The sequence below is a fragment of the Drosophila willistoni genome, unplaced genomic scaffold (genome assembly GCF_018902025.1).
Source record: "Drosophila willistoni isolate 14030-0811.24 unplaced genomic scaffold, UCI_dwil_1.1 Seg15, whole genome shotgun sequence".
NCBI lineage: Eukaryota > Metazoa > Arthropoda > Insecta > Diptera > Drosophilidae > Drosophila > Drosophila willistoni.
The window spans coordinates 16,986-89,074 of NW_025814108.1; the positions used below are offsets into that span (position 1 = coordinate 16,986).

At 39.1% G+C, this 72,089-nt stretch overlaps 5 protein-coding genes, 1 long non-coding RNA gene and 4 pseudogenes across 7 annotated transcripts; 1 reads left to right on the forward strand and 9 right to left on the reverse strand.

The window, feature by feature from the left end:
• Positions 1-9,359: 9,359 nt before the first annotated feature.
• On the reverse strand, positions 9,360-12,296 carry LOC124460889. 2 transcript variants are annotated; one of them, XR_006954837.1, is made up of 3 exons: positions 11,983-12,208; positions 10,908-11,915; positions 9,360-10,847 (listed from the first exon to the last, which is right to left on the reverse strand). It is a non-coding gene; the product is annotated as an uncharacterized LOC124460889 (long non-coding RNA). The 2 variants fall into 2 exon arrangements; XR_006954836.1 differs by having other exon boundaries at positions 10,908-12,296.
• An 11,715-nt stretch (positions 12,297-24,011) lies between these two features.
• On the reverse strand, positions 24,012-25,287 carry LOC124460890 (annotated as a pseudogene).
• Positions 25,288-32,727: 7,440 nt separating this feature from the next.
• Positions 32,728-34,081, reverse strand: LOC6650056. The gene is given in 4 exon segments (XM_002073590.3): positions 32,728-32,897; positions 32,900-33,040; positions 33,761-33,934; positions 33,937-34,081. Coding segments are annotated over 4 exon segments (630 nt in total).
• Positions 34,082-39,082: 5,001 nt separating this feature from the next.
• Positions 39,083-42,104, forward strand: LOC124460877 (AF4/FMR2 family member lilli-like). Its single transcript, XM_047012477.1, is given in 6 exon segments — positions 39,083-39,182; positions 39,214-39,618; positions 40,070-40,303; positions 40,306-40,399; positions 40,460-40,770; positions 41,881-42,104. Coding segments are annotated over 6 exon segments (1,218 nt in total). The 3' UTR covers positions 41,955-42,104.
• Positions 42,105-42,792: 688 nt separating this feature from the next.
• LOC124460878 lies at positions 42,793-43,906 on the reverse strand (annotated as a pseudogene).
• A 2,519-nt stretch (positions 43,907-46,425) lies between these two features.
• LOC124460879 lies at positions 46,426-48,433 on the reverse strand. Its single transcript, XM_047012478.1, has 5 exons — positions 48,339-48,433; positions 47,591-47,966; positions 47,376-47,522; positions 47,045-47,173; positions 46,426-46,975 (listed from the first exon to the last, which is right to left on the reverse strand). Exons 2-5 carry the CDS (start codon positions 47,962-47,964, stop codon positions 46,426-46,428), a joined length of 1,200 nt encoding a protein of 399 aa, XP_046868434.1. The 5' UTR covers positions 47,965-47,966; positions 48,339-48,433.
• A 3,311-nt stretch (positions 48,434-51,744) lies between these two features.
• LOC124460880 lies at positions 51,745-60,940 on the reverse strand (annotated as a pseudogene).
• Positions 60,941-63,970: 3,030 nt separating this feature from the next.
• LOC124460881 lies at positions 63,971-68,202 on the reverse strand (annotated as a pseudogene).
• Positions 68,203-70,579: 2,377 nt separating this feature from the next.
• On the reverse strand, positions 70,580-71,399 carry LOC124460885. Its single transcript, XM_047012482.1, has 2 exons — positions 70,919-71,399; positions 70,580-70,851 (listed from the first exon to the last, which is right to left on the reverse strand). Exons 1-2 carry the CDS (start codon positions 71,283-71,285, stop codon positions 70,655-70,657), a joined length of 564 nt encoding a protein of 187 aa, XP_046868438.1. The 5' UTR covers positions 71,286-71,399; the 3' UTR covers positions 70,580-70,654.
• Positions 71,395-71,979, reverse strand: LOC124460882 (the record flags this gene model as incomplete). The annotated part of the gene is made up of 1 exon (XM_047012480.1): positions 71,395-71,979. A coding segment is annotated over exon 1 (561 nt), but the record flags the coding sequence as incomplete, so codon positions are not given.
• Positions 71,980-72,089: the final 110 nt, after the last annotated feature.

The window sequence follows — 72,089 nt, forward strand, 5'->3', positions numbered from 1 at the left end:
TGGCTGATCCCCTTTGCTTATTGGCATCAAATATCCTTCCTTTTTACCGGTTTTGGCATTAACAATAAGACATTCCACGCAACACTCAACAACACGGGCTACCTTTTCCTTTAATTTTGGAATACAATACGATTTTTCAACGATATCCTGAGTCTTTCTAGCTCCAAAATGTCCTTGTTTGTGTGCAATCTGTATTATTTCTTTTTTCATCTGCGAGGGAACGACAATAAGTTCTTGATTGGGGTCTTTTAACAATATTTCATTTTCAATGTAAAAATCTTCATATCCCTTCTCCTGAACTAAACTCCTGATCAATTTAGTCCAATCATCTGACAACTGTGCTTCCCTCAATCTATGGGTTATGGTGTCGGTTAGCAGAAAACAAAACAAACGGCTCAAAGCATCCACATGCCGCATCTTTGAACCTGAACGATGTTCGATCTGATAGTCGAAATCTTGTAGGTACATTGCCCAACGTGCTACACGTAACGGAACTTCTTTCTTTTTCATTGTCATCGTGAACGCATTACAATCTGTAACAATCTTAAATCTCAATCCTAGCACATATACACGCCACTTTATTAATGCTCCAATAACTGCTAAAACCTCAAGTTCATACGAATCATACTTCTCTTCACAAGGTTTAGTTTTCCGACTCATATATTGTACCGGATGAAATAAACCATCTTCTGAATCTTTCTGTAAAAGCGCAGCTCCGAAACCGTGTTTCGAGGCATCAGTGTGAATCTCAGTCTCTAGCTTAGGATTGTATAACTTTAAAACGGGACCTTTGATCAATGCTAACTTCAAATGCTCAAACGCTACCATTTGCAATTCTTTAAACTCAAAGTTTTTGTCTTTTCGCAAAATGTCAGTCAAGGGCTTAGCTGTTACTGCGTATCCTTCGATAAATCTACGGAAATACGATGTTAACCCCAAAAATCGTTGAACTGACTTCTAGTCATGTGGCATCGGGAATCTTGAAACAGCATCAGTCTTCTCCTTACTTGGCTTAATACTTCCATTTTCAACTATATAGCCCAAAAAATTTACTTTACTCTGCAGTATCTGACATTTTTCCCAGTTTATTCTCAACCCATTTTCCGCAGCTATCTTTAACACTCTTTTAAGTTTAATTAGACCATCATTCACGTTAACACTTGGTATAATTATATCGTCTATATACACCACTGCATCTCCATTCTTCACTGATTCTCTCATTACTGCCATTATAAATCTTGTAAAAACTGCTGGAGAGTTGGATATTCCGAATGGTACATATAGGAATTCATACTGACCATTCTGAGTTACGAATGCTGTGTACTTCTGAGATTTTTCCTCAACAGGAACATGGAAAAACCCGTTTGTTAGATCTAGAGTAGTATAAAATAACGCACTTTGAAGTTTTTCTAATACGGTATCCATCTGTGGCATAGGAAAATTATCTCGGACCACTTTCTCATTTAGCTTTCTGTAATCGCAGCACAAACGCTTTTTCCCATTCTTCTTTGTTACCAGTACAACAGGCGAAGCATATTCGGAAAAACTTGGCCTTATTATCTTCTCCTCCAACCATTCTTGTACTGCACTATCAACAATTTTCTGTTCAGACTCTGCTAGACGCCTTGGATGCTGATAAACTGGCAACTCATCTGTTAGTACAATCTTCATTTCGATAGGAGTGTTTGTATTTCTAATAGGTTTGTAACTTTTAATCAACTTCTTGACTTCACTAGCGATTTCTGTACTGATATGCGAAAAGTCACTCTTGATTTCCACTTCATTCTGTTCTGCACTGTGCATACACATACTTTCAAATTCCTTAAACAACTCAGCACAAGATTTATTCGCGTTACACAGTGATTCTTTTTTCTTGATGCTCACACACTTTGTACCTTTCTTTGTAACAACCAAATCGACATGATCTAATATGGTTCTACCCAAAATTGCCTCGTATGCCATGTCTTCATCAGGAACGATATGAAACTCGACTTCCATCTCAATGCCATCTATCTTGACACTTATGCTAAAACTACCAAAGGTCATGACATGACTTCCACCAATGCCTGTAAGGCTCTTCGAATATCCTGTTAATGATTTAATTCCAAGTTCGACAAACACGCTTTTACGTATGAGACTCAAATTTGCTCCTGTATCAATTAGACCGTTGAACTTAATCGACTTATAAGTTACTTCTTTCAACTCCAAACCCGAATCGGTAAATTTACCTGATGCTTTTACCAATTATCATCTACAACATTGGTACTTTCAACTTTGGTGGTATCTTTTCCCTTACATTCAAATGAGCGATGGCCTGTTTTGCCACATTGAAAACAAGTAAACGTTTTCTTGTTACAGTCTCTCATCATGTGTGAAGGATCACCACACTTAAAACATTTGCGATCTTGCTTGTGAAAAGATAACTCCAATGTTTTTTTCTTTGAGGCCTTCCTAGGATCATAGGATTTTAAGTACGTCTCTATTTGAACTTTCAACCCATCCACTGTTCTGGCTTGATACAATAATGCCTTATTTGCTCTCAGGTCTGGTATACCTTCTACGAAATACTCGATTAAACTTTCGTCATCCAAATCGATCGGCTTTGCGATTTCCATTAACGAATACAAAAACTCATACAAATTCTCACCTCTCTTCAACTGTCGATTGCTTAGTCTTCTATGAACTTCGGCTGATGAAACCATTACTCTGAATTCGTTTTTCAAAGCTACTTTCAGGGACTCGCAACTACAAATATCTCTCTTACTCCGTATAAACGACAATGCAGCTCCCTTTAACAATTGTTTTGCATACACAAAAAGCTGTAACTGACTCCACTGTACGGTTAAAGCGCATTCTTCTAGGTCCCTAGTCCATTGTACAACATCAATCGAACCTAAACCGCAAAACTCGGAAACGCTTCGCTCCACATCTTTTAGTGTGAACCATGACCTTTGCCCATCTGTGTTCGGGACTTCTCGAATTGTTCTAGCCGAGGCGAAATCTGCCTCCTGCCCGTCATTTTCAGTTTCTATTAAATCGTAATGAGCGAGTAGACGCGATTGCAGCTCAGCTTTAAGGCCTGTAGTCTCTAGCCCTAACTCTCTCAATTTAATGCGCAACTCTTCAATACGCAAAGTTAGAATCTCACCTCGATCCATTTCACACAGTTACAGGTATAATGCTTAACAAGTTTGCTATATTAATGTATAGTTAGTATCAATCAATCAAATTTGTTACGACTTATCAAAATTTACACACTATGTTAATGTAGGTCAAATTGTGGTAGGTTATGGTTAAACTCAGACGATTCTTAGAAATGTGCTCTGTGCAGCTCGCATCAATTTCGTCAATATTTCTGCCACCGGTCTGGTTTCGTCGTGCAAGCAAAGTAACTCACACTCAAGACAATAATTAAACAGCTCACCCAACTATAGTCGTCCTGCTCTATGGAACCACTCAATATCGCTGTAGCAACTCACTCAGATGTTCGGTTCGCTCTCTGTTGCCACTCACTCTGCTGTCGCTACTCATCAATGGCTGATCCCCTTTGCTTATTGGCATCAAATATCCTTCCTTTTTACCGGTTTTGGCATTAACAATAAGACATTCCACGCAACACTCAACAACACGGGCTACCTTTTCCTTTAATTTTGGAATACAATACGATTTTTCAACGATATCCTTAGTCTTTCTAGCTCCAAAATGTCCTTGTTTGTGTGCAATCTGTATTATTTCTTTTTCCATCTGCGAGGGAACGACAATAAGTTCTTGATTGGGGTCTTTTAACAATATTTCATTTTCAATGTAAAAATCTTCATATCCCTTCTCCTGAACTAAACTCCTGATCAATTTAGTCCAATCATCTGACAACTGTGCTTCCCTCAATCTATGGGTTATGGTGTCGGTTAGCAGAAAACAAAACAAACGGCTCAAAGCATCCACATGCCGCATCTTTGAACCTGAACGATGTTCGATCTGATAGTCGAAATCTTGTAGGTACATTGCCCAACGTGCTACACGTAACGGAACTTCTTTCTTTTTCATTGTCATCGTGAACGCATTACAATCTGTAACAATCTTAAATCTCAATCCTAGCACATATACACGCCACTTTATTAATGCTCCAATAACTGCTAAAACCTCAAGTTCATACGAATCATACTTCTCTTCACAAGGTTTAGTTTTCCGACTCATATATTGTACCGGATGAAATAAACCATCTTCTGAATCTTTCTGTAAAAGCGCAGCTCCGAAACCGTGTTTCGAGCCATCAGTGTGAATCTCAGTCTCTAGCTTAGGATTGTATAACTTTAAAACGGGACCTTTGATCAATGCTAACTTCAAATGCTCAAACGCTACCATTTGCAATTCTTTAAACTCAAAGTTTTTGTCTTTTCGCAAAATGTCAGTCAAGGGCTTAGCTGTTACTGCGTATCCTTCGATAAATCTACGGAAATACGATGTTAACCCCAAAAATCGTTGAACTGACTTCTAGTCATGTGGCATCGGGAAGATTCCCGATCAAGATTGAAACAGCATCAGTCTTCTCCTTACTTGGCTTAATACTTCCATTTTCAACTATATAGCCCAAAAAATTTACTTTACTCTGCAGTATCTGACATTTTTCCCAGTTTATTCTCAACCCATTTTCCGCAGCTATCTTTAACACTCTTTTAAGTTTAATTAGACCATCATTCACGTTAACACTTGGTATAATTATATCGTCCATATACACCACTGCATCTCCATTCTTCACTGATTCTCTCATTACTGCCATTATAAATCTTGTAAAAACTGCTGGAGAGTTGGATATTCCGAATGGTACATACTGAGTTACGAATGCTGTGTACTTCTGAGATTTTTCCTCAACAGGAACATGGAAAAACCCGTTTGTTAGATCTAGAGTAGTATAAACTAACGCACTTTGAAGTTTTTCTAATACGGTATCCATCTGTGGCATAGGAAAATTATCTCGGACCACTTTCTCATTTAGCTTTCTGTAATCGCAGCACAAACGCTTTTTCCCATTCTTCTTTGTTACCAGTACAACAGGCGAAGCATATTCGGAAAAACTTGGCCTTATTATCTTCTCCTCCAACCATTCTTGTACTGCACTATCAACAATTTTCTGTTCAGACTCTGCTAGACGCCTTGGATGCTGATAAACTGGCAACCCATCTGTTAGTACAATCTTCATTTCGATAGGAGTGTTTGTATTTCTAATAGGTTTGTAACTTTTAATCAACTTCTTGACTTCACTAGCGATTTCTGTACTGATATGCGAAAAGTCACTCTTGATTTCCACTTCATTCTGTTCTGCACTGTGCATACACATACTTTCAAATTCCTTAAACAACTCAGCACAAGATTTATTCGCGTTACACAGTGATTCTTTTTTCTTGATGCTCACACACTTTGTACCTTTCTTTGTAACAACCAAATCGACATGATCTAATATGGTTCTACCCAAAATTGCCTCGTATGCCATGTCTTCATCAGGAACGATATGAAACTCGACTTCCATCTCAATGCCATCTATCTTGACACTTATGCTAAAACTACCAAAGGTCATGACATGACTTCCACCAATGCCTGTAAGGCTCTTCGAATATCCTGTTAATGATTTAATTCCAAGTTCGACAAATACGCTTTTACGTATGAGACTCAAATTTGCTCCTGTATCAATTAGACCGTTGAACTTAATCGACTTATAAGTTACTTCTTTCAACTCCAAACCCGAATCGGTAAATTTACCTGATGCTTTTACTAATTTATCATCTACAACATTGGTACTTTCAACTTTGGTGGTATCTTTTCCCTTACATTCAAATGAGCGATGGCCTGTTTTGCCACATTTAAAACAAGTAAACGTTTTCTTGTTACAGTCTCTCATCATGTGTGAAGGATCACCACACTTAAAACATTTGCGATCTTGCTTGTGAAAAGATAACTCCAATGTTTTTTTCTTTGAGGCCTTCCTAGGATCATAGGATTTTAAGTACGTCTCTATTTGAACTTTCAACCCATCCACTGTTCTGGCTTGATACAATAATGCCTTATTTGCTCTCAGGAATGGTATACCTTCTACGAAATACTCGATTAAACTTTCGTCATCCAAATCGATCGGCTTTGCGATTTCCATTAACGAATACAAAAACTCATACAAATTCTCACCTCTCTTCAACTGTCGATTGCTTAGTCTTCTATGAACTTCGGCTGATGAAACCTTTACTCTGAATTCGTTTTTCAAAGCTACTTTCAGGGACTCCCAACTACAAATATCTCTCTTACTCCGTATAAACGACAATGCAGCTCCCTTTAACAATTGTTTGCATACACAAAGAGCTGTAACTGACTCCACTGTACGGTTAAAGCGCATTCTTCTAGGTCCCTAGTCCATTGTACAACATCAATCGAACCTAAACCGCAAAACTCGGAAACGCTTCGCTCCACATCTTTTAGTGTGAACCATGACCTTTGCCCATCTGTGTTCGGGACTTCTCGAATTGTTCTAGCCGAGGCGAAATCTGCCTCCTGCCCGTCATTTTCAGTTTCTATTAAATCGTAATGAGCGAGTAGACGCGATTGCAGCTCAGCTTTAAGGCCTGTAGTCTCTAGCCCTAACTCTCTCAATTTAATGCGCAACTCTTCAATACGCAAAGTTAGAATCTCACCTCGATCCATTTCACACAGTTACAGGTATAATGCTTAACAAGTTTGCTATATTAATGTATAGTTAGTATCAATCAATCAAATTTGTTACGACTTATCAAAATTTACACACTATGTTAATGTAGGTCAAATTGTGGTAGGTTATGGTTAAACTCAGACGATTCTTAGAAATGTGCTCTGTGCAGCTCGCATCAATTTCGTCAATATTTCTGCCACCGGTCTGGTTTCGTCGTGCAAGCAAAGTAACTCACACTCAAGACAATAATTAAACAGCTCACCCAACTATAGTCGTCCTGCTCTATGGAACCACTCAATATCGCTGTAGCAACTCACTCAGATGTTCGGTTCGCTCTCTGTTGCCACTCACTCTGCTGTCGCTACTCACTCGGCTGTTTTCCACTCGTTCTCTTGGTCTCTCTTTGTCTGCTCCACACCAATTGTCTCAACTTCGTGTCTGCTGCCTTCTCGTTTGGACTTTTCGTCGTCGTCTGCTTCTGTAACGGTTTGTGTTGTCTGCTTCCACACCAAATATCTTAACTTCGTGTCTGCTGCCTTCTCGTTTGGACTTGTCGTCGTCGTCTGCTTCTTGTAACGGTTTGTGTTGTCCGCTCTCTTTTTCTGCTTCCACACCAATTATCTCAACTTCGTGTCTGCTGCCTTCTCGTTTGGACTTGTCGTCGTCGTCTGCTTCTTGTAACGGTTTGTGTTGTCCGCTCTCTTTTGGTTTTCCGCTTCCACAGTGAACACCAGTTATCATCAACTTTGTGCTCTCTGTCTGCTCTCTCCGTCTATCTGCTTCCACAGTGAACACTAATTTTCACCAACTTCGTGCCCTCTGTCTGCTCTCTCTGTCTGTCTGCTTCCACAGTGAACACTAATTATCATCAACTTCGTGTCCGCTGTCTGCTTCCACAGTAAACACTGGTTATCATCAACTTCGTGTCTGCTGTCTGCTTCCACAGTAAACACTGGTTATCATCAACTTCGTGTCTGCTGTCTGCATCCACAGTAAACACTAGTTATCATTAACTTCGTGTCTGCTGTCTGCTCTCTCTGTCTGTCTGCTTCCACAGTGAACACTGGTTATCATCAACTTCGTGCCCGCTGTCTGCTTCTCGTAACGGTTTGTGTTGTCCGCTCTCTGCTCTCTTTTGGTTTTCCGCCTCCACAGTGCACACTAGTTATCATCAACTTTGTGCTCTCTGTCTGCTCTCTCCGTCTGTCTGCTTCCACAGTAAACACTGGTTATCATCAACTTCGTGCCCGCTGTCTGCTCTCTCCGTCTCCTTCTTGTAACTGTTTGTGTTGTCCGCTCTCTTTGTCTGCTTCCACAGTGAACACTGGTTATCATCAACTTCGTGTCCGCTGTCTGCTTCCACAGTAAACACTGGTTATCATCAACTTCGTGTCTGCTGTCTGCTCTCCTTTTTCCTCTCGAGTCACCACCGTTCTCGTGCCGCTCTCAACTTCAGTCGCCGACTTTTTGCCTAAACGGCGCCAAATTTCTTAGTGACGCTCTTCTTGCGTCGTCCGACCACTCACCGTCTCACCGTCCACTCGTCGCCTCTCGTACAGTCACACCAACTTCCACTATTTTTGAACTTGTAGTGGTTGCTTCTTGTGAAATTCGTGCGCCAACAACCTTGAGTTTGTATATGTATTACACGTTAATGCATGCAATTTTAACAATTTTCTGTTCGCTTGCGAACTTCACACACACATACAAATTTCACTAATTGTCTTGGGCCAGAAATCCCGGTTGAGCCCCCAGTTTGTAGGAATTTACTTTATCCCGGTTTATTTATTACAATATTATTAAAGGATGTGGTTTCCTTGTTAAGTCTTATATTATTAACAATGTTTCTTTGTGTTAAGAATACATATGTATATTTTATATTATTTAAATGGCCTTAGTGATAATTTGGGTGCGCGATGTGATCGAGGCGAGAGTACGATTGCGAGTGCTTTATGAATCAACGCTTCTCTTTATTTGCCAATGAGTGAGTCGACCAGATAGGTACGGCCGCTGCGTGTCGTTCTGTCTCGCTCACTAGCTACTGCTCGATTGCCATGATTATGCCCGCCTGACACTTCATTTCCTACATATCTATGCCAAGCCAATAACAGAACCCATAAATGTAACCTCATTGGGGGAAAAAGGGAAAGTTTTGCGATTCATCTTTCAGATATTTCATATACATATACTACGGTGAATATGTATGTGTGACCCTTTTTCTTTGCTCTCCACACACACACACACACACATCCATAGTCTCTTGTTGCATACGAAATTAATGTGCAAATTTTTATGCGTTGTCAAATATGAAATGGTTAAAATATGTTGATGTTGTTGTTGTTGTTGTTGTTGTTGGCGCACTAACGGTGAGGTTTGGCGTTGACATTAACTTTTGCAAAGTGTGCTGAAAGTCAATGGACAAACACCAGCCAAGCCAAAGCTAAGCCAAGGTGAAGCTGGATGTGACAAGTAAAAGTGAGCAAATAGATGGCCATCCAGGAGCAACGGGCCATATAAATGAAAGTTTTTCACATTTATTTTAGCTGTTGTGTGTTTCAAATTAAGCCTGCTTATGCGAAAAGTGTGCAAATGACCGCGAGCAGGATATAAAACAAATGCCCCCGTCAACATGTGGCAAGAAAGCGTTGCAAAGAAAAAACAAAAACACAGGTCCGACAACTCATGGGGCCATAGAAATTGATGGATTTAATCAAAGACATTACGGAAGTATGTAAAATGTAAAGAGAAGTTTCAAAAATACATATATTTTCCAGCAATCTTTAATTAACCTCAGAATCCGCTCCTGCATTTTCTCAGTTAATTAAAATGTTATAAATGTGTGAACTCTAGACTGTGTGAAAACTAATTTCCAGATCGGCAGCAGGAGCATAGCATCGGGTTTTATCTCCAGTTGAAAATGAATTGAAAATCAAACAAAAAAAAAAACAAAATCTCAGCCTCCTCAGTACTCAGTGAAAGCGAATTTCATATGCAATTGGGCAACTGGCAAGTGATGCCGCCTCCCGCTGGGATTGGCAGATTGCTGAACTGACGCGTTGCGTGAGTCCAGGCAGGCAGCAGGTACACCCATATATACAATAATTTATATAAATCTACTAGCAAACCCGGCGAACTTCGTAACGCCTAACAGTCAAAGAATTTCGTGTTACCTTTTAGCTTGAAACTTGCCATTTAAAATGGTGGCCTCAATCACGTTCTTCATTAATTTTTTAATAACCAATCGTGTGCCTTTGCACAGCCGTGGTGGGTTCAAGTTACGGAGCAAAATCACCGGAGATCCTACTTTCAATTGTAAGTGGTGCGGTGGCATGCCTGGCAAATCCAAGGAATTCAAAAATTCTACTTGGTAATTTACAGCTTCGATAGTATTGCAAACTGTATCAACAGATTTGTATGACACAGAGTCTGTTGGCAACAATTGTTGTATCTTGAAATTTAATCCATGAACGTCCACATTTTTCGCTGCTAAAATGGCTCTTTCTGTCAGCCACTCAAGATTTATATATTGTGTGTGTACATCGGGAAATATACAGTCGATGAGAACATCTTGCGAGTGGACGATTGTGCAAAAACCGGTTGGTAATTTTATTGATCCAGTATTTTCATGTACGGCAACTTTCCCATTGCCAATATCTAATAGCTGTTTCGAAAAAGTTTCGGCGGATGGATCCTGAAGCGTTTGAACGCGCATGTTATCATGCACTGTCATGACGATGTATTGCACTTTGTCCAGGTAATAACGATGTAATTTCCTGCCATTTTGGATTACATGTAAAAGTAATAAAAAAGCAAGGTCGTCCATATTCACGTACGAAGGTCATAGCATCCTGTATGTATTCTTGCATATGACGTGGACTACCTATGTACGATGATGGTAGGATGACAGAGTTACCGATTTCGGCAGTATCAGCGTTGCTGGCAATAGCATCTCGCAAGTGAATGTATTCTTCCGCACGCAGCTTCTGTTGGTTAAATCGAGGGTATCGTAGTCGTTCACTCTCTATCTTGACGTACATATCGACCATAAATTGTTGGCAAAGCTCACGACATCGTAGAATGATATTATCCTGACCACGTCTAATCATCAACCGAAACGAATAGAAATCCTTTGAGCTAATATTCTTGTTTGTTTCGGTTCCTATAATAGTATATCCATGTATTAATTGAACAGTTTTCATATTCTTAATGAATGAATTACCTGTTACCGGATCTCGTTGCTTAACGAGTGAGTGGTAAAAAAATGAGTGGATATTGGAGAGCATCATATAAACGATGGGTATCAGGAATGGACTGAAGAGAATTATTTCTTCTTCGAATCACGATTTGTCGCGTAGCTGTATGGTCGCCAACCATGATTCCAGCCACGTCGTCAACAACAGGTGCGTTGAATCGACGTATATGCCCTCCAGCTGGTGTTCTATCAGGATTGATGAAAATAGCGTGATTGTCACTTTGTAGCTTATGCATATGTGATTTGAATAATTTCAACAATTCGTTGTGCTCATTGAATTGCCGAATTGAACGCAAGAACAGCGAAGAATTTGGATCAGTACCAATAAGGAGGCCGTGCAATGGTTCCGGCGGTGTTTCAATTTCTGGAAGTTTCACTTTTCCTGATGAGCAACACATCCCAATTGGCTCATTTTTAAATTTAAGGGCTTGACAGTGCGCGCATTCCTTGTCCAATGTACCAATTACCACTTTGGAATGAGCGTAATATTCAACATCAGGCTCATACTGAAATGCTAGTCGAAGAAATGAATGTGATGTAAATGCTCGAAGTACTTGTTGATGTTGGTCAATCCCTCTACGTCTGTTGGCTACGAATCTGCGCGCTTCTCTTCGTTCCAATTGTCTTTGTTGGTTTCGCTCATCTCGTGATGCACGTAACTGTGCCATTCTTACACGGACATCTGCATTACTTTGTTGCCTTTCTGCATCTGATCTTATTGCTCTTCTATCTTGCATGCCTCTAGATCTGTTTGTTTGACGACTCAAATTAGCCCCCCTGCGTGTTCGTGGCATTGTTGTAATAAATCAAGTTGGAAAACTGATTGGTGTATAACGTGTATTATTTTCTTGATCAATAATTAGCGCAGCGAGTTCGGTCGCACTCGAGTTGTAACAACGACTGAACTCGAGACGCACAATTCTTGTGCGCGCCTTCCACCGAACCACACTCGGCGACAGCGACAGAACGCTTGTCCTGAAGTTAAAAGAAAATTTCAACTGTTTGTTCCGAAAAAAAACTGGAAAATTAAATTTTTGTATACGGAAATCCCCAAGCGAAGCCGTGTGAACTCAACAGTGTACATCACCTTACTGAAATCTAGAAAGTCTCAACGTTGTATATGGTTTTTCACGGCCTGTTTCGATTGGAAGATTTAAATTATTTTTGTTGAATTTCATCTCTTATCAAGTAGGCCGTGTGTCTAATTTCACTCGTATAAAACACAGGGTAGTTCAGATATCCAGCACAGTTAGTCAGTTTTAATCGTGAGCTCGTTATTATTTGGGTATAAAAAATCGATGTTGGCCTATTCTCAGTCCTACACGATCTGTATAAAAAATTTCGTGAGAATCGGTCGAGCCGTTTCGGAGTACTTTGTAACAAACACTACACACTCGAGAATTTTATATATATAGAAGAAGAAGAAAAAAAGAAATGTCGGCGGCATTTGCCTTTTTCCTCTCATTATTCAATACGAACAGCGTTTAATGTTGACAAATTACATAAAGAAAACGCTACTAATAAATTATTAAATAAATGTTGCAATAAATAATAATAAAATGAGCAACCACGAAGGTGTCATACACTTTTCTGTTCATGATACTAAAGTTGATACAGTTACAGAACAATAAATAATATAAACATTTATCATATTTAAATGTTGAATGATTTAAGACAAATTATAATTTGCGAAAATGTTTAAACAATACTCTAATGTTTTATTGGTACAACACACTTTCTATGCTAGTCAATGTACCCCATTATCTAGACACTGTCTTTCGGCCATATCCGTGCGTTGTTTTTAGCGCTTTGTCGCAATATGTCGAGACTTGGCTTTAATTTTTGATTATGTCTGTTGAATTAGATAATTTTTTTGTTTTTTGAATATGAACCACATAGTGAAATGGAAATGTAGATGCATATTAGCGCTCTCTGGTTGGAACGTCATGGAAAGTGAAACTGATGCTGTTGAGATTTCGAATCCCCCTGTTTTTTTTTTGGATTCGTGCATTTATAATTTGTATACTCCAATCATCAAATGGTTGCCAGGCGTGCTAAAAACGCTTCAACTTTATGCCAATAGGCTTGCCAGGGGTTTAAGCCCCTCAAATTATTACAAACAAAACTGCTAATTTGTGTGGGTATAAATCTGTGTCCACAACTGTCTATCTGTATGTATGTGTGTTTTGGTTTGCGTGGGGATCCAACTTTGACTGTAAAATGTGGTAGTTCCCAAGCAACAACAAGAAGACAAAAAGTAAAAACCGTCTTTAAGCCCCAATTAGATGAATTTCCAGCTGACCATAAAAGTGGTCATAAGTAAGTAAGAGTGAGCTTGCATTTGTTTTGTTACCCATATCATTATACATACTACATACTTGAGAAATGCAGCATTATGACTAGCCATAAACTGAATGTCATATTGAGCGTAGGGAAAGCCCTTAAAAGCACTCTAGTGCTTGATCTAATTACGATTTACTCATTATGGGAAATGTGAGCTCATTTTCCATTAACTTGAGTCCGAAAGAATAGAGCGAACAAAAGAATTAGAATTAGTAGTGTTAAAAGAGTTTCCTTTGCGACAAAGTCATTTCATTTAAGTACTTATTTTTAATTTAAATAGTTTCTGCAATGTTACCAACTACACAAAGGATCTTGATTTAAAGAAATATCTCTTTTTTATCAGAATAATATAGAGAGTATAGACAGCTCTAAACTAATTGAAAGGTTGATAATTTTTCGTAGTATGACTTAATATCAAAGCAAAATTATTTCATTCAAATAAATTTCCAATAATGATCTTTGCTAAACAAAAATTTACTTTATTTTCCTGTAAGAAAATCATTTAATTGAAAAGTATCTAATAAAAAGTTTTACTCTTATTGTGAAAATCATAAAGACTCAAAGTTATTATTATAGAAGAGTATTTAGTTATATACTTGAATGTATTAGAAATTCAACTTTCTGCATATCATTTGTAGCTGACGCCCACCTGAAAATCAGGGCCAAGACGTACTCATGTAAGTCAGATGAAAATGAAGCTATTAAGTAGCAGTTGCAGTTTGTTTTGCAGTTTCACCCTTAATACTATGAGCAGCATTATCATCTGTCTGTTTGGCTGGAATCATAGGCCAAGTCAAAGCATTTATTATTTATTATTTACTCTTTCTTGCTTGCTGTGTTTATCTCTCTCCCTCTCTCTCTCTGTCTCTGTCTGTCTGACTGTTTGCTAGTGTGCGTCAACACCCACTCAAAAGGGAAATGGCAATGGGTAGTGCATCTCATTCATCATTCAACTATCTATCCATCCATCCATCCGTCTAACCATTCGTCCAACCATTCGTCCATTCATTCATTCATTCATGCAGTTTGTTAGTTTGCATTTTGATGTTGCAAAGTTGCACGCGCCTCACGGTTGGTTGTCGCAAAGGCAGCGAATGTTGAGACGACGAAAAAGGAAAATTAATGTTGAACTTTCTTTTTTGTATGCAGCAGCAGCAGCCCCAGCAGTCTAGCAGCCACAGAAACCACCGCTACAACAATGATATAAATAATATATATACCTATGTATATAGTATACTCAACTCGGCAAGGGTTGCTGTTGTTATGAATATATCCACACATTTTGTCTTTTATGGTCTGGCAGCTAAAACTTGTTGAACTGTTATGAATTTTACTTTTAATTTGCCGACATTAAACGCTGTTCATATTAAATAATTGATGGCCAAGTGTAAACAAATGATGGCGCAACATGAGGCATGAGAGGAAAAAGGCAAATGCCGCCGACATTTCTTTTTTTCTTCTTCTTGTACATATATAAATCTATACATATAAGTTTAAACCTTTATATATATATATATATATTTGTTGTTATGTTGTTATATAATGGGTGAAAAACTTTTACGACACTCGGAGTGCAGTTATTTGCTAAAATTTTATGGCAATTCACATGGCCAGGCCAGAGCAGAGCAGAGCAGCCAGGCAAGCAGCGCTTTCTTTGAGAAAGAGAAAGGGTCTTAGCTTTTTCCCTCTCTCTCTCTCTCTCTCCTTTCCTCCTCACCATTGGGTTCACCCAAAAGAAACTTGCCAAAATTGCAGTTTTTATGATATATATCTGAGCGCACGTGGGACCCAGACAAGCCTCGGTCTTATACCTCTCAGCCCTTTCGCTTTTTCTTGAGGATAGCTGTGTATCTCGACAGCTTCCGCGACTTTCACGCAATTGCAGCAGCAGCCGCAACAACAGCAAAAAACACGCCCTTACTGCTGACTCCCGCCCCACTTTGTATCATAAATAATGCAACGTTTCGTTGACCCCAAGCTGGGATGGGGGAGCCGCCAGGCAAGCAACCTTTGCGGACACCGGATACTGATGCTGATGTGGATGTGGATACCGATCGGCTAGTCGTTCATTGCATTCTTTAAAGTGAAATTTTTGACCAGCTCAGTTTGTGAGAAGATCATGATGATGATGATGGTGATGATGATTGTCATCATTCTTGTTGTTTTCTTTAAGCTATTGTTTTTTTGCCTTTTGTGTTTCGGTTCGTTTTTTTGCTTTTCATTGTTGCTTAAAACGACGCTGTTAATTAAATTAAGCTAAATAAAAAGGCGCATAAGCAACTGGATGTGGCAATGAATGTGGAGGAAATACTGGCAAGTGAATAAAAAGACCAAGAGATATCTGTTTTTGTGTGAGTGTCGGCATTGAGAAACTTTCTTTCTTTTGCTTTCGATGGTATTTCGGTCAAAAAGCTTCCAAAGGAATAGCCGCAATCGTCATCATCATAAGATGATGATAATAATGATGTTGATGTCGATGTCGATGTCGATGATGATGATGATGATGACAAGCCTTATGATGACGTTTCTTCAGTTTTGTCTAATCAATGGCCACCACTTGAAACAACTTTGAGTGATTGATAAAACGGTATTTCCGGTTGGCCTGCTACCATAACTGGAGCATGCTGCCCGTTTGATTTAGGCGCACAAGTGCGAGACGGTCAATTAAAAATTATAATTAAGACCGTTTGGTGGCCAATGGACCGTTAACATACCAAGGCAGGCACTTTGACAGCCGATCCAGTCATCATCTAGTCACTCAAACACAGTCGCTTTATCTCTATTTACCATAAACAGTTGTGAAGTGCTGCCACCCAACATGTGTCACACAAACACACACACACACCACAACATATACATATGTACATTATTTGCCAAATGAAAGTACTCTCTGTATGTTTACTTCAAAGGCAAGTGTCAATGTCCAGACTACAGTCTAAGCCGGCATTCGATGGGTTTTCGTCACGATTGTACGGCTTATGACCAGCATTGGTCATGATGAGGATGTTAATAATGAAATGTGCATACTTTTTTTTTTGACAGGAGCAGCACCACCGCCGGCACCACTAGCACCACCAGCGATGGCAATGGTAACGGCAACAACGCTGGAACCTCAAAAATCAACTTCAGTGAAAGTTTTGGTATCTATATGACTGTATATACATATGTGTGTGTGTGTGTGCAAATGCGAATTGAACTTGCAACCTGCCTCTTCAACAAACACAACAGCAATAACAACAACAACAACAACAGTAAATCCAAAACACTAAAGCACCAAAAAGCCGCCCATTAGAGCGGCCCCAACTACTGGTCAATGGCCATAACAATGTGAATGTGTTGTTTGCCTCTCATTGTTATGGCCATATGTAATTAGTATGCCGAAAGATATTGTTGGTAAAAGGTTCCATGTTATGAGGCACTTGTCATGATGAAGTGGCCATCATCATTATCTTCATCAACATAATCATACAGGGCTATTAATGGATTATAATTACAATGGCAAACGAAAATTTCACACCTCATTCAGTCCCATTCATTACAATTCTGTGTGTGTGTGTTTAGGTCATAAATCATTACTCATTACCAAAAATACAATCCAACTGCATTCGAACTGCAAAAACCACATGAAGAGCCCTCTATCTCTTTCTCTTTCTTTCTCTCTGTCAATGTCAAATCCAAAGTGTCTTTTTGCACGGGACTCCAGCATCAGCTGCCATTATAGACCCGCTTGAATTTCAGTTGATTGCATCCACTGCAAATGCTAATCTCACCTAATTGCATCGATGACCAGGGCGTATGCGCAATGTGCATACACTCAGTACAATTAGCGAGAATGAGTTTGACTAACGAAAATGCATAATACAAAAGTTACTTAGCCTAAATTACTGGTCTGTATTGTTGATGGAGCTGTATTACAAAGTTAATTAAACGAAAAGCAAACTATTTGCCATACGGGTGAATGCTGCAAAAAATAATATTCCTTCTTTATTTTTATTTTTTGCCAACCACAGCATTAACAACAATTGCGCACTTTTTGTTGGTTTATTTTCATGCAGTATTTTTATTAATGTTTTTTTTGTTTTCCTTTGTAATCATTTTAACTGGTCATGGGGTTCTGTTTATTCAGACTACTACTTTTTATTTAAATTTTGATAAATATTTGTTTAATTAACTTTTTAAGTTTTCAATTTTTCTCTTTAATTATGATTGAACGCTTTTAATTTAAAGTTCACAACGCGCAACCAAGCTCACCTTTATGCAAAGGTGTTGAAAACCTTTAAATTTTTTGTATATTGTAGTATTTTAACTTATCTAATAAAATGAAGAAGAAAACATAAAAGTTGTTCCTACATCTAATATACATATATATGTGTCGTATTTGTTAAACCTTTAATAATCTGTCTCTAAATTCATGGATCATCAAATATAATCAATAACGTATGGATATAGGCATTAAGTAACGACATTGATTTGCATTTTTTTTTTGTTTCTTGTAATTTTGATAATGACTTTTTGCATCAGTTGTATCATTTCATTTTATCGAGTTGGTTTCAACCGGTTGAACAGTGCTTCCTTTTCTCTGTCCCTGTCCCGGACCGTGTTGTCTTTCATCCTTAGGCCAAAAGAGCAATAACTTTACTCTGGCCGATAGCTTCCATATTTATAAGTAACAGAGAAAGTGAAATTTTTTTTACTTTTGTTTTTGTTTTTTTTATTTTATCTTTCCGTTTTATTTTTCGCCTCACCTACGGCCATAGCAGCTGCCCAATCGCACAGACACATACCAACACAGTCACACTAGAGATATATAAATTGATTCGATGCTTGACTCTTCACCGATATCGATGTAACTCAATGAATCGACGACGCCTCTCAAGCCCCCCAACACGTGAGTTGGGCCAGTCCAAGCCGGGCCGGCTCGTTTGTGTCTGTCACTTGATTGTGTTTGTTTGCTTTATCAAAAGGCATAATCGAACCAAAAACGGATATGGCCGGCATTAAAAAACACAGAAAAAAACGAAAAAAAACCAACCAGCCAAAGCTGAGCCACAATTCCGTACCTCAGGTCCCGGCACTTTCTTCGGCATGTTTTCGGCTGATGCTGCGGTTGGGGTTGGGTTTGTGGCAACTTGTTTTTGGCCGACAGCCGACTGCAGCCTTAGAAATGATAGAAATTACAACAAATATCGAACGGACTGAAGTGCAACAACAACAACAACAACGACGACGAAAGGTAACAAAACTAACCAGCTTGGACTTTGAGCGCGTGGCTAGCGTCAGGAAGCCATGGCTGAAAGCCAAATAACAATTGACTTTAATTAATTGTCAGAGGTTGGGCCAGGCAGTTTTTGCTGAATGAATGAATGAATGGATGGCTAGATGAGCGATGGAAAGGCATATTATATATATATTTATATATCTGTGCATCGCTAGAGAATTGTGTCGATTTTCGACATGAGAGTTAGAGAAAGGCCCAGCAACCTACTGAGGTACCGACAATAACTTCTAATTGAGATATTTAGTGTTGCTCCAAATCACAGCAACACATGCAATAAACGACAACTTTAGCTTTCGTGACACGAATCCAATGACGATTCAAGTCAATCAGTAACAAAAAGTGAGCATAAAAATGACTTTATTTATGTTGCGACTGCTGCTCTAAGGTTTTCTAGTTTGTAGCCACACACACACACACACTTAATGAGACAGAAAAGACAAATATAACAATGGATAGAGAGTCAACCACAATCATCATCAGCATCATGATGATGATGCCGACCGAAAGCCGTAAGAAAAATAATCGTAAAAGTGAGAGTTTCCACTTGATAATCAGATTTTGGTTTTTACTTCTTTCATTTCTCACCTCCCAAAAAATATTGTGATTGGGTTTTATTTCGGTTTTATCTTCTTAAAGCATTGGACAAGATAAAATCGTGAAATGCAAATATCTTGCGCCTTAGAGACAGCCACGCCCCAAATTGTGTAATCGCCAATGCTGGCAAAAAATACCATTTATATGAATCTCTAAAAATTCATCGAAAATAAATATGTAAGTGGAAAGAGAATAAGAAATAAAAAGCAAAGAAACAAGCAAAAAATGAAAAAACGAAAGCTTAAGGGCGTGGCAGAGAGTGCCCGCCTGCCTGTCTGTCTGCCTGCCTGCTTGCTCTGCTTTTAATTGCTCAGTTTTCACTTTCAAGGCATTTCAATTCGTTTCATTATGAAAAAATTTGTCATTATCATAATTATGATCAGGGTAAAAAGGCATTTCACTTTCGTTATTGTCAACATTTTGTTCTTTGTTGGACAAAAGCAGCTCTCGAAACGGTCTCTTTCATCCATGATGGCTTTGTAATATCATTCACCGAACTGGCTATCGTCCGTCATCGTCATCATCATCATCAACATCATCATCATTATTATCAACAACATCTTCATCATTTGCTATAGTAATTTGTTGACCGTTCGTTTGTTCGCTTGTTTGGTTACCTTGTTTGTTAATATGTTGACAATAAAAGTTGCAAACTGACAACTTTCACACATCTGCCGATTCCGATTCCATTGCCATTGCCTTTGCCTTTGCCGTTGCCGCACCAGCTGATACTTAGCACTGTGTGAAAAGTTATAAATGCCAATTGAAAATTACACTTTTACTACTTTTGGCCCAGGCCCAGATCCATTCGATTTCATTTTGTGCCGCATTAGTGATTGTATTATTCAATGTCAAGACTTACCAACATGTTTGGCCATATTGAATTATGAACCGACAATATACAAATATATGCAACACTTTCACACATGCCGCAAAACTCTCCCTCTCTCCATCGCTCTCTTTCCCTCTCTATCTGTCTCTATCTTTCACTTGCTCCATGTGTGTAGAGGTAAATGGGCAACGTTTCAAATCCGTAAAGTGTGCATTGACCCAGCCAACTGTCCGAGACCACCAAGTGAAGACCGCAAACCGGAAAAGCGCATGACGCGGGTCCCAGGTTGGACCCAAACAGAAACCGCCATTTCAACCATATATGCATGTAGGATTGGACCAGACCCAGGCCTAACCATTGCCGAGTGGCTACCATAAAAGGCCTGGGCACATGATGTAAAAACTTACCTCTATATACATATGTACATATATTATTTAAAAATAAACCCGGCCCTTATGCACCCTAAACTTTGTTGACATCTAAATAATTGCCAACCCTTTTAATTTAAATTTTGTTTTCACATTTAAGTTTGAATTTAATCTAGAGAAGAGTAAAATATGTATATTACACATATTAATTTTATTTAACAATTATTGAAATTTTATAAAAATAGTAAATTATTATAAAAGTTAATTTGTTAACTTTTAAAAAAAAACCCCGAAGTGGGAATTTTACTTAACTAGGGCCAATTAAGATATGAAATTCTATAGATATTATTTAGATACTTACTAAATCCAAGTATTGACTGAAAAATTGTCAAGTTAACTGATGCTTAAAGCCTTTTCCAGACTTTGCATCAATTTTCACCAGAGTTAAAAGTATACAATATGAGTTGAAAAAGAAAGCATTGCCACTTTTAAACGTGGCTTAAAATTTACTTAAGTAACTGGCTTACTAAAGCTAAGCTTAGAAAGTTGGTAATAACATTTTGTGCTTCAAACATTAAGCTATTAGGCCGAGTTTCGAATCACGGCAAAGCTTTGCTACGACTTTGGAAAATTAACAAAATTAAGAGCATACTTTAAGGATTGCTAATAATTCAATGTCAAAATGGCTTACAAATGTGTTGCTTCAGCTGGGTCTTAAATTTATAAATGTACGCAAGAAATAATGTATCCGTATATAAACAAACAAGGATTAAACTCAACAAATCCAAGTTAAGTAATTGTTAGTAATTGCTTTAAGAGTTAAACTGTGTGTGTCTGATTTGTTGATGAGTAAAGTAATGAAAGCTGAATGCAGTTAAGAGTTCAATATCGAAACCGATTCTGACAATGAACAAGCTAAATCATGTATATCACTTTTGGGAAAGAAAGAAATGGGCCAGATTCCTGTCACTTGGGTATGACTTTGTTAACTGGCTCGAAATGTTATTGCCTGGACAATGGCAATTGGCTTTTGAGCGTGACACCATCAATGGAACAGTATTTAGAAATTTCACTTAACAAACAAACGAAACCTACAAACGACAAGGTTAGGTACAAGTCATGAGAGAGTAAGCCAGTCAGACAGCCAGCCAGCCAGCCACCAGCAAGACAGTCACTCAGACAGTCAGACGTGCGGACAGACGTCGAATTAGTCCACAAACCAACGAAATAATGGTATAAAGGCAGCAAAAAGCAGAATTAGATGCTAAGAATCAAACAAACAAAACGTTGCGTTGCGGCCCAAATGAGCATAAAACCAGAGGGCCGGGCTAACTTCGACCGCGTCAAAGTTTGTATACCCTGAAATTTTTGTATCTTTCCTTACCTATGCCTCAAATGGAATAACGTTTAAGTAAAAAAGGCTAATTTCCGAAGAACGGCCTACAATCTTAGCATAGGAATAAAGATATTGATCAAAGTCACTGTTTCCACGATCTTCCTATGGGCTATTGAATATACCATCTTATCAAATTGGCAAAGCATAACAGATAATTAAATAACAAAGTTAATTGAAAGCAATCGCGTCAAAGTAACGAAGTTATTACAAAAGTCACTGTTTCGAAAGATCTTCCTATGGAGCACATGATAAGTCCCGATCTTGGTCAAATCATAGCGTTTATAGTGTAATTAACCACCATATTAAATCACAACAAAGCTCAAAAACGAAGATAAGAAAAGCACTGTCGTGACTTGCCATTGTATACTATTGATAAGATACGATCCGCTGATCCGAGATTAAACGCCGCATATATACAAGCTACATGCAAAATTCAGCCTGTGCTCTTACGTCCAGAGGAGTTTGCGTGATCCAGACGGAGGACGACGGACGGACGGACGGGACGGACATGGATTGAATCGTCCGTCGGCTGACAAAATATATATACTTATGGGTCGGAGATGTTCTTCTATGCTTGCACATTCTGACCAATTATATACCCTGCAAGGGTATAAAAGCTTAGAAGCTTCGCGCACATTAATGCTGACTACTACAAATAGTGTATATCTGAAGAAATCTATCCGCAGAAGACAACACAGTTTACGTGCCGTTGACTATAATGTTGTTGGAAGCACAGCATCCACACTTTAAATTTATATATATTCACACACCACCCACACACTACATTGGCCAAGTGCATTCTGTTAACTGGTCATTCATAAGTATCCCCAGCAGCAGCAGCACAGCAAAGGGAGGTAGCCGTTTAAGCGGCATGAAGTGCCGTTTGCCGCCGGTAACCGACTGCAGTTATTTTAGACTCAATTGCCAGGTCTTCAGGTGCGACATCAACATCGTCTGAACTTTCTTTAATTTTGAGTTTTTTGGTGGCAGGTGCAGAATATAATATATATATATATTTTCATAATGTCCATTGTTGTTGCCCTAGCCCTTGCCTGTGTGTGTGTACCCATGTGCCCGTTAGCCTCCCTGTGAATAAGCCAAAATACGCGTAGCTAAATGTTTATTTATTTTTTTAGCAAATTGCTTTTGTTATATTCTGGCTAAGAGAGCGACAGACAGCTAGCGAACAAACAAGAAGAAAGTGCAGTGAAAATGAAGAAGATTAACCAAAAAAATGGTAGAAAAAATGAAGACGAAAAGAGATGAAATAAGTGGGTGAAATTTTTGTTTAAGAGAAGAAAAATAAAAGAAAACATTTTGTGTCTTCGATTTTGGCTGATAACAAAGAATGGACTGAGAAATGAAAGAAAGTTCAGCCACACAAATGCAAATTGCTAGACACAGACAATGAGGCGTATGAGTGATGTTGCCTGAAGATGACTATGATGATTATGGCTATAATGACGCGTTGATTGTGTCGATGCTGTGATGAAGATGATGCAGAAGGTGCGTATGCAAATTGAAAAGGAAAAGTTTTGTGTTTTTCGGAAAAGAAATCATTAAAGAAAATAGACAGAGGGATACATTATTTCTTTTTTGTTTTCATATTGAATTATTATTTGATTTTGATTTTGCAGCATTTGTTCAGAGTTTCTGTTTCGGTAAAGCAGAAAACATATAGATAGAGAGACAGATTTAGATATAGATACAGAGTTATAGATAGACAGAGGTAGATATAGAAATAGAGATAGAGTTTTAGATTGATAGACAGATGAGATAGATAGTTAGAGTTAGATAGGCGAGGCTGGCTTTTGATTAATGGGCGCGACTAGTTGCAAACATTTTGTGGCCATTAATCAAGACGCAGCCGCGAGATGAAAGATAGATATAGATGAGCGATAGAAGGAGTGTATGTATAAAGAGTGTGTGAGTGTGTTGGTTGGGCAGCTGTGGACTGTTTTTTTTTTTGGTGGATGTGAAAGAAGAATGTGGTTTTGGTGGTGTGTTCGTTAGCTCTCTGGGCCGAGAGTTGTTTTTCTTTTGTTTGATTGGAAGCAATTTTTTGCTGGGGTGCAATGCCATAACGGCATCGCCCCCATCTCGTTCTCGTTCAAGTAAAAAATTAAAATAAATAATTATAAATATATATAAATATAGACATTAATTAACTGGTCATCATTTTTTGTTTTTTGCGAATGTTCTCTCTCCTTGTCAGGCTTTGTTGTCCTTCATATGGAGTGCGGAATGGAAGGCCGATGGCTTACCGTCTGGCCTGTTTGTATCCCTGGTAGGCAATAGTCTGGCCACAGGTGAGCTGTAGGCACATGGGTATCCAGCCACTGCCCCGTGAAGCCGCTGCTGGCAGCACACACGCCGGATACCAGCCACCAAGCTAGCAGAGGAGGAGCCAGCGTTCTTTTCCACCGAAAAAGACCGCCGAGACCGCCGAGCAGACCACCGCCAGAGCCGCCGGAAACCGCCCAGACGGCTCAGACCACTTGATGCACCGGCACCAAAGCGAGGAAGAAGGCAATCACGGAGACAACCAAAGCCTTCTTGGCCAAGAAGAGCAGACGAAGATGGAACCAACGCCGAGACAGCAATCTCAGCACCAACGCCCAACAGGATGGGGAGGAACTTCTTCAAGAGCTTCTTCTGCGGTACGGGACTCGACAACCAATTCACGGAGATCGGCCTTGATGTCATCGGGAATGGCACGGGCAACGCTGCGACGGCATTGGCGAAGTGAAGTTCAAAGAGCGCTCAGAATTCATGAACTAGGTGCCCATCTCGGTGGTGCGAGCCTCCACAGAGGGAGCGGCCCTCAACAGCGATAGATTGTCCAGAGATTTGCCCTGACGTCCTTCATTGGCCTTGACCAACGAGACACCGCCGAACAGTTCGATTTGTGGATTTTCAAAGATGGACTTGGCCTTGCGAAGAGCTGCAGAGAGGGAAGACACGAAAAGAATTGGGTTCACAAATTAGCTTATTTAGGTTTAGGTTGTATATCCGAACGGTCATATTTGATTTACACAATTAATTAATATTCATTTCGTATAAATATTTTGGCACTTTCACTTTCGCATCCCCATGAAATTTGTTTCATCTTCCATATTTAAATTATCACTAGAGACTTTCACTGTCTCAGGCTACATTAGTGTGGCTCCTGATGATAATTTTTATTTCATGGGTGATTCTATTTGTTTTTTTTTTTTCTCTTTCTTTTATAGTTTCACTTTCACGGTGCCACAAAAAAATTGTGTTCTTTAGTGTTCTTAATATATAATTAGTTAATCCTTGGTTTTGTTTAATCCGTACCGTTAGCTGAAGACACGAGATAGAATCAGCCTCCAGGCATTTGGCAAATGCACCGGACTGTTCCTCGGTGGCGGCCTTGACAGGATCGGCCGAGATGCCCGATGCCAAAAGCAGGACACATGCGGTAGCAATGAAGAACTTCATGGTTATGATTTGTTTTTGAACTAAACTGAATTCCTTGGGCACCACCGAAATCACTGGTGTGTTCATTCGAATGGAACAAGCTGCGGTTTGATAATTTTTCGACGCTGTCAGGCTGTTTTTAAAGAGTTTCCAACCTAACGGATGCCTCGCTGCGGCATAACGTAAAATTATGTAAAAAGTGCACACAAATACACACACACACACAACACACACTGATTAACTGAGCAGCGACGCAGGCAGCAAGTATGAGAGGGCTCCAAGTTCCCTACGGTATCCAATAAATCGGGTTCTCGCTCGCTCACTCGCTCTCCCTCACAAATGCTCTCCCGCTCTGTGACAGCAGCCGCCCCGACTTAAGCTTAGCTTAGAAGCAGCATTAGGCTAGCCCACTGAAGCTAACTGCTCATGAGCTTTTGTGCGCGCTTCCGCATTGAAGAAAGTCAATGGCGACGCCGACGCAGACGCAACAGCGGCTGCAACGGCACAGGGCTTACTGAGAAGAGCGCGAGAAAGTTGCCTCAAAGAGCAGGCGCGCCAGTGCCAAGGTTGTCTGTCCTCTCTCGCTCTTTCTCTGTCGTTGTCTTTGTGTGTCTCTGTCTATCTCTTACTCCCTGTGTATCTTCTTCTCTGTTTGGCAACTCATCTGCTGCTCATCTGCCCATCATTTGTATGCTGCCTCCGCTCTTTCCCTCACACACACACGCACACGTGCAGACTGTGATTCTATGTATGTACCATTTTGTTCGCATTTAGCTTTTGACTCGGCTTGGCTACAGCTTCACATATTACAACACATGAGGTGATAAACAGGTGCTGCTCTCAGTTTAACCCACTCTTCTGCCTGCCTCCCTGCCCCCCAGCCCTCCCCCCATTCGTCTTGCCTATCTTGGTGCCCCAATATGTGTGCCATATTCTTCTGCTTTTGTTAATTTTGAACGCTTTTGTTTTTTTCTCTCTCTTCTTTTCTTTTTTTTTTTGGCCGCAAGAAATGAAAGTTGTGTGTATTATATTTTCATACTACTGTTATTTTTTGGCCCCTAGTCTGGTCTTGGGGGCCTACATACGTCTCCTCGCGCTCTGCCCCCCTTCTCATCAAGGTCCATCGCAATGTCTGTGTGTCATCTTCTTTTCGGGTTTTGGTAAAGGGCAGGGTAGGAAGGGCATGGTAGAGGGATGTATGGGGGCAAGTTGTTTTGTTTATCGCATGTGCGCGCCTTGAAATTACTTTTCATTTTCGTGACATTATAGTTGTTGTTTTTGTTGTTGCTGTCATTTTTATGACGCAACATAAACTGTGATTTTTATCATAAATTACGCAATTAGGTCGCCAGAATGAAACCGAGTTTTAGTGCCTGGACCTAGGATCCATATGGACATATATATATATATATCTCTGTCATAAAATAATATATAAGTATTTATTTGATGGGGGGGTCATAAGTGAAATTTAATGATAAGCACGTCCTGTCCAAGTGAAAAGTAGGCACCTTGAGCATAATCGTAAAAAAATAAAACCATAGGGCTAGACCTTAGCTCAGCTTGGCGAAGTTTAACACCCTTGACAAAACGTATACTAATGGATTACATAAACGATTAGTAGTTAGTATGGATTTGTACAAAAAAAGAAAACTAAGGACTTATTGAAAAAAGGTTCATTTTTTTGTTTTCCATATTTTAATAAAATATAATGTATTTAATGAAGCTTGGCAGGATTTCTGTAATTAAGCTAAACAAATTCTAAATAAATATTATTTTGAATTTTTAATCAATATATAAGAAATGTTTCCATAAATAAGTATAATCTGCAAACCATTTAAGATAAAATTGATCGAAATATTGATATTGCCTTTGGTGATATCAAGTTAATCATTATTCATTGAAAAGCAAAAAGAAAGTGAAATGATTCTTATTAAGCTAAAGACTTAGTGTTTGCTTTATTAATATTTTCCGAATGAGGCAAATAATGGTCCACAGTCAATACTTTGTTGGCAAGAGTATGAAAACGACTTTGGTGCGCATCTTGTGTTGCTTTTGCTACTGCGGCTGCTGCCTGACTTTGCAATTGTGACACATTAGTCAACATTTGAGCTCAGCAAAAGTGCAAACAACAACGCGCTTCAATTGCTCAAGTGAAATGAAAGAGAAATTACACGCAAAGCAAACAAAAACGGATATGAGGCAGAGATGTGCTATAGATGGATGAATGGTTGGACAGTCGGGAATGGGTTTGGGAGGGTTTGGAGGGATATTAAGCGTGAATACCGAATTCGCTAGCCTAAAAAAGTCAACAGCATTCGCTGACTTTACTTGCGGTTTTGAGCACCAGCTCCGTCTCTATCTCCGTCTCCATCTTTGACTTTCGTTTCAAGTGAATGTTGGAGATGCAGAGAGATGGTCGACTGACGACATCTGACAGACACCATCAAACGGATCTATGTGCTTATGAAACCACTGAATCATCGTCATTATGCCATTGTCGATTGCGTTGGCGAATGGGGCGTATGAGTTTTACTATGCTACAATTTTAATCAGCTTTCCGTTGCTCGCACTTGGGGACTCTTGTGACGTCAATGGCCCATGTAACGGTAAAAGTGTAAAAAGCTTAAAAATTCGAAGATCCATTCGATAATTTCGTAACTGACTGAAATAAAAAGGGTGCAGCATCCGTTGCCACAATCGCGGCATCCCAAAAGAGAGAGAGAAAGTGAAAAAAAAAAAAAAAATTATAATTAAACGACAATGTTGAGCGACCGTGTCAGCGTGAATTCGTTGAAATTTCATTTTCGATTTTCACCGGACAACAATCGGCATACATTTGAATATAAATGAGTTCACAATGCACCACACACTCAGTGCACCACTCACACACACACACACACACACAGACACACACAAGATGGGCATCCGTTTTACTACTACTACAAAATTTATGTTGGTTCACGCGCTGAACGCGTCCATGTCCATCCATTTGGCATTTGGCGTCTCTGGCTTGTGCCAAAGTCCCATTGCCAGCGGGCAAGACATTCAACAAGAGCAAGAGGCAACAGCCAACAGTCATGGCCATTCATAGCTGGCCAAGTGTCGACTGTTGGTTATTTTTTTTATGAATGAATTTCGCCGTAGTTGGACCTGCTTGTTGTTTGTGTTTTTGTTATGTTTTTGTTAGATGTATTGTTGTTGTTATGGCCATTTGTTTTTTCCCAAAAACAAAACAATGTACACCTTTCCTATGACCGGGATTACATCAGACTTTTGTTCATGTCCATAACTAAAAGTCCTTGTCACAAAAAATTCCATTCATATGTGCATATTTTTTTGAGCAATTTTTTGTTATTTATTGCTAACCAAGTTAATTAACTGAAAGCATTTTTCAATTAGTGCTTGCGCTTGATTAAGCAAATATACAAATTTTACTGAAATAATAAACTGTTTTCGAGGGTTTCATAAATATGTTTAAATCCTTGACATGTGCTTAAGAGAAGCAGGACTTTTTTCAAATATTCCCATAAATACTCTTTCCAAACTTACGTATAAATCAAGCAAAGACTGCAAAGCTTTAGTTACAACTGACACATTTTCCTAATTATTTTCAATTTCTCTATTCCATTTTGTTTATCTTGATTTTACAATGACAATCAAATGCATTGTAAAAGTGTTGTAATTTTGTCAAGTCAGAGATTTTAAGTGCCTCATTTGGGGATCTATTCAATAGAATATTTGAGCTTAGTTCTCACTTTCATTTCGTTTGACATTAATTCAAATACTCGAAACTCATTAGCCAGACAGGGGAACAGTAAATACAATGACGATGATCATTTGTATCCCACACAACAAGATGGCCATTTTACGGTCTTTCTTCTTCTTTATTTATCAGCAGGCCGTTGCTTTTTTTTTTGTCTAACTATTCGAATTAAATTAAAGCTGAAAGAAAGTTTTTTTCCTGCTATATTTTAGTTTATTTCGTCGACTGATTGCATAAACAAAATGAAAGCGAGAAGAAGATCGGAGACGGGCGGCATTTGGTGTTAGGTGAAAAACTATGCATTACTAAATACTACCCACAAATTAGAAAAGATTTTCGTTTCTGGTTGCTGTAGATGGCCATCGAAGATACACTAGACCCAGCTAACGGTGTGCCTAATGTACCGTACTGCCACCAACGGCATATGTATATGTATGTGGCTCGAACACTGGTCGAATCGGTAGCACAATTTCACATTGTTTGCTGACATCTTTTCTTTTGCCACTTGGCAGGTATTTTGCCAATCAATTGCCACATTGTAGGTGTGTTTGCCTTTGGTGAGCTAAAAAATTTCTTGTTGATTTTGCATTTAATTTTTTTTCTCCTTTTTCGCTTTATTTTTCGATTTTTATTAAATTGTTATGGGTGGGTCTGTCTCTCTCTCTCGCTCTCATGTAAAAAATATTGCTATATATATATATATATGTAGGTGTTTTTGTGTATCTGTGTTCAAGCAACATCAACAATAACAACAACAAAAGATACAGACGACCATCAGCAAGAGCAAGAGCAAGCAGAAGCGGCAAAAATTTAATGAATAAATAACAAAAAATTTTCGCTGAAAGTAGTGGTCAGAAGTAAGCTATATACACGTATTTAGCAGCCATAGCAACGGTTATACAAAAAAAAAAAAAAAAATGATAAATACCTATATATATACCTATACATTCCTACATTATTTGCATTAAGAGGAAGAAGACTTAACTGAATCTTGAATATATTTAATAAATTTCTTTTGACCGACTTGCAGATTAAGATGCCAAGGAAATAAGGAAAGTGAAATGTGATGATGCAACGTTTCGAGTGGATCAGATAAATGGCTAAAAAAGAAGAAGAAAGGCTACAGGGAAGGCAATCAATGATAAATATATATAAGAGCCAAGGGGATGCTCCTTTATTCAATATTAGTACCTTGGACCCTTTTCAATGTCAGTTTAAAGCAAAAATATTATTTGTTAGGATAGTCGTGAGACAGGAAATTTCTTGAATTAAGAGGAAGTTTCCGGAGATAGTTTAAAGATTTTAAATATTGACTAAAATTTCATCAAAGCTTGTTAAACTTTTATCTTAAGAATTTGATTAGGATTTAGAACCTACTCTAAAATGTTTAATCTAAAATAGATCTTTGAAATCCATGAAGAATTAGATATTAGAATTGTAGCAATTAATAAAAGGCTATTATCTAGTACATAACGTAAAAGGAAACCTTTTGCCGATGTCTGATCACAAATTTATGAAAAAGGTTAAAATGCAACCTTTTTTTTGTTGATTTTTTGGAATGACCATTTCCTAGTTTATTATAATAAGTAAAAGTATTTTTACATGAAACTTGAGCACAGCCGAAATGTAAATGTAAAGAAGATGAAACAGACACAGAAAATTTCACAAACCATAAAAATGTTAAGCTAATACTCGTAGAACTCTATTTTCCCCTTTTTTTACGGTCATTGAATTAATGTTAAATTTGCATAATAATCAAAAATAACAAAAGCAACAACAACAACAAAAGGCAATTATGTATAACCAAAAAGCGGAGAAGTCAGCTGGAAGTTTGGTGTCTGCGACATTTCTTATAAAGAATTCGCGGTATTTGGGTTAAATATTAATTTACATGTGAATCGTTGCGGAAGGTGGGCCCCCCTCTCGATTCTCTTCATTCGATGGATGGCTGGATGCTGGCCCAGCTGACGATGAGCTCCAACTTAGGGTCCATCAGCAACCGAGAGCAGCATCATTGAAAAGTGAAATTTGTGGCAGAGTCGACTTAAAATGTAGGCTGCGTGACACTTTCAGTCAGCTCGAAGCGGCCCGCCTCAGTTTGGCTTGGTCATTTTCCAAGCTCATCGAACGACGATTAATCAGCTAATTTCTTTATGAACTTTCATTTATGCAGCAGCAGCAGCAGAGCAGTCAGCATTCACACACGTCGCCATCATCATCATTATTCATCATCATCATCATCATCATCATCCCACAAAATTTTTTCATATCTCATTCAATCTCATGTCTGCAAAATATTTCACTCTTTATGGAGATAGAAGACAGAGGAAGAGGCGGAAGGGAGATGCTGTGTGGGGGTTTATATAAACTCGCAGTTGCTCGAATCATATAAAAATTATAAAACAACAAATTTTGCTTTTATGAACTTATTTTATAATTTAATTACAAGTGGCAGAAGCAAGCAACAAAGCTGGTCAAAGTCGACTCCAGTCGAGCTCGTAAAATGCCGTTGAAAAGGGAAAGTTAACAGAAGAGCGGGCCAGAGTCGACATCTCAGCAGCCGCAGCCAACAATTAGGCATAGCGGGGCACTATACTGCTCGAGGGAGGCAGCGGTGGCGGGAGTAGGAGATGGCATGGTAGATCAAGTTGCGTATGAGCCATGGTAGTTTTGTATCCCTGTTAAGCGTTTAACGGGTTTTTCAACTACAACTACCACTACACTTTGTTTTTTTTGGGCCCTCTTGGTATTGTGTAACAGAACTCACAGCATGGCCAAAACAACACAAAAAATTAAGGTCTCGCATGTTATATTTCCAGTTGTCGTTGGCCCGTGGTCTTGTTTTTTTCTCTTTTTTTTTCTTGGGGGAGCACCAGAAGAAGAACCGTTGTGTGTATGCTGCCAAAAAAAAAAAAAAAGTAGTGAAAGTTGGCCATTCAACGCATTATGCAAATTCAATCTATATATGTTCATACACATAAATATGCATGGTGATTTTTGGTTGCTTCTTTTTGAATGGAAAACAAAAGTTCAGATGAAATCTGATCTCAAACAGAACCGAAACGAACTAAACGAACAAAAAAGTTTACTAAATTTCGATATCCGGTATCTGAGCATTTGTATCGGTATTGCAATTGACATTAGGGCTCAATAAACTGCCTGACAAATGATGACATTAAAGGCGAGAAAACAAAACAAAAACTAGTTTCAGACTTGGTCAATGCGAAGTTCAAACACTCTGCCAAAAGACAATTAGAAATTGGATACATTTCGTAATGACTTTCAACAAATTAACTGCTATTTATTAAGAAATTAAACATAAAAATACTAGTTCAATCTATTGCCTTGTGTTGTCTAGAATAGCTCATATACTTATGGACAGATAGAGAGTATATCGACTGCTGCTGTGACTATGTGTAGGTTGCTTGCTATTGCTTTTGTTGTTGATGCTGCCTGCCAGTACAATGCCAACAACTGGGCTCAAATAAACTTTCACCGATTTCAAAAACCGAAGAGCAACAGCCACCAGCAGCAGCAGCATCCCCGGCATCGCTGTGTTAGTAACAAATAAAATTATAAATATAGTAAAAGAAACAAAAACGCAAATTAGTTAAAGTACAAAACAGAAACGAAATAATAACATCTCATTCAAAAGCCCAAAAGTAACTTGAAGTAGTAACAAAAGTTGAAACAATTTTTGTATTTCTCTAGCATAACGAATAAATTACTTAACATAAGATGTAGATTCTGAGAATGATTGTCAAACATTTTAGTTTATGTAGGCTCGGTAGGCCAAAGGTTGTTCCTGCTGCTCGGAGACCACCTGCCAGGCTGCTCGTCGTCGTCGCTTATGATGATGTCCTTCACCGGTGACATATGAAATGCTATGACTCGACTCGTTTCCATGCTGAGCAGCTGTTTTTAAGCCCAGCATTCCGGCATCATTAGAGCCACCATGGCAACGCCTAGAGCCTTCATGGCCAAAGCTCCAATGCCACCAAGTCCCACAACTGCCATCATTTTGCCAAACATCAGTGCCATGGCCAGTAGCAGTCCCTGGCCTTTATCCTTCTTGCGTGCCTCTGGAATATAGACACACACACACACACCCAAATAAACAAACAAACAAACATACATATATTACAATTTGATCGTCCAGCCAAGTGGCAAGTCTGTGTGGTGTGGGGGAGGGCTGTGCGTGCTGCAGTGCAGATTTGCTCAGTGTTTGCATTTGATAGGCACCACAAGAGGCGTCAGTTTCCTAAGAATTGGCCTACATATGTATAAATACATGTATCCCCATCACCTATAAAGTGGGTTGTTTATGTCACCATTTTATGGTGCGTCGAGTTGAAGTTTTAGCGTGTTAACAGCATTTGGTAATCAACTGACCAGACATCCTTAAGCCGGGTCACTAACTGCCACACAAACACATAAATTTCAAGTTTATATGATTTAACAAGCCAAAAATAAAGTTCATAAAAGCTTTGCACTCATTTTACAGAAACGAAACCAAAATAGAGATTCTGATGCCAGATGTAAAAGAAAGAAATTAACTAAGGACCTATATATTTATTATTATTCTTCTAAAGACTTTAAATTTTAGCTTTATATCTCAATTTTTTTTGGACTCCTTATTTTAAAGGAGATTCTTGTCTTTGAAAAACCATTTTTCTAAAAGTATCATCTTTTAAATATTGCTTTAATGAAATCTAGAAACATTTAATCATATTTCTTGACGTCGTTTTTTACTGTGGCCAATTTGGTGGAGTCAATTAACCTAATTTATTATCATATCGTACCTGATGCTTGTTCCACCAGTTTTCCCTCTTCCAACAAGTCAACTAATTTGACATTGACCTCGTGCGTTCGCAAATAGTTGGCCAGACTATCAAGAGTCTCTTCCGGATTTTCTTTACCAACTGCTGATTCATTGTGCATTGGTACTATCTCCATGCCAGGCATTATCACTAGCGCTTGTCACTTTTATTCAAATTTCTTATCACATTGCGCAGGGCACGTTCTCCGCGGCAGTAGAGTGTTTCATCCTGGCCACAATCGTTCGATTGGACGCAATTGCTAAGATACAGGAGACAGAAAATGAGAGCCAGTGGATTATACATTTTGCCCGAGAAACGTTTGAAGTTCAACTAAAAGCCTTGACAATTGTCTGGTCATATTTTATAGTAGTTCGTTCTCTAAAAGGGCACTTTCCAAGGCCAAGGCACTCAGTCAAGCATCTCACAAGACTGAATTGTCACAATTGAAAATTAAGACAATGGTGCTCTGTTTTTCAAAAAAAAAAAAGAGGTAAAAAGAAATGCTTTCTGTTTGCGTTTTTTACATTTGCTTTGCAATTTTCTTCTTCACTGGCCGTTGCAATTTTCAATTTTCAACGGTCAGTTGGCCAGACAGCCGTGGGATGCGCTTGGTTGGTCTCGCTCTTTTCGCTAACTTCCCCTCCCTCCCCACCACCATCCACCATTCCATGGCACGACTTGGCGGCACTCCATCGGACAGTCAACCTGGTAGCTCTTTTACAAATTATACAAATTAGAAGTATTCAAAGTGCTGCGGGTTTGTTTCTAACGCACACCCTTTAGATCACACGACCTCCCGTTCCGGCCATGGCTCCCACAATTGTCTCAATGGCAGCGCGATCTAAACAACTCTATAACACATGCAAAGTAAAGTATCTTGAAGATGGTAAACATGAAAAGCGAAAGTCCGCTTTAGATATATATATATATGTTGGTATGTACGTAGTTTGTTCAGCAGTCTAACAGTTAGTAAGTATCCAAGTCATTTAGTGGCAATTTACTTTAACTTTTTCGTATACTATGGTCATAAAAAATGGGTCGCTCGTGCGTGGAAAAAGGGTGCTCGGTTGTCGAGACATAAAGCAAGTGTCTGAAAACTTGTAATTTAATTAGAGAGATGGGAGGAGAGAGATAGACACACACATTTTACTTTTATTGCCTCTTCATAAGAAATTTAACTTTATCCGCACATTTTCAGGTATTTTGTAATACAACAAAATATTATTAATCAACTTAACGTGACTTAAGTCCATAAGCCATCAAAAGAAATCAACTTGGCAGCATCCAATGGTTAACATCGTCATCGGTATCTACTTTGCTCATCATCGCCATCGCCACGACCAATAATGATGATGATGATAACATCATCGTGATGATGATCGACAGCGCACACGCTCCAAAAAGTTATAACTTTCACTCTTAATGTATTAATTTTTATTTTAACATATTGTTGTCCAATACACACCAATACACACTCGCATCTTTGGAAACTTAAAAACCCAATCCGCAGAAAGAAAAAATATGATGAAAAAAAATTAAAGAAAAATACCCCGAAAGACCATAATAACAAAACAAGTCAAGCCAAAACGTTATTGAACTGAACTCACATCAAGTCAACAAAAACTCTGAACTCGTTACGTTGTGCTTTTTTGACGGTGACGGCAATAAAAAAAGTATCTCTCTTTCCCCTTGACATCATCAGCAGATCATCAGCCAATGGGCTATGGAATTGGAAGTCGAAGTCGAAGAAATGGAAATGGAAATGAAGATGGAGATGAAAATCAAAGTGGTGGTCGTTCAGAGTCATTGCAGGGCTTGGAAAGTGCTGATCAACTCAAAGTTCGATTCGTTTCAGTATGCCCATTGTTATAATGATTATGGTAGTTGGGCGTTATTGTTCCAAATATATCTATATCTGTATCTGTATCGGCAACTTGTTTTAATTGATTATTGTGCATCATCATCTTCATCATCGACATTATTGACGTGCAATGAATGAATGCATTGTTGCATTGAATATAATTGATTGCGTGGGACTGGCATGTGTGAGGGTGGAAAACTGAAATCAATCTGGCTTTTCAATTCTATAAATGAAATACCATAAATTGGACTCGCATGAGCCGAAAGGAGTACATTTCTGTTCGATTTAAATAGCTTGTATGGGATGATATGATATAGATTCAACTTGTATATTCCTACAATTTAAAGTACATTTTGCAAAACTTTGCAAGATATACAAAATTAAAGCCCTGATACCGTTTTAAACTTACAACTTAATTAGTTTAAATAGTGTTTAGCTAATAACTAAAACTCTGGTCTTTCTTAATATTAAAATGTTAATAGTTGTTAGCTTCAAATTAAACCACTTGAGCCGAAATTTCTTGGGAAAAGATTATCTATTTTAAAACCACCAAGTTGCTTCATCTGAAGACTTTGCTAAAAGAAACTCGAGAATTACATGGAGATACCATAAGTTCAACTCAAAAACTAGTTGGGAATTACAAATAAATGATTATAGAAATTACAATACCAGAGGCCACCTAATTGTACATAAATAGTTAGTTTTATTTTCATCATACATTAATTAAATCCAAATTATTTTAATAACAGAAACATGATAAAAAAAAACAAAATATTCGTCTCAAAAATATTTGTAGAGACTTTTTCAGTGAACACTATCGAGAGATTACTGTTTGGCACAAACAAGACATGCCACAAAGTGTAAATTAACATCAGCCAAAAAGTATGCAACTGACATATTAGCTTCTCTATTTACCTTACGTCTTAACCACAATTAATTGCATACAGTCTGAGGGAAAACACGTGTACGCTAATGTCGTCTTAACACTCAATACTTTATTTGTTTGTGCACACACACACTCAACACATACACATCTGCGAAAGCACATCCTGCGGCTTTACTGTAACTGACAACTCGAAACTAATTAACAACTATATAAATAAATCAAAATCAAAAGGAATAACCTCAACAACCGCAATGCTCACAAAAGTCGATGCCGTGTGTGTTTGCCTAACGCGAAGGTGAAATCTAGAAAATATGTTTAAATTAGAAAACAATTAGATTAAAATAAATTAAACGTTTCGTTGGGCTCAGGCAATCGATTAACCAAGTGAAAAAAATAACGCAAACAATAAAAGAAAATAAATAAGAGTACAAAAGGAAAAAAAACCAAAGCGAAATTCGTGCCGGTGAAAATAAAGCAACAACGACAACCAGCTCAACTAACACAAACAATTCAAATGGCTCAAACAAGCGGGCACTCAACCTCAACCACATATCGACTTCTGTCTGCCTATGTATATATATACACGTAATTAGTGAAAACAAACAAAACAAATAATAATAATGCAATATTATAAAAAGAAACACTTTGAATTGCCATAATTGCCATTCATTTTTTGCCCGGCGACTTACATTTTTTGCATGACTTTTGAACAGTTTTCTTTTGACGGGTATCAAAGAGTCAATTTGCCTGCCACCCAACTGGAGCAGATGCTGTCGATGTTGCGATAAGGAATTCCAAGAGACAAGAGACAATGAAACGTCGTCGACAACGACACAACAACGCCAACAACAATGACAATGACAGGCGAATGAGCATGTCTGACAGCTAATACTTATGAAGAATGAAGTGTTGCATTTATCACATATTTAGCTGTCAAAATGTTTCTATTTGTCTTTGCCATGATAGTAGTCTAAGATAGATGCGGTCCAAAGACAAAGCCACTCACAAAACACATCGCCAACAACTTAAGCAGCTTAATTGCCAAGGTAATTTATATATTTCTCATTTCCCTATGGAGATTACTTGTTTTAATGCAAGAGATTTATTCTGATTAAGCTATCACTGACTGAAGCTAGAGTTTTGTTTAGTTTTTGCTGTGGAAACTTAAAGTGTAAGCCAATTAATATTAATATAACCTTTAGGGGAAATGTTGGCAACAACAAAGTTATAACAGCAACAGGAAGACAAGGTGGTTAACTTTTTGATAGTCATGACTTTTGCTAAGCTAAGGGCAAAATTTCATTTGGAATATGATTCGTTTTCACTTGTTAAAATAAACTTTTGGTGGCTAATGGGAAAACTAATTAATTGCCAAGTCAATAACAGTGCGTATACGCAATTAATTTTAATACTATCACCATATGCCGCTTTTTAAATTTAAAATTCAATTGGCGAATTTGTTTGAATTTTCAACCGCCCATATGCAGTCATGTTTAATGGAACATTTTTGAAACGATGTGTAAACTGCCATCAAATTTATTTAAATATCTATACCCATTCGATAAATCAGATTGAAAATTTTTAAGGAGTGGTCAATTATGATAAAATTGTGGAGCAATAGCCGCCGTCTTTTGCTGCCATCTTTTATGGAACTAGTCGCTGAAGGCAATACGACTCCACCCTAACGAAAATGGATCGTTTTGCGCATTTGGCTGTTGGGCACGCAACACATTCTGCCACCTCTCTCACTTGTCATGGCACCATGCTCCAGACAACGTTTGGCTTTAATGTCAAATGCATTGCTGGTAATTTCATTGAACCTTTTAGCCATTTGCAATGCAAAACTCTGAGATGGAGCCATGCAAACAAAGCAAAAGATTGGGAATGCAACAAGCAACCATCAATAGCCAATGGAAATGTAAACAGTGGGAGTCACTTTCAGGTTGCTTGTTCTTCAATTGGCTTCAATTTATAACTTCTCCAGAAAAACTTAATGATTGAGAACTGTTACATTCTGAACTGATTAATTGTTTTATTAATAAATTTATATATATTTCATTTATCATTATTGGGAAAAATTTCCACAAATGTTAAGAGAATAGGATTTTCAACCATTTAGAACGACTCTAACCTCGTTTTCCTTAACTTTTGTTGACTCACACAATATTGAAAGTTTCCCAATTCAATTTTGAACCACTGTAGATGGCGTTCTGCCTACTGAGCGATGGTAGTTATTCCACTGTTTGGTTGGTTGGCTTGAAATCAAAACTGTAGCAAAACAATTGAAGCTGCGTCGCTGCTTTGATGCTGCTGCTGCTGTTGCTGTTGCACGCAGATGTTGATGGATGCTGCTGCTGCAACAATAAAACTGAGTCGCATGCTACTGCAAGTAATTAGTCTTAATATCGGCGTGTTGCAACGCGCTGCTCCAACTGCCAACGATTCGTGTTCTCTGATCCGATTTCTATGCATGTGAAGGATACGCCGCGTTTTCGTCCTTTTGAAGTGCAGTGTGTTGATTTCCAATTTGATTGATTTGAGGCCCCGTGGCCACGCAATGACAAATATGCTTAATATCCTTGCAGCCAGCTGCTTGCTGTTGGCTCTTTTGGGCCTACAGCCTGCCAGTACGGCCATACATAAACGCAGCGGTGCCAGTGCCCTAACTCGTTACCTTCTGGCCATGAGACAGCGAGAACAGGGACAACAACAACAACACATCAACTAAAAGTAACATGGATGTCAATCCTGCGGCTAGTGTGGTGAACACGGACTTAATGGATAAACTAAGCTGGAAGTGTGCCAATAATGCAAGTTGTCTGCATGGCTTGGCTAATGGCATCATAGCCTCATATCGTCGAGGCGAGACCATTAAGCTGGGACTCTTCGATCTGGTCAAGCTGCCAGCTCTTGACGAGGCCCACAAACATAAACAATGGGGCACTGGGCGTGGCCTGTCGAGCTTTATGGACTTTGTTACTGGCAATGCGATTCGCGTCCCTGTTGGCCCCATGGTGTTCAGTGTGCAGCGAGCCGAGGATGACAGCGACTACATTGAGGTGGCGCTGCTGAAAAAGACGTCAAGTGGGACAGGTAAGGAATGCTGCCGAATGTGCGATGTGTGATCGATATGCTCCTAATTGGCGTGCCCCTAACGAATGCGTGACTAAAGTCCAATCAGAGCCGACATATGGTTGGCATTGACAAGGCCTGTTTTCTGGGTATTTAGCACTCTGGCAGCAGATGTTCTCGTATGCTTGGCATGCCACTCGCATCCAAATGACAGTTGACTTAGGTCACACGACAAACCAGTGTACTCTCAACTCAATGTCTATTGCTTAGTGCATATCAATGATCCAAACTGCTATTATTCATACATATATACATAAATGTGAGTTACGTTCGATACGCATACGACGAGGACATCAATCATATCACATCCCATCGAAAAAGTAATCCCAATCTACGACCCCCATTCCCCATATTGCGTGCCATTAAAGACATAAACCATAAAACGTGTCTTGTTTCTCAAAATCAACAACAGGACGTCTGCAGGGCAATGGCGGAGGCCTTCTAGGTGGTGGAGGCGGCGGCGGAGGAGGAGGAGGCCTATTGGGCGGTGGAGGCGGTGGTTTGGGTGACAGCAGTGGAGGCGGTGGACTCCTAGGCGGACGACGACGACATCAGCATCAGGAGAAGAAACAGTTCCAAATGTACATACCCATGTATCTGGCAGCCACAACATTCGGTTGGACAATGGTGGCAGCAAAAGCTGTGGGATTTTGACTCTAAAAGCTTTGATTCTATCGAAAATTGCCTTTGTGGTGGCTGCCATAGTCTTGATTAAGAAACTCATGGACAATGCCAGCGAAAAGTGAGTAAAAGTGAGCCGGTGTGAAGTCTATTTCAATTTGTACAAATTATTCTTCATCAGAATGATGTATCAGTTCCCGGAGCAAACACCCTACATGATGCCCTATGGAATGGATTACCCCATGCATGGAGCTGAATTGTCTCCTGATATGTATCCAGCTTCATTGCATCATCTGGCCATGGCAGGAGGCGGTCAATTACCCGGACATCCTGGCCATCCTGGACTCGAGAGCCTCACAGCAGAAAGTCACTTGCATTCCCAGGTAGCTGGCGATGGCAGCAACAACACCAACACCCAAGTGCTGGCTGCCCTTAGCGGTCTTGGGGCTTAGGACACAAAATCAAACGTGAGGGACTCGTGGATGGCAAAGAGTAAGTTTGGGTAGTGAGGGCTGTCATAAAGAAGAATTCTCCTTGTTTCAGATAGCCATGAACAAGTGGCCGTGGCACAAATGGCGCTACGCTAATAAAATGCCATTGGCTGGCTGGCATTATCCACGTCGTCCAGATCGTCTAGCTACCAGCTTGGCCATAGCAAAAGGTCTGGCCCTAGCTGCAGCCGTTGCCGAGGCTAGCATTAAATCCGAAACGGATGACGATGATGATGATGATGATGAATACATCATACGATGAAAAGTGCGCATTTGACTCTAGCTTTTGCCCTGGCACGCACTGTGTGTGGTTCGCGGTGGTTGCCACTAGCTCCACCATTTCACGTAAAGCACAAACAAAATATCTTTACAAAAATGCTGAACTCAAACGTTCACCATAGTTCCATAATTGCTTGTGACGTTGTAGTTGTTATTCTTGCACAAGGACATCTGTTGGTTGCAAAGCTGCAAAATTCCTTTCCACAAATTAAATTCCTAATTAAGCTGGGCACCAACCTTTCCCCATCGCAGGGCGGTTTTGTTTCGTTTTTTTAATAAGCACACACAAATAATACTAGTCACTAGACCGCTCTGGTTCCCCATTGCAGTAAAGAGAACAAATTCTTCATGTCAAACAGAGGAATCCGTCAGGATTTCATTACTGCAACGCCAATGCCAGAAGCAAGATTCAACTTTAGTTCTTTAGTTGGCAGAGAAATGCCTGAGAGTCCTTGTCTATTTAGCAGGGAAAAACTCATGCCAGTTGAAGAAGAGAATGCAGAATGTTTGCGCGAAGCTTCAACAACAATGCCTGGGCATTGCATACTTTTCGGAAAAAGCTTTTCACTGTAGTTAATTAGCTCTGCCCTTGAGGGGATTTGCTGGCCATATTGGTTTTCATAAGGTGGAAAGCTCTGGGTTGTGGGGTAACAAGCCATAAAATTGCAGTTTCCATCACCAGAACTAATTACAAACTCGTTTATTGATTGACATGGCATAGCAAACAATGGCCAATGGCGAAAAATCTCGACTTTAAGATGCACTCGTCTAAATACTGAATGTTGTGTGGCTAATACACATTTCGTTGGTGTACATTATTTATCTCTTGCAGCCACTCCGGCACGAAGACCCCTGATTTATAACTATGTGCAGCCGCAAGCCCATATGCCCTTCTATCGTTCTTGAGATGGAAGTGACGCTTAGCCAATTATTGCAGCTGGTGGCCTGACGCCCCCGCTACCCGCTACCAAAGACCGCTGAAAGTTGAGGAGCTGAGGTTGTAGACGGCTGCCATATGATACGTATTTGACATCTGTTGGAGTGCTGAATCCTGATTACTTAATGTACTTAATTTATTATTTATTTATTTAAATTATTTATTGAATTTTTAGTTATTACTTTCTTGTTAGACAAACTTAGCGCACACATTTAGTTTATTATGTATGTATGTAGACCCCTCCCAATGACCCCTCGAACTGTAATTAGCAATGAAATGCTACAAAAAACACTGAAAAAAAATTAGAATGAATGAGAAGAAGATGAAAGAAATAAAAGAAATGAGCACAAAGTTGCCCAAAATTAATAACAATTGTATATATATGTATATATACTTTGTGTTTATTTATGCAATAGTTTTCAATAAATTATTAAACATAATTAGAGATTACAAATACATGAGAGTGAGCATTATTAAGGAAATCGAAAGTGAAAGTTAAAAGATATTTACTTACATACATAGAGATACAAAATAGAAAACTAAAGAAAGAAAGACTTAAAATAGCGGAAGAGAAAATTACAGATAAATAGTCAATACGGCAGACAAAGTTTACTAGAGTGAAAGAGATACATAGAGAGAGAGAGAGAGAGAGAGAGAGAAAAAGAGATTCATGTCGTTAGATATAGTTATATATGTATATATAAATGCTAGGACTGTCTTAGCCATGTTGTCAATAAGTTAACCCAATTTACTTCATTCCTGAACTAACAATGTAAATAACAAACTATTTAAACGTTAACTATTTGTTTATTGCGCCACCTTTGATGTTGGCTGTTGGGCACTATATGCCATATCCTGAGCATCTTGTGCCAATATCTGCGATGGTACCTCAGCCAAGCCCTCTACAAAACCATCAAGAGCACGCGCCCAACCCGAGCTATAGCTATCATGATGAGAGGGAACCTCGACAATTGTCTTTTTGCTGGAGAGCAATTTCTTCAGCGATATGATGACGGCCAGGAGCAGAGCTATCTTGGAAACTATTAGAGCCTTGCCGGCCAGCAGGAACAGACCCTTGAGCAAAATGGCACCCACCACGCCAGTCTTGGCGGCCATCATCATGAGCAGGGGTCCCATGTTTTCATTTTGCCACGTCCCTCCTCCAGAGCCTCGATGGGACGCACAGAGACACCAATGTTGAGACTGCCCTTGGCTCGCTGCTCATCACAAAGTCAGCATTGTCGGGAATTTGTAGCGCAGTGTACGTGAGCGTACGAATTTCCACAACTTGTTGGCCACCAGCAGTCCGTAGCTTTCCTCATCCGAGTCCATGGCACGTGCCAGCAAGAGGTCGTCCTCTGGGTCATCTGGTATCTCGGAAATGTCTCTACAAAGACATTAGATAGTTCTTAGAGTCTTTCCCCCATGTCACCTGATTGGACTCACCTGTTTTGCATGACCTTGATATTCTCATTAAAATCGATACTGGACTTCTTAAAGAGACGATTCATAAAGACAATCAGTTTGAGCATCATGCAGGAATGATTATCTCTTTGGCTGCATTTCACATTCAGCTTGGCCAAGATTTGGTCTTCCATGCGATTGCGATAATCCGAAGTTATCTGCGAAAGAGGAAAGAACGAAATTGAAGCTGGTTTTTGCCTTTTTATTTTTGCCGACCCTTTTGATGTCAAAGTCAGAGGTGGAGGGCATTGACTTTGACAAATGTCAGAGTACGAGAGGAAGTTTTGCCTCTTCTTATCGCTTGGCACTTAATTTATGTGCAAGAAAAAGGGAAAATTTTGCTTCTGCCGAACCTTACCGAGTTATCGCTGGCCCCGAGGGCAGGTGAGGCATTGGCCGTAGCCAAAAGCATGGCCAATCCCAGCAGCAGCAGCATTAAGAGGGTTAAAGTTTGCATGTTTATAACTTTAAGTAAGCCTTGTTCTCGATTTATTTAAAATCTCTCTCTTTATTTCGTTTTTAGCGAAGTCACCTTTCGCTCGTTTGTTTGGCTTTTATCGATTCGTATTCAGATTTATATATATAAATGCGCGAATCCTGGATATCCTTTTGTCAGCACACATACACTTGAGCACTTCAGCACACTGCTTCACTTCACACTACGCCCGCTACACACGTCTACGGTCTGCTCAATTGTCACGCCGTCTTCTGAGCTTCTGCTGTTGACATCGTCGCCTTGAAAGAAAACCTAATGCGAATTTTCCGCCAGCGAATTGGGTTTTATATGAAAAGCCATCCAAAAGCATTGCAAACACAATGCAGGCCTCTGTCGACGTCGGCGTTTGCTTTTCCACCAAGAAGTTGCCCCAAAACTGGTCTCCAAAAGATCAGCAACAGCCTCACACACACACACACACAACAGTTAGAGATCTAGAGATTTGGACTTGTTCGACCAGTTCGTCTTGAAGCCTCCAGGAAGCGGCTCTATGGCCTTGTCTCAGCCACCTACCTAACCCTCCTCTCTTCAATTGAAGATGTTGCTCCTCTGCTGCTGCTGGCCATGATTTTGTTTATGTTGATGTTTTTTCCATTTTCCTACTTTTGTGTTTGCTTTTTCTGTTTTTGTCTTTGTTTTGCCTTGTCGTGTGGGTCGTTACAAAAACAAAAGCCAGTTGAAAGTAAACAAGAGACCCAATTCCCAACAACAAATAAGCGAATTTTCCCATAGTACAAAGTGTAAGGGGTTGTCAGTAGAAATTAGTCTGCTTTAGACCATGTTAGCAGCTCGCATGCAGAAAAATTGAATAGGGGGGAAATCTTCAGGTCAATATGAACAGAGGCGTGCCACAAAACAAACGAAATGTTGAAAGGGGAACTATATCTAAACATAATGGCAACGTGTATAGATTATTAAAATCGCCTTTATTTTAATAGATGACGAAGAAGAAGATGGAGTAGATGATGATAATGAATTGAATTGAGGTTTAATTTCAATCACATTGTGAATGCCCCCTTTATTATTATTTAGATAAACCCCCTACGTAACGACACCTCTGCATTTCTAAGCAATTGACAGCAATTGCGACATTTTCTGTTGCTGTTTACTTCCCACATTAAGGCCCACCTAGACCCAAACCCTCATATTAGCCATCCTTTCTCTTATTCTCAGCTTTTCTCTAGAAATGTCAGTTTCAGTTTCCACATGGAAAGTACAATTGCAAATATATACACACACGCACACACACACACACACACACACACACACACTCACTGTGCATGCATTATGTATGCAGTAAGTGTGCGTTCCATTCAAATGTCAATAGTAATTTATACCACTATTCATTCTATTCTATCCTGAGGGCGTGCCCAACAGGTGGCGCGCATCCGCCGCATCATTTATCCCATGAATTTAATCAATTTACCTGCCTACCAAAATTATTGTCGGTCAGCTACTGAAGTATTGCTCGACTTTTCCATACACACACTCACATACAGATACATATTCGCACACGAAAATACTGTACATCCAGTTGAAAGTAGGGCGCAGCTAGTTGTGGTGCTCCACAAATGTGGCACGCCATGAAAGTGGTTGGTTAGTTGGTCGGTTGGTTACTTTGGCTGAAAACCACTATGTGATCTGTCCATAAAATGCTTTGGCTTGGCTTGGCTTGGCTGGCTCCAAAATCTAACAGCACCAAAATCGAAATTGCGTCCGCCCCAGCCATTTGGTTACCTGAGCAGAGCCAAACCAATGTGGCTCATTGTCTGATCCACACAGCAGCAGCAGCAGCAGCATCAGCAACAGCAAAGTCATAACAATTTCTCATGTGAGCTGACTGAGTGGCCGATTGGCTGCCTGCCTGCCTGCCGTTGGCGCGCTTTCTTTTGGAAAATGTGGTCCAGGCGGACCGACTATATGACTACCACAACGACTCCACCGTCGGTGTGGTTGAAGCTAGACGAACGTTGTCAACGCCATGGAGTTAGAGTCAGCATTGCCATTGACTTTGAGCTGACACCCCGCAAAAGTTGGCCAAAGCTAAAGCTAACTGTTAGCGAGGGTAGTTTAATGTGTATATCAAGAAATAAATAAATTTCATCTCCATTTACATTCTGCTCTGATTTCCCATATGTTTTGGCATTCTTTGGAGCCTGCCCTCGCTGAATAAAAGCAAAAACTAAACACGCCAGGCCACTTTTCCTCAATTTCTCGCCTCGGCATTTCATTGCCTTAATTAAAAGCTGCATTTTATTTGTGGCAACTTCAAAGCCAGTATGAGTGCAGAATTTGGTAAAAACATTTAGTAGTGAAATTTCTATCATTAATTAGCCAAGTCCGCCCACTTTCATGATGATTGAATTCAAACACATTTCGCATGTAATTTTTACAACATTTTATCATTATTATTTACAATTAAAGAGAAATAAATACCTATTCTTATAGGAATGCAACAAAAGCTCTAAGGCCAACAACAATCAAAGGTACCTAGCTCTTTTGAGGTTGTGCTGCTGCTGCTGCTGGGTTTCGGCAGCAATGTCCTTGCCAGTATTCCTTCCATAGTAGCCATTATAGGCCGCCTCCTGGGCATCGCCAAAGCTAACTGAGTTGCCACCGACCTGCTGCTGCTGACCCTGATAGCTCTTGCTATAGTAATCGGTATAGGGCTTGGCAAAAGTGGGCTCCTGGCGATAGAAAGGACCGGGACCGCTGCCATGACCGCCATCAAAATGCTCATGATGGTGGTAGTAGGTGGCCGAGCCCACACCCTGTGGATTGTATTCGGGGAAAGGATTTTTGCCACCAAACAGTCCGGACAAACCACCGCCGAAACCACCACCCACACCGCCTGGCGGACGGCACAGCTTGAAATAGGCAAAGAGACCAGGCAAAATGATAGCAGCCAGACCAAGGATCTTCTTCAGACCAGCAATACCCAGAATGAAGGGCAGGAAGAGCAGCAACTTCAGCTTGAATATTTTCAGCACCAACAGCAGAGGAATAATCATTTTCTTCACTTCTTGCGTGCTGTAAAGAGAAAGAAGAAATTGACATTAGTGAATGCAATCAAAATGTAATTGAATTGTAAACTTACACAAATGACCTGCTCTCTGGTCTGAGTCGAAATCATCATCAATTTCATTGCCAATGAAACGAGCCTCATAGCGACCAGCTTCGGTCAGTTCCTCTGGCCACTCCAACTCCAAAGCAGTCGATTTGATAAAGCTGTAAGAAAGTCGGCAATGGTGGAAGATGGAAAAAGTAAATAAAGGTCGCGAGTTAGTCATTTTGCATCTTCATAAATATCTCATGATTTATGCATGAGCTTGCCACGACAGCTTGGGACATTTTTCAGTGTGGTCTTGTGGGACCCACATTAATTTTGTTGCTTGTCTTCGCAGTCATTTGGCTAATTGTGACAGCTTACCGTTCGGCACGACGAAGGGCATATTTCACCAGCTGATTCCAATCATCATCATCTCCACGTGGCTCCTCTGAATATTCAAAGGGTTCCTGCTGTAGCGAACGCTGTTGTGATTCCGGCAGGCGCACCACTCGAGCAAAGTCCGATAACCTGTATGGAGACCAATAATACAAGTTATTTATGATCTATGAATCTATATATAGCCGCTTGATGCTTACCGATACTGATCTCTGTAGAAGATTTCATCGAATGTGGTTAAAGCCTGAGTCTTGAAGCACTCGGATAAGTCGCCGCTCAAACATTTGCCATTGGTGCGTGCCAAAAATGGATCATTATCATTTCCCAGGCCAAAGAGACTCAAAATGGATGAACGGCCACGTTCCTCACCCACTCCTGCTCCTGGTTGGCTTATCTGCTGTGGCTGTTGGAACTGTGGTTGCTGTTGCTGAAGTTGTGGTTGTTGTTGTTGTTGTTGCGGCTGCGGCGCATAGATCTGTTGTATATTATTCGATGACTGCTGATCGGGTAGTCGTAGACCTTCTCCGCTAATGCCGCTGACTATGGCCAGCAATATAAATACTTTCATTGCCATGGCTATAAGAGAGATAGATAGATAAAAATATTTTTTAGTTACGTCCGCTTGGCGCTTAGCTTAATTGATGTTCCGTTGGCAATGTTGTCGTTGTCACTTCAACAGATGCCAAATCGACGAAAAAGCAACAAAAAAACATTTAACAATTTTCGTTTAATTGAAGCTCGACCGGTAAAACGGCGTCTAGCAACGTTTTCTCTATCAAACTGATCGTTCGATTCGTTTGGTTTCAATTGGCTTTTTGACTCTTTGAGTCGAAATCTGTCACGCGATACCCAAACGACTCGCAAACTTGTCTATGAAAATGAAAAGAGATTTTTTCAATCTCTATTTCTCCACTGTTTTTTGGGCAATTATTTGTTTATTGGCCTTACGTTTTGGCGGCTTTCCACTCAAAAAACTAACACAGACATTTAAAACGATGGCCAATTGGCCGATGCCGCGACTTGGACTGGCCGCAGCTATTAGCTTCAGACACGTAATAACTCTCGCTTTCAAGCCAATTTACTATAAGCAGCTAACACCTAATGCTTGCCTCAAACTTTGGATGAGCTTTCAGAGCCTCCAAAACAAAATTCGAAAACAAAAATGTGGTAAGAAGAAAAGAATACAAAATGTGAAATGCAGGCAAACCGGTTGACCGGCCGCTTCTCTTAACCCTTTTGGCTCTGCACTGAAGCGGCAAATGCATGTAATTGAATTTGCGTTAAAATGCATAAACATTGGGCCTAATGGTCTCACACAAAAAGGTCAAAAAAAATTGGCTCAGGCAGAATGCAGTAAACCGTATTTAATTGGATGCTTATACAGTGGGCTAAATTGGTGCAAGAATTATTTGCCATAAGTGCTAATACATTGATGGATCTAAAACTTTGAAATGGGGGTACTTTATCCCTTAAAGTATGCAATAGGTTGGAAAAGTATTCATTATTTGCAACAAATTTTTAATAAGTCGTATGCCTTGTAACTTAAGAATTGTCTACAGGCAATATTTCATGTGAGAATCCACCAAATATTCCAAAACTTCTGCATTTCCCTTTCCCTAGATCTAGATGTTTATCCACTGTGCCAACCGACATTAAGCCCATAATATTGAACTTTAGCACGAAATATTCAATGTCTCTTATGCTCGAGGGGACTCTGAGCCATTCTCACTTTCGTTTCACACTTATTGGTCCAAACTTGAACTCATCAGCGTGGCAATTGTATACCAATTGGATTGCGGTCTCGTGTCTTGGACTCTTGCCATTTGAGTTCGAACTTGAAAGTTCAACATTCAGCACTCAGTTCAAAGGGAGACGCTGAGGGTTCGATTTGTGAGTTTTCTTTGATGCCTTTTTTTTGTGTTGTCCGACTTTTGAGATTGCATTTAAAAGTTGAATGTAAAGTTTGATTTTTGATTAAGCTGAGAACTCTCATGTTGATAGTTAAAACTTGCTTGAATGAGGTCAATTTTTAGTGCCAAAAGGAGAGTTTCATTCGCGACATTAATTGAACAATAAAATCCAACTGAATGGCTAATAGCAGTAACTCAGCAGAAAACAAAGCTGCTGTTAAGTTTAATCGTGTTGCTTTCCTCTTTTACTTTATGGTAGAGCCAGAAAGTATGCTAGATTAAAGCATCTGTATAATGTGCCGTGGGCTATGCAACTTTTTGCAACAAAATAAAGTGATGTAAAATTCATGTAAAATAATTACCAATATTTTAATATTATATTAATTCTATTTTTTAACCTTGACAGGAATATATATTCCCTCGAATATTAAACTTTTAAAGAACTTGAGGTTTTTCACTTTCAATGTTGAAATTATTTGTACCATGACATACAAGTTTTGTGACACTGTGCCAACCATTCGCTTTATTTGTTTTGTTTTGATTATTTGCATTTGGCCATAGAAGGTCAATGAAATGTTTACGAGCCAACGATATTACAAAATATATTTTGTATATATAGGTTAGATTATGGTAATCAGTACTACTTTATATAGGTATAAGGCTGCTGGGCACAACTGTACTTTCGATTTTAAATTATTTCCCCACATCACTTTTTTTGGTTTTTTTTTTTAATTTTTGTTTGTGGCTTATTGCACAATATTTTGCAGTTCATTTCACTTCACTTTTACCTTTTGCTGTTTCCTATAAGCGCCTGAGTATTTGTTTGGTTTATCCTTGTGTGTGGTTAACTTAAAGTGACTTTCTGCTGGCTGCTTACAAGCGACTGTGGAGTTGCTGCTGGCCGACAAAGATTTTATATGAAATGCGAGAAGTGGCGAGAAAAGAGCAGCACGCAAAAGAAAAGCAGCACCTCAAGACATCAAACAATGGCCCAGACGGCAATGATGACGATGACGATGATGATGATGATGGCTAAGCAGAGGGAATGAGCCACTGAAGCGATCGGACGACGACGCGTGGTCATAATGCCAACACCGTCAACAAGCTAGCACTTGCGGTAGGTTGCGGACCGAGCGTCTCTCGAACCCGATCAACCCGCCGCCTTTGTATGTACATACATATGTAGTCTGTAGGCTGGCAGCAGCGTCAACGACTTGGTGTCCGGCTGGGCAGGGGCATCGTTTATGCGCCTTGAGAAAACCCCAAAAAAGTTATTATGCCGCACGTCGAGACCTTGGCTTTAATTTGAGTTTGATTTAAAGAGCCAACGTTGTCTCTCCTTCTCTTTCTTCCTCTGTGTGACTGTGAATGACTCATCGTGGGGAAAAAAGTACGTCACTGGCCAACATGGATTATGTAATTTTAGTTGGCAGAGGTAATAATCACATTTACTGCAATCCGTTCAACTGAACTGGTTTTTGGAAACGCCCACACAAAGCGTGGCAGATTTTGCTAAAATATTCACAAAGTGTGTTTCTGTGTGAGTGTGTTAAAGTCATGGCAAAATGTGAACAAACTTTAAAAAAAAATGTATCTACATGCCCCATAGGATTTGCCTCCAAACTGGATACTTTGTCTCGGTGTGTGTATGCCACAATTATTAGTAAGTGCCTCTTGCAACTGGAAAATCCCACCAACGAATAATAAAAAAAAACCCCACAAAATAAATAACAACACTAAAAATAATTGTGGAAATTCCCGATGCATTATGGTGGCCATTCTCCAAAGGGGATGACAAGAGAGTACCTAACAGATGCCGTGCTGGCAAAGAAACAAATTTACTATTTCAACACAGCCCGAGGCGGAAATAGACGGAGAGTGGGCGACAAGTTGGTAACTCACTCGAATGCCAAATGAAATGAGGTGATGTGTTGTGGCATGGACATCGACATGGACATGCCATGTGGCTCTAGTCAACTAACTTGGCCTCAGGTCACTTTGTGCTCGAGTTAAATGAGTTATACAAGAGAAAATTCAATTAGCAACTGGGGCAGGTTATAATTACCCTTTCAACCAGAGAGCCTGAACAAGGAAATGAATGTGTCTTTTTTGATAAAATGTAACAGCAGGTGCCAAGGACAAATAGGTGACCCAAATGTGAAATTGTCAAACTTTAAACATTTGACCGAAAAATGGTTTGAGTTTGGTAATCAATTTGCTGGGCAATGTCGGCTCATCTGTAATTTAGTTGTTGAAATATTTATTCTAGAATTTGAACGTTGTAAATATTTAATATAAACTTTATTAATTCTTTAGGACTTTGCATAAGCACTTAAACAATTTTCATGACTACATTGATAACAACAATAAATAAATAATAATAAAATATACTTTAAAGTAATTTCATGTAATTACTTTAAATTAATTGCTACAAATTGAATTAGTTAGATCTAAAAATAGGCTATGATATAAATAAATACTTGAATAATTCAACTAAATGGCTAATAATAACAGCATCTTCAAGTTATGCCTTTTAATTAAACAACTAAAACAAACTTTTCTATTTACAGCACCCGCTAACCGCTCCCATTCCCGCTCCCAGCCCTCGGCCCTGCTCTGTTCCTGTTCCACTTCCTGTCCGTGTCTTGGTTGATGTTTCTTCACCTTAACACCTACTGACAGGTGACGATTGAGGAGAGGTGGGGGCTTCCTTAAGAATTTGTATGTATGGCTAGGCTATCTAAAGTAGAATTTGCATAATTACAGCTTCAAGTCTCAACGCCAGACAGCCTGACGTGAGCTGACGTGACTTGCGAACTTTTAGCCGGGTCGATTTCTCAACTACGCAAACTTGCGTGCCTTTTTTGTTGCGTGCATGGTCATTCCTTTTGTTAAAAACGCACTTCCAGTCAACGCCATCCTGGCCATCCTTGCGGCACGCATATACTTGAAGAAACGCAAAATGTCTGGGTTATCGGAGGTGGGTTTGCGTAGCTCGTTTAGTTCCCTGGCAAACAAAAAAATAAAACATTTAAATGTGTAAAATAAATTGCGGCATACTTCTAGGCTGGCATCAAACTCACCGACTCAGCTGAGCGGAAACCAAATTGCTATACGGTGCATACTTTGCGGGATTGGCATACATCAAGCAGATAAGTTTCTCGCGACAGTTCTCATTCTCTGAATTCAGCTTGAGTTGAGCGAAAACTGAATCCAAACGTGACAATAGCGGGCTATAGAAGGGATCATAGTTGGACAACAAAAGGGAAGTGCTTGGCACCTTTTGGAAATTCTGGAAAGTGTTCATAACGGCCGGTGTTGGCTTTTTGGTCATTCCAGGTGCCGCATTCGAAGAACCCGCCGATATTCCTTGTGAGTTTTTAAACGAAGCACTTCCAATGCTCTGGAGGGCACTGAGATACGTATCTTGCATCATTTGCTGCCCACCGTAACGAGAGAGGGATTGCTGATTTATCGCATTGGGATTAAAGGGAGCATACTGGGCCTGTTGCTGGGATGCCTCTGCAAAGGGAAACCACAACAATTGCTCATTACACTGGTCAACAAAAATAAGACTTAGCAGCAAAGTGTTGGGTAAATGTTTGTCTTCTGCTGCTTCCTGGATTGAACAATTATTATTTTGTTTGACCTTTCACTCACCTGCATTATATTCAAATCCAAGGTTATTTGTTTTGCCATCGTCAAGTGAACCGAACTTGTGCTCATCTTCGACATCTCGGAAATCCAATTCCTGTGGTGGTTCGGCAGGACGAATAAACAATGGCACCGAGCTAGCCGAGCCGGATGTAATGCCTGTCCATCAGCAGGGAACACAAATTAGATACAGACAAGTACATAGATTTGTCAGGCGCACTCACCTTTGCCAATCAATCGACTGACACTGCCAATTATAGTGGGCAAAAATAGGGCAAAGAGCAGACTCTTCAGCACCTGCAATCCCATGTAAATGGGCCACATAATCTTCTTGAGACCTGCAATGCCATTCGCCTTATTAGTAATGTCTTGAGCCTGTCTTCCGTTTGAACAACTTACCCGTAAAGAACAAAAGTCTTCCACTCTGCAGAGCACGAGGAATGTCTACCTCCACCTTGGCATCGTCCCAGTTGCTTGCGCTACGTTCACTACGTTGATTCGCTTTCGTTTTCTCAGAATGGGGCATCGAATGATTTTGTTGGAGTGCCAAGACAAGACCTGGCATGGGCTCATACTTGCCTTGGGTAAAGAACTGTTCAACATATTCCATTAGCAACTCCTCAAGACCTTTCAACTCGGCCTGCAATGTTGTTGAATTATTTTCCGAATTACGATTAATCTGGTGTTGCTGCTGCTGCTGCAGTTTCTGGCTGTCAGTTTCCACCAATTGCTGCTCTGTTGCACCCTCAGGTACTTTTCTGGCCTCCATGGTTTCGGATGCCTCTGACTCTGACTGATGCTTGTAGTCTCTACGCTTCATGGCCACAGTCAGGCGAAGGTCACTTTCACTTTCCACCGGCTGAAAGACACGATATTGTCCAGATTTTGTGAAAACATTTCGCGAAATGAATTCTGGACTTATATCGATGGGCAGAATCGGTTGGAAACTGTTGTCATCGTTACGCGGCTGGCCGCCCATCGTTGTCAAGGGTTGGCTGTAGGGAGTGTCCACCGTCCCTGAAAGGTTTGAGGCGGCCATTATCGACGTGACAAACCAGATCTGACTGACAAGGAGAATCGGCAAACCGCCCACCTTCCATTGGCAGCTGCATTTTCTTCGCTTTCGGCGTGTGTTTGTTTTTAATTTCATCTCTCGTGTCGCCTCCACTGTGGTTACGATGTTTGCTCTACTTAACCTAGCCATTGACAACCTTTTCGAAACTGGAGGTAACTCGGTTATTGCCGTTGTCAAATTCCACGGTCTCGCCCTGTAAGCTGCAATTGCATGCCCCTTACCAGCCACCAGAGTCTGCGAGTCTGAAAGTAAAAATTTTGCTGATGAAATTATTTTCCATTAATTTTGTTACCGTTAATTCCTGGAATTACAATTGAAGAGAGGGCGAAGGAGGAGTTTATCCTTCCCTGCGATTGGCATGCGAATAAACAACTTTATGGCACGTGACAAGCAAATCAAACACTTTTACAATGTGCTGGAAAATCTTATTACGTGCGGCCTTGGCGGTTTTACATCCTCATCATTGGCCACCAAAAATTCATGTGATGTTTTCCTCCAAACTCTAATGTTCTTTAAAGTGTGTGAGTGTTTGTCTCGCCACGGCTTGTTACAAAATTCTTTAATATTGTTGCTGTTGTTGCCCAATTTGATGCCTATCTCAATGTTGGGCTCGTGCCTCGTACCTCTACCACTAAAGTACATACTTTAAGTAGTACCTTCTGCATACAATGCACGTAGCAGACTTTTTATTTGTCTTTGCCATTCGTTTGTCGTTTTGTTGTCGTTGTCGCAGCGACAGCGGTTTTTTGACACGCCATTGGAGCAGCCACATCCCAGCCAGAGACCGAGCCACGGATGACTCCACTCTGGGGGAAAAAGTGAAAATGTACACACACGCAGACACACAGACACAGTTTTGTTTGTATTTACACGCCAAGTATTTGCGGCGGCAAAAAGAGATGGAGAGATGGTAAAGAGCGTTGGCGTTTAGAGCCTCTTCCACCGCCCAGATCACGTTTGTTTCATGTTGCATTTTCACTTTCGTTTTGATGCTTTCGCAAATACCTGGGCAAAACTGTTACAGAATCGAGTTTGGTTAGCATTAATCAAATTAAATAGAAAAAGCTTAACAATTGCAATTGCAATTTAAAATACAACCAACATTTATTTATTTTTGTTCTGCCTGACGGATTCTGTTGATTCTCTTTTCATTACGAATTCTCGTATTTACCTAAATGGTAGAACAAAAACATTTACAGAAAACTGCATAACAAAGAACATTCTTTATACTGTCAACAACTAACGAAAATTTAATTTTAAATAATTTAATTAACCCCGAAAAACCTTTCATTTATTATACTTCTTAGTTTTGTGTGAATTAAAATACACAACAAAATGTAATTATACTCTTTGTATAACTTTTTGTTTTCTAAACCAACTCTTAAATACATATAGAGCGACAAGAATATCCATATAGTTAAAGGCTTTGCAAATTTTTGGTGACTATAGATTTTAATTTATTTATAATTGATATTTACCGCATGATTTTGATGAAAAATCAATTAAACATTAACTCGGTCAGACACAGTGCAATAAATTGCAACCACAACAGATTAATCGAGTTTTTATAGTGAAATGCATTTGTTGGGCAAAGAGTTTACATTAATTAGCTACAGATGAAATGATTTCATTTCCTTCAAAAAGATGGCTGATTTAATGAAGTACTCGGAACAGAGTTGATATTTTGCCTGATTCATTTGCAAATCTATTGTCAGGCTGCAAATGCAATTTAAATTTCATACAAATTGAATGCAATTTTCAACAGGCAATCGTCTCCATTACGACATTATGTTTTAACGAAGGCAATTCGATATATCTTCGATGCAAGTAGTTGGTCCTTGTGTTATGGTTTCCATTTTCAAAGCACCATCGATTGTAAATTAGGAGTAATTATTAACTAACTAACGCTTTCTGCTAGTTAAATCATATGAATAGATCATTTTACCTTTGCTCGAATGAAACTCAATCCAAATACGCACTAGAAATGCATGTGGGCTACTGTAAAACAGATTACCTACATAGTTTACCTATTATGTATGAGCAACTGCATTTCAGTTTCCAGTTACCTTAATGTGCTGCCTAATGAGCATGTTAAAGGGCTTAAACAATGATTTTCATCAATTATCAGGGCCAGGTCTTTTGTTTTAAGCTTAAAGAAAATCAAGAACCGACTACTTGCTTTTGTTATTTTTTTTTTTCATTTTCTCCCAAGTTAATTATACAGAAACTTGCACGTTTTTGGGTCATGGTCGAGCTAGCATGCAAATTACTTTTACAATTACAATTAGAACTAAGAATTTCCTCAGTTTAGTGCTCATGTACTAACTAACTATCATGCTGAGACCATCTTCCGTTTCCTTTTCTGCTGCATCCCGAAGTTTTGCCTGCTGGCAGGTAGATTTTTATTAAGATTTTAATTTTGTGCTCCGCCTTCTGTCTTTCATGCTCTAATATTCCGCCCTTCCTCAATTTTAATGTACATATATACATATATAGACTCGTATTCATTGTACAACGCGACTTTGTCTACGAAAACTTTCAGAAGCACTGGCATCATTTAATCAGTTTCACGTCTAACGCTGCCTGCTTGGATCTACTTTGATTTTATTCTAATGCTGGTAGTTCTATTGGTTGTCTTCTTCGCTTGGCTTGGCTAGAACGAAGTTTCTCAATTAAGTCAACCAAAGTTTTCAAACTTATGACAGCTGCCGCTCATCTGGTCTAATACAAATTGATGGAAGTGGAGCACAAGTCGCGATGTCACACACACACACAGACACAGTCACACCCATCCGACATATGAATCCCATTAGCTTTATATATATATATGTATGCATATAAATTTAAGAGTACAAAGGGGCAAAAGGCCAATAAGCTGACTGTCATCATTTGCGACACGCTCTGTGGCAGTTGAAAGACTGTGAAGCGGCGACTAAAGTACTAAACTTAGACACAATGGCAACCAGTTTTTTTTTATTTTTGTGTTTGGAGCATAACAAGTTGACAAAAGTGTTGGCCACTAACGGTCAACATTGACCATAAACAAGACGTAGCTGGCTGCATCATAACTGTGACACAACTGTTAATGCCGCAACACTAGCAACTTGGCTTAGAACAAGTTAACAACTTACCACTTTTGACAACAAATGCATTGTAGGTCAATGCGTTCACTTAAATGGCCATCAAAATTCAACCACAAATTATTACCATTCGATAAGCATACAAAAAGAGACATCAATAATTTGCCAATTAATGGGTTGCACTTAAGTAATAATCTTTTAAAAAGTTCTTTTTTTTCCATTTAACAAGTGAAAGCCTGGCTGATTTAAAAAAGAATTATTATTTGTTATATGCTTAATAAGCTGTCAGGCTGACCAGGCCACTTAACAGCATTTAAAGTCCTTTTCAAGTCCTTGGATTATCTCTTACATATTGTAGAATAAGTTATGACTAAACCGAGCTGTCAAGTAGAGTGAAACGTGACAAATTTAATGAGGAAAATCTATATATAAGATCCATATTATATCATGGAAATGACAGAACTCCTTTAATGGAAAACTTTTAGACACTTTGTTACAATCAATAAAAGTAAAAGCAGTTATAATTGCATTCCAATGTTTATAGCCTAAATTTGAAAACATTTTAGACATTATATTTGATTTTTAAAATGAATAAACAATTTAGATAACTATAAACATTTGCTTTAAATATTTGTTAGTAGTATTTTTTCATATTTGCGGACCACACACAGTAAAAATAAATTCAGTTTCAATTTCCATTTCACATTTGAAGCCGAGATATTTTTAATGGAATTTCACTGGTTGCGTCAAGTGTTATTTTCGCCAATTAGTTACCAATTTGGGGGTAAAAAATATGCGGTTATTAGGCGATGATTGCTTTTGTTTTTTTATTTTCCTCTTTTTTACGGGGCGTAGTCGTTTTCCACTCAAATTGAGTGATTTATATGCGTGTTGTTGAACCTTTTTTTTCAGTTTTATGCAACATTCCCTACTGGCATACCTATGTATGTAGGTAAGGTAAAGATAGATAGATATATTTGTAGGTATGTATTTGCCGCTATTATTCACTTTTCGGCTTTTGTTTTAGAAAGTCAAATCAACATCGTGTGCAGGCATTTAAGCCATTAAATTTATGCTGTAAACACAAATTAAATTGTTTTAAACTCACAAATTATGCAATCGCTAACTTGTTTGTCGCAAATGGAAGATGAGAAGATGGGACAAATTTGTTCAATTACATTTTACTCTCCAACCCAGACACACACAAAAAAGAAGCAAATTCAATTCTCAGCCTCAAGAGAGCGTAAAACATTCTGACATGAACTTGACTTGCAGGAGGACTACTCCGACTTGACTCTACTGTCAGCATATATCACTTTAATGGCCTGGATATGCCATCTGCAAATGTTGCTCACGAGTGTGAGTGCATTCATTCAAAATGCTGGCTATGAAGTTGCTTCTCCTGCATTCAGAGCTGAAGATTTTGCAGACACTTATGCCTTGATAAAAAGGAAAGTGCGAGTGGGTAAAACGCAAATGAGTTGGGTACTTGTATTTGTATACTCAAACCGAGGACGGAACATTTCACTAAGCTCCATCGGCTGCTGCTGCTGCTGCACTAGTAACCACATTTCCATGGCTCAGTGGCAGCCTCCCCGCCCCCTCATTCAGCCCAGAGTAACAGTTTCACAATTAATAGTCTGTAAAATTCAAAGGGACGACTAATTGGAGGTCTGTTCGATGCACTGCATTGCTCTTGTATCATTTTCATAATTTTGCGGTTGATCGATGTCGACTTTCTGTAGGCGCACATCATGACGCATGGTAACACACACACACGCACATTCACACACATACAAAGACACTGTGATGAGCAGAAAAAAAGAAAGTATCATAAAAACTTTTGGCGACGCTTCGATGCCAAGTGTGAAAGATGATGAGTTTTGGTCAGTTTCAGTTCTCTTATTCCATTGGGGTAGGCCAGCTGTTTATTTTATTTTTTGAAGTAACAGGAGGAGGGGTCTTACATAACCCTGCATCTGTATACATTTAATATACAGAGCTTTCTTAATAAGCTGTCTTTCGATCGCGCCGGGCCCACCTAACAGTCAACAAGACTGTTGGTGGCAAGAGAGAAAGAAAGAAAGAAAAAATACCTAAATACCTTTTAGGCCAAACCAAAACCACTTTTAACGTGCCCGTCGAGTGAAATGTTAACAATTGGTTGGCTTTTGTTGCCCTTTTGTTTTGGTCTTGTTGTTTACCTTCTCCGAGTCATAGAAACTAAAACAAAATGCTATAACTTATTTATATTTGTGCTGAAATTGAATCGCAAATTAATTCAACTGAAATGATGAGCATCATAAGTATGATAAATGATGGACACCTATCAAACTCAACTTAATACAACTCAATTTACTTTTGAGTTAATAGACACAAATTCCTTGAGGAATTGCTAATTAGCGTGAGGAGTACCGATTGAGGAGAACTTTTTGCTTGTCACTTCTTTATCTGACTTTCGTTTTGTTTCGTTTCGAAATTGGAATTGCACTCGGCGTATTTTTTTTTAGGCTTGGTGAAAATGTTGCACTGGCCGAAAAGCAAGCGAAACCCGTTCACTTCACTTCACTTTACTCCACTTCAGTGGACTTCCTTTTGTCAATTGCTGCGTATCCACACTACACTTCGGGCCAATTACCATGAATGGCGGTTAAGAAAAAATGCTTGGCACAAACACACCACAAACAAACACGAATTGGGGATTAGCTGTAAATTCTATTGGTATTCATTTTAATCTATAAATATATCTATAACAACAAATTTCTCGTTTATTTGATTTGGGGCTTTCGAATACACTAAAAAATAGACAGTAGCCGTCGCGACGTCTTGAGCGGAGCTCGCAAAGATTTCAACTGTCTGGCGAAAGCCAACGGAATGGCGGGTGCGATCAACCAGTTTGAGACTTGGCTTAACGTAAGATCTTACGTTCTCTTACGTCTCACAGTTTAAGAGAGACACAAAGAGAGACCATGACATTGACAACTTTGGGGCAATGGAGTGACAGTTTTCTTTGGCAACAGGAATATGAAATGTCTCTCTCTCTCTCTCTATGCTTGTCAATTTTCCACAATAAAACAAATTTATAACCATATAAAAAAGATGCTGCCTCATGATGAATAATAAAGTGTATTTCTAGTAAGCAAGGAAACATTGCATTTCCCATTTGGTTTGCTCATTTAGTTACTCCTCTCTCAGTCAGTTGGTCATTTCTATGGACTTTCGATTTTCTTTGGCAATGACAAGCACTTGCCAAACTTTGATCATTTGTCAAGTGGGTTAGCCCAAGGCAGATGAAAGGCAGTTGCAGAAGTTGATTGCACAGTGCCATAATAATTATGAACATTTTTCGCAAAAAATTTCAAATTTTCCCATTTGAATCATTAACAAGTATGCAGAAATTTTTCAACAATTTCCTTGTGATAATTTTGCCATTTACATTTATCGCTGATTGCATTCATCCCATATGCAATCAACTATTTCGATTTCCGAGGCTAAATTGGCTCATACATTATCAACTTGACTATGCAAAAACTGTAATGCAACATAAAGAGGAATCAGGATTTCATCTCATTAAAAAGACAAGAGATGAGTAACTATTTATCTAACTATTTGCCATGGAAACTGACCTTGCGACCTTTTGAAATCATTTCAATTGTTGTTGGACCTTGTAACATATGCTTCTGACTCCTTCCATGTCCTGTCAATTGCATTGCCAGTTGTGGGATTACAGAACACTCTCGACGCAACATCTTTGTCATCATCTGTGCACTGTGTAACCGTAGAGATTTTCCCTTTTTTTTTCTATAAATATTTAAAGACTAAATGAAAGCAGAAGCGTAAGCTGCTTTTCACTTGAAGCACTGGTTTTTCTGTATCTAAAGACTATTTTTGATTTTGATGATATTGCTTTTGCGAACGGGTTTCGCCTTTGGCCAAGCTTCATGCATGAGAAAGTCGTCGCTTAGAATTGGCCAACTAACCGACACATTGTTATTAATTTTTGGTGACAAACGTGTGCCATTGACTTGTGGCCAACGAGCAGAAACTCAAACTCCACCCTCCCTGCAATTGGCCCATGACCACAATAATTCGAAACCAGATTGTTAGACTAACTATATGATAGATGCGAAAGTTGGATACTCTCTTGTCTTACCTAGAAAATAATTGACGATTTGAAATAAATTGTTAAAGTTTTTCTTCTTTAAGAAGATTGAGTTAAAGCAAACTGACATTTACGAACAAGCATTGCTTTTTTAACACTGAAATGTGACCTAAATTAACATACCCTGTATTATTTCTAGGGTATAAAACAAACTCTAAAGCTCAACAGCCAAAACGAAATGAAAGCTAGTTTATGAGACCACAAAATCAATAACCGCTCTTAATAATACCAAAGCAAAAACAAGCGAAACCGAAACAATAATAAACGGCAATGTGCAATGGTCTCTTTCCAAAAATTTAGGACAAATTCTATACCAAACAAGGCATTTATACATATGTATATACGTTTATACAAATGTCAAAAGTACACTAACAATAGACAGAGAGATGGCTTCACATCATGTTTCAATTGTATTGGCAAATATTTGCCATCTCTCGTGAAAGTGTTTACAACATATCCATTTGACTACTTCTATTAGGGCAAACTGAAACACAAACAGAGACGCAAAGAAAGCAATTAAAGAGCTGTCGACATTGTCCAACAGAGTGACTGACACTTTAAGTACTTTGACCGCACTATGTAATACTTATTGATTAGATCAAATCTGCATATTGTGGCTGTGGATTGTTGCTAAGCCACTATTATTGTGGTATGCCTCAACGCTTCCGCCACAGACTCACAGACCATTGGCCCGGCCCATAGGCTCTTCTTTGGATGCCACAAAATTTCGTTTTTGAATACTGTCAATATTTGCGAACGAACCTTTTTTTTTCTCTTTCTTTTGTCGCTTTGCATTTCTTATTTCAATCATTAATTTCACTTTTACTCATAAATATGCTAATAATGTGCTCACGCCTGACTCACTTTGCTGGCGGCAAAGGGGGGGCCCGGGTAGGAGGTGGACCTAACAGATTTGTCGAATTTCATTTTCATTATGTTACCGATTCATACCACAATGAACCCGGCCGGCTATCGATTTTAGAATGGTTTTGTTTGCATTACGCAATTTCGTTCAAGAGGAAAGTTAAATAACTCCATCATAATAATTATACTATGGCCAGAAGAGAAATGACCTAAACATCTAAAGAGAATAACGTTTGCTCAGATACTTTCACAGAAGCGAAGCAAGTGCATAAGAGCGTTACGAACGGAAAGAAGAAAACAAACAAGAGTCGTACCCCAAAAAAATAATAATTTTTTATTTCTCTTCTTTTTTTTTTGTTTTTTGGCGACATCACGAATACATCATAGAAATTTTTTAATTAATTTATTTTCTCACTTGGACCCGTCAGTGTGGGAACATTTCACATTTTCCACTGGTCACGTTCGTGCTACACACACACACACGAGGGCTGAGATAAGGTAAAAATGTTTGACCTTTCACACTGTGAGGTCCAAGTTGAGAGAGCTATTCAGATTATGAAGTGATTTTGAAGCGAGACATAGAGACCTCAATTGAAATGCAATTATGACTTAATAAACGTATTACCAAAACTTTGGGGAGGTCTCTTCTTAGGAAAGGTGTCAAATTAGATGGCGTGGAGACTGATGAGCGAATAAATTCAAGAGGCTCAAGGCTTTGCATGACATTGATTGATTGGACAAAGCCATGGAGGTGGTTCCGCCTACCCTGCGGTCTAATCAATGAATGTGTATTGCGGATTCCTTTAAGGCGGATACCACTGCGGCAACATTAAGGCTTTTGTGTCAACGTCGTCACACAACTTCCGCTGTCAACTCTTCATGTCATGTTTGCCGAATGTACATACGTAGCATATTTATGATATATACACACATAATCGGAGTATGCTTACGTTTACGCCATTTTTATAGGCCATAACATTTTATGTTGTGGCTGGTTGACATTCCAACGGGTTCACTGAGCCTTCTGGGCATTTGCACTTAGTCCATCGTATATACATATACTAGATGTCTGCCAACTGGCTAGGCTATAAAAGCTAAACACAAAAGCTTGGCCAAAGGTTAAAGTGTTGAGCGGTGTTAGCTAAGCCTGGTCCACTTGCTCCACTTCCTCAGTTATATGAGAATTTCTGCCACCTAAAGTCGGCCAGCTTACTTTTAGGACTTGAACTAATTGGTTTATGACATCAATTTATTGATTCCAATACTTACCGGCGGAATGAAAACGGAATGAAAATTAACTCAATTATGTTAAACATGTAGACGATGGTTTTTATTTTTGGTGGGGGTGGCGGGAGAAGTTATTCTCAGGTCTATGGAAGATAATACTTAAACTTTATGCTATTTATATACATTCATATATTTTAATTTGAAACTCTTGTATTATACATTTACATTTAAAGATATTGTAAGTGGCATTTTCAATGGGCCTCTCAATGCCGTGAGAAAATTGTTTACGGTTATAGATTTTATTCTGCTTAAACTACTGAGATTTGAATGACCTGTATTTTGCACATCAATATTGGTGTATTACATATTATTAAGTATGTAGATAACTTATATGCTAATCAAAACACTTGAAATAATAGAATTTAATTTGGTTTACCTAGGAACCTTGAGTTAAGGAACTAAATTCGAGTGTAAATAGTTTTTCAAATCTATCGGAAATGTACCGGAAATGTAATTGTGGGGCTCTTTCAATTAGATTTCAATTTCACAGTGGCCGATATTTTTTAATGAAAAACATGAAAATAAACAATGTTTAGACTTTGTCTTGAAGCACTGTGTACTTAAATACTAAATATGCTAGTTATTGGAGCAACTTTGATACAATTTAGACATCTAATTAAGCATTTTCCTTTATGTGGCTCATTCGTTTAAACTTAAAATTAACTCAGCTTGGCTTCAAATCACTCGAAAAATATTTATTTAATTTTAATTCTATGTCTGTGTTTTGTAATTTTAAATAGTAATTCTAATATTCAACTGCTCAGTTTTGGGATGATGGGATATTTGTAGAGTGTTTTGTGGCTCTTTGTGGCTGCTTCCTTTACGGTGAGCTGTTGAACGCAATTGAAGGACATTTGCAAATTTTTTGAATTTTTAGTATTGTTCCAAACTGTAAATGCGCAAAAAACACACTCAAGTCATAATGAATGGCAGCAAGAACAAACGATTGTACAAAATTGCCAATAGAAAATCTCGAGTTGCCCAGGCAACTTGCCAATTGGCAACGACAAGTTCAAACAATATGCAAAATGCTACAAAATAAATGTCAAACGCATGCAATGGAACAGCAACTGCAACTGCAACTGGTTTTGTGATGCAATAATAAAAGGAAAAATAAGAGGAGCAACAGCAGAGAGCGTCCCTCTATTGCAGTCACCGAACCTTGATGCATGCAAATCGAATCAACTTAAGGATAAAATGTTTCAAGACAAATACAAAAGACAAACTATAACAATGAAACACAAATGGCGCTAAGGGCATGGTTAAGGTTAGTACTCGGAAAATGAGGTGGACAGGAGAGAGGGGGGTTTCATCTAGTGAACATATAGAAAATAGTAGTATTAACGATTGCGTTTTACCGTGGCATTAGCTTAGATTGCTCTGTGGGTATGATTAAATCCATGGCTATCTCCGTGGGCATAGGATTCTCGGTTAGAGCCACCGATTCGGTCACCGCACTACGCAATCTACTGCCGCATTTCGATGTCCTGTCACGAAATCGGTGGTGGCCATGCTGATGCCATTGATGCCATTCTCGCAATCACCATCGCCCCGCCGCCGCAACCGACGCAACAACCACAACCGCCACAGGCTCCAGGGCCGCGCTTGGAGGCAGCAATCGCCTGGCAACTATGATCCAGTAGCTCGAGCTCCCCCTTGGACATGTCGGCGCCGTGTTTGCGCCTGCGACGTGCCGCCACCGCCTGCATGTTGCTGCCTGTCGTTGGACCGGTAAGATCATCATTAGTGGAGAAAGTGCACTGACATATTAGTTCTCGAAATTCTTTACGGAAGTTTTCGTTCAGCCATCCATAGAGCAGCGGATTGGAGCAGGCCGAACTCATGCCGATCATGTGGCAAATTGCATATATAACAAGCATATTCTGTGTGACAGCTCCGCGCTGCATATCGGCATACAGATTGAATATATTCAACGGCATCCACGAAACCCAAAGATAATGGCAATACTGATCAGCAGGCATTTGGTGCGCTTCATCCGTCTGCCACGCTCCACTCGACGCTGTGCCGAACTCTGCACGGTGACGACGGTGATGCGGCTTCTCAACTTGTTGTAGATCCCGAAATAGGCCATCGATACAATCAGAATGGGGACCAAATACTGCACACAGAGCGAGAAGATTGAATAGTAGAAACGTCCATTATTTATGGGCCAGTCCTCAATACAGAATGTTATGCTCTCCTGTAGGCCGATCTGTTGCAACAGTTTCGGAGTCTCCGTACTGATTAGCTTCTTGAATATAAACATGGGCGTGGCAAGCAAAAGGGCCAGCAACCAGATGCAAACCAATATGGAGAATGCTCCAACCACTTGCAGACTGTCTCTTGTGGGATATACAATAACCTGTAAACGATTGGGCAAAGAAATTGGATAAAAGGAAGAAAAAAAGGATGAATAAGGGAGGGATAAACAAACAGGCAAAACTTATAAGTATGCACACTTATTTACTCTCTGCATAATTGTCAAATATTTACTCAATCTATATTGATTTTTGCCTCGCCAACCTTTTTAATAGGCAATAAGAATTTATTGTTATGTCTGTTTAAGCATTATTATCCGAACCCACTCATAACTTTATCGATTAAATCGCTCCCATTTACAAAAACAAAATATTTGCATGCTTACTAACCTGATATCTGTCGAAGGCTATTGCCGTTATGGATATGGTCGATACGAATATGCAAAGGGCCTGTAGCAGGCCAATCGTTCTGCAGAGTATTGAACATGACCCAAATGGCCAATACTTAAAGACAATCTCCACTAGGGTCAGCGGCATGGTCACCACGCATAATAGTAAATCTGTAAACCAAAAACGAAAAAGCAAATAAAATGGCCACCATAAGTGGCAAATGTGAAGAGGGAAAACTTTTTAATGACCCCACTTACCCGATGTGGCCAAATTGAGTATGAATAGATTGCGGGCTGTACGCATAATGGGCTTTCGAACCACTGCAAAATATTGCAAAAAGATAATGAGCCAGATTAGGATGTGAAAAGGATGGCCCGAACGTTCAATCAGGCAGAGAGGATGTGTTATGCGCTGCTCGCATTGGCCATTGTGGAGTTATCATTTTGATGCTAACTGTAGGTCCTGGGCCTGTCACTATAAACACGGGGTCTGTGTGGGCCCGAATTGTTCTGCCATTTCGGTTCGTGGGCCAAATGGCATTATGAACGGCCACACAAAATCATTTTTTAATTACAACAAAGCAAATTTTTGGGCAAGGGGAAAAGTTGCCCATCGTTGTTTCATCATATTCATTTTAACCCATTTTTTTGTTTTGTTAGTTGTAAAAAAACAAATAATGCTGTCCCTCAACAAAAAATGGAAAGATTTTCATGGTTAATTGGAAGTGATGGCTTTCTTAAATGCAACATATTTTCATTGTCAGATTCATGAAATTAAGCCAAGATAAAGTAAATAATGCCATGTGTTGCCTGGGTATTAATTTCATATTACCTTTAAGCTCACACGGGCAGAGAAACAACCCTCATTCAGGTTATAATGACGACATTTGCCAAAAATAAAATTTTATGCAAAATGGATGTCAGTGTCCAAAACAATGTGCCTGCTTAACTGTGTAAGATGCCACACTGTGATGCTACAGAGACCGCCTGAAAGTATACATTAAAATTGGCATCCGCGATAAATGAGGCGCTAATAAATCTTGCCAATTCAATCGTCATGAAAAAAGCAACTCTACTCTTCACCCATGGGAAATTAAACAAGGGAAAATTTATTAAAGCCATTTCTGTTGCATTCAGGATCCAAGGATACATAGTTTTCCACAAAAAAACACTTTGAAACTCACAAACCCCAATTTGAGGTTGGTCAAACAAAATTAATTGACAATTTACAATTTGAGTTTGGGTTCCGTTTAAACAATTGAAAGTTTATTCATTTTTAATTGTAAAGAGGTTCAGAACAAACTTTTAAAGTCTTTTTAATAAATAATAAAAGTTTCTACGAAAAGCCAAATACCATCAAATTTTGCAACAATCTTCAGGGTGTCACACACTGAACCAATTCTAACCAACTGCTACTCAAGAGTAAACCAAAAGAGGCAAGCACCAATTTCCTGCCGGTAGTCTGAGTCAGCTATTTGATTGTGATTTATTTCAGCTAGCTGATCTATATATACCATATAGTATATATATATGGGGGGTCCCTCTTGTGGACGGATGTTGATGTTTGGCCATCGTGTTTTTCTATTTTAAGATGAATTTTATTGCCCTTATTGTGCAATTTGTTGGCAAACAAATATTGCCGGCGTTTGCTGATAAATGTATCAATTTATATAGACGAACCTTTCTGTTGTGTATATGTTGACCTTGGTTGTGGCAAGGATGTTTACTTTATTAATTGGCGGCGATTTTACAAAAACTACATGAATGTAGAATGCTGCAGACTAAGACATAAGCTAATATATACTGAATCCTTATAAAAATTTAATCAAAACATGAAAAATTCTCAAAGTTAAATAAGCTCCGGATGTACCATTATTACTTCCAGGAAATAAGGATTGGCATTTTCCATCGATGCAAACAAACAAAGAAAGGGGTCACAGGTACATTTTATTTTATCGTTTGTATTTTGTAGTCTTTGTGTTATTTGAAAGATTTTCATTTTATAAAAGGGTTATTTATGGCATGCGGTAGCAGTTCTTGTTCTCCTTACTTCTCTAACAACTAGGTTATTGTTGTTGGTAGGAGGACATTATAAATATATATGACTTGGGGCCCCCTACTTCCAGCCGCCATATGCTTAAGTCAGATAGATTGCCTTTTCAGGAATTGTATACACAATAAGAAGAAGATGGTCCAAACTCCAAAAGAGAAAACAAAAACTTTTTCGTTTAAAAAAGAAAGTAATTTCGCCGCCATTTGACATCTGCCGAGCTTGTAATGGCTTCTTGAGCTAAGAAGACGCTTTAAGTATTTATATTGCAATTACACTCACCATGCTGCCTGGCACGTATTGCCTTTTGACTGTGATGTGTATGTAGTAGAATGTTTTTTTCCTCTCCTTACTCCTTGTTTCCCTTATATTTGTTTGTCTGCCAGTGACACCAGTTATAAAGTAGTTGCTCCTTTTATTGGAGTCTGTTTAGCTGTGCATGGTTATTTAGTATGCAACTTGACAAGGATTTCTCTGTTGCTGACATGATCTGTAAATGGTCACATTTAAGATGCATTTTAATTTTATTTTTGCTTTGAATATTTAAACAACACACGATGGTGAAAATCACAGAGTTCGATGACGCAATTTCTTTTTACCCGAGGATAAAACGCACTCATTTACCCCACCATATGGCCCGGGGACTTGTTAATTTTCCAGTCAAATCAACTTAATTAAAATATTTCATTTTATATGTATGTTATTGCACTTTGCAAGGGCAGAAACTTTATGAGCTCCAGGCGAAATTTAAGAAAATTGCATTCAAAGTGCCGACAAAGCAAACCAAACTTATGCACAAAATTGAACTGAAAGAAACTTTTAACCAACCAAAAGCCGTTGCATTCCAGCAGGGCAAAATTTTCGGTTGAAGCATATTTTTAGCCTTTGGTATGCAAAACTTTTGCATCTAAATTATCAAACTATATGGACTTCTTGGTTGGTTTCTTCTTCGTTTTGAATCGTCAAATAAACAGACTTAAATGCAAATCAAGTAACAGTTAACGAAATTCAAATTAGTTCTTTAATTGTAAAAATTCCTTGAATCTACCTTGATTGATTTTTATTAACAGTAACTGGCTAGAACTTTTGTTGGTTTACCTATCAAACATTAAGAATTTCATTGCAGGGGAAAAAAATCAATTATATATAATTATTTTCCATCCATTCAGGTGGTCATTAAGTTAATTGCTTTCAGTTCATACTTAAATTGCAATAGAAAAATGGTTCGTGTCCGAAAATTTCACAAAATTGGTTTTCTTTTTTTTTCTCTCGCTCTCTTAGTTTGCCCTTTTTACTCATTTTCTTTGATGTGCATTTGAAATACGTTTTCCATTCAATTCAGTGAACTGAACTAAACTGAATTACAACTTCCTGCGTAGTGTTTTTCGTTCATTGCTTTTTTCCCATCATTATTCTTTGGTAAATTTAGTTACATTAATCCAGAATCTATTTTATTTTTTGAGTGCCACGTCACATTGCATTATATTAAAAGATGTTTGCTTTTACACGGATATTGTTACGATTATATGTATAGAAAACTGTTCCTTTTCGATTATTTTGCCAACATAGCAGCAGTCAATTGCAATAGCAGAAAAAAAAAAATAATCATAATAAAAACAAAAACAGCGTCCGGCATATTATTGGTTAAATTTCCGCGGCCCCGATTTCTTTTTTTTTTTTTTTTTTTTTGAGGGGAGACGAGATAGAAACATTTACTGACCGATGCCGCTCGCGGTTTCTTAGTAATTTTCACGCCTTTAGCATTTTAATGGCGGCACATCACTTGCCAAAAACAACACACAATTTGTTTTCCACACTTTGATGGGGGCATACCTTTGGTTTTTTATCGAGATTCCTCTCATTAGTTTGCTAGACGCGGAATAAATTTGAATAATATTTTCTACAATATTGAATCAATTTATATTATTCACAGATTTTTATAACTTTGCCAATGTTTAATTTAAGTTTTGTTGATCTCCGATAACCACACGCGTACACAGTCAGCGACCATCTGTTGGCTTTCGATGTGAAGCCCTTGCTTATATAGCCTTGTCCCTACCACCAATGAGAGAGGATACTTGGCGATGATTACCACCGATGAAACTTTGCTGCGATGGAGTGAATGTTGCGTATACGCCGCGTCAGCCACAAGTTACAACTGAACGAGTCGCGCATCGACAACTGGCAAAAGGCAAATGCTTTCAGTTTTGTTATGGCCCACCAGCTGGGCCGAGCTTTCTTATCAGTGAAGTTAGGGGTTGAAGTGGGCCGCAAAAGCTTTGCACAGTGGGCTGATGAATATGTTAAATGGCATGAAAATTTAAAAGCATCTTAACAGATCTTCTTTTCGTATTCCTTCTTATCGTTGTTTGATGTAGTTGTTAATGAAATTTTATGGCCCATGAACAAACAGAATAGCTAATTGCATAAGCAGAGAAAAATAACAAATTTCTAGTTGTCTTGTGTGTAAAATAATGTTTATTTATATAAACAAAGAATCTTTAAAGCATTATTAGTAATTGATAAGTGTTTTTTTTATTGCTGATCAAGCAATCCTTTGGCATCATATATTGACAGGAGCTTAGCCACCATGTCCTGCACTCTTTCACTTTCATACATTGAATCCTGAAACCGTATAGCTTTCGGTGTTTCATCATATAGACACATGAAATCTGGTTCCTCTTTGCCTTGGTATATCATCAATGGCTGAAATACTGTTGAAATCAGCACAGCTAAGGAAGGGGCATAAAATCTTACAAGATTTGAATCAAAAACTTAAGAGCACTTAACCAAACTTACCCATAAAACGACGTCGATCGAACTGTAGATGATATTCATGCAAACTAGGTAACACGCCTTTATAGTTGAGTCTCTGGAGATTCTCTTTTAAAGCGTAGTAATGGTGTTGGATCAGCTCCGCTTGTCGACTTAGTACATCCTCCTGCAGCGAAGTGCTAAAAAAGTAATGCAAATCAACCAGCGGAGAAGTCCAAGTAGTAAATTGAAAATCGATGGGCAAACAAGTAGATGGTTTGCCTTTGTCATCATATTTAAACATCACATTTGTTGTCCAACAATCTCCATGGGCTAGGGTCTGGAAATCATTCTCATCCACATCGTACGATCGAGCAGCGTATTCCATTAGATTATCCAAAAGCTGTTCCATTTTGTCGTAGTAGCGAGAGTTCAGTTTTGGCTGGGACTTTACATATCGCAACAGCCCTTTGTAGAGTATGGAAAAAAGTTTTTTGTATCCGGTGACGCCGCGTGAAAAGAATCCTGTAGAAGTTCCTTTCCAGGACTTCAGGATAACGTTGCTTCAGCACTGTTGCTGCTGCATGAAATTTAGCTAGCATTTCCAGTGTAATTTTTGTGTGCTCCAGATCCATTTGCTTGATTCGATCGGTATTGGTGTACTTGAGTGGCGATAAATCTTCAAGTAATATTATGCACAGTTCTCGATCAACGCATACAGCTTCCGCATGCAATTTCCCAGTTACACCTACTTCCTTAAGTAGTTCGGCCATCCTTGGCAGCACAAACTCATACATATCCATTTCACGTGTATACACATTGTATTCGGCAAAGAGTTTCGCCTGTGGAGCATCAGTTGGACAGGCCTCCTTTAGCACATAAGTTTTCTTCTGCAGATCACCATTTCCATCTGTATATTCAACATGGACACGTGTCATTACACCAACATAGTTCTCACCCTTTGCTGTTGCTGCGTTTGAGCAGAGCTTAAGGATCTGCAGTTTGTCATCTTTGTAAAAGGATCTCAGCTTGGGCTCTAGATAGGACTTGGTTAACCAAGCAGGCAATGCCGTTTCTTGCATATCGTATGATGTTTAGATGCTGACTGATTTGGAGAGACAACTGACTGCCAAATGTCTGACTAAAGGTTTATATTATGACGAAACGGAGGAGTTGTTATCATTCTTAACTATACTACTTAGCTTATCGCACTAAA

What these genes read in the sequence shown, in the direction of transcription:
- LOC124460879 (XM_047012478.1), bottom strand. Translation starts at nt 47,964, where the DNA reads ATGGCAATGAAAGTATTTATATTGCTGGCCATAGTCAGCGGCATTAGC. An exon ending in TTCTACAGAGATCAGTATCG is followed by an intron (nt 47,523 to 47,590) that starts GTAAGCATCAAG and finishes GTCTCCATACAG; the next exon opens with GTTATCGGACTTTGCTCGAG. An exon ending in GCCCTTCGTCGTGCCGAACG is followed by an intron (nt 47,174 to 47,375) that starts GTAAGCTGTCAC and finishes ACTTTCTTACAG; the next exon opens with CTTTATCAAATCGACTGCTT.
- LOC124460885 (XM_047012482.1), bottom strand. Translation starts at nt 71,285, where the DNA reads ATGGAACAGCTTTTGGATAATCTAATGGAATACGCTGCTCGATCGTAC. An exon ending in CGATCGACGTCGTTTTATGG is followed by an intron (nt 70,852 to 70,918) that starts GTAAGTTTGGTT and finishes CCCCTTCCTTAG; the next exon opens with CTGTGCTGATTTCAACAGTA.